The sequence below is a fragment of the Hypanus sabinus genome, chromosome 27 (genome assembly GCF_030144855.1).
Source record: "Hypanus sabinus isolate sHypSab1 chromosome 27, sHypSab1.hap1, whole genome shotgun sequence".
NCBI classification, from domain to species: Eukaryota; Metazoa; Chordata; class Chondrichthyes; order Myliobatiformes; family Dasyatidae; genus Hypanus; species Hypanus sabinus.
This window is the reverse complement of record NC_082732.1, coordinates 45,028,956-45,101,044: the sequence shown is the minus strand read 5'-3', so window position 1 is coordinate 45,101,044 and position 72,089 is coordinate 45,028,956. Positions and strand designations below refer to the sequence as shown.

Here is a 72,089-nt window from a genome sequence, read left to right as displayed (position 1 = left end):
ACTTCGAGATTCATTTTCTTGTGGGCATTCACAGTAAATCCAAGAAACACAATAGAACCAATGCAAGACTACACCCAACATGTCATATAATATGCAAAGATAAAACAAAACAACTGTGAAAGTACAAAAAGAGAGTGAAAAAGAAATCATATTAATAAATAAATAAGAAATAAATATTGAGAATATGAGATGAAGAGTGTCTGTTGTATTCTTGTGGTTTGGAGGAAGCAAATTGCATTGCCAACTTGATGATCACAAGATGTTCTGCAGATGCTGGAAATCCAGAGTAACACACACAAAATGCTGGAGGAACTCAGCAAGTCAGGCAGCATGTCTGAGGAGGAATAGAGTTGACATTTGTATTTGGCAGGGATAGAACAAGCTATGGAATATGGTCAGCTCCACAACTACACTTTGATGTGTAAATTCCGTCCCTCACCATCACCAGAATATTATCTCAGGTGGTGCCATAGATCAACTGCCTCAATTTGATTTAAAATACAGAGTTTTTTAGTCAAGCCAGGACGACCCATTAGTTCACTATGTCCATAACGATCATTGTAGGTATTTACTGTAAATATTATATAAATAGTTATGAACAAGTTTAGAGGCTTTGTCAGCAATATATGTTTACTTTTAAATCATAATGGTAGAAGAGTCACTCTCAGACTGTCCACTATTCATAATTCATTTAAAGACCAAACACATGGATCCTGATTTTCCCAGTCCCACCTCACTCCACCCTTCAGATTTTCTGTCGGGAATGACTGAAAGACACAGATCGATGTTTAAGGATTACTTCCATAATCTCAACTAAAGGGCATCTTCAATAATGTTTCAAATAGTTCAAATGGTTCCATTTAATATCAGTGAATATATACAGTATGCAACTTGAAATTCTTACTCTTCACAGACATCCATGAAACAAGAATGATTGATAGTAACACCAGAACCCCAAAGCCCTCTCCCATTCCGACGTACAAGCATCAGCAGGATCACTGAACCCCCTTGCCACCATGCAAACAATAGCTAAAGCACCTCTTGATCTAGAGTCTATCAGAAGCTCCGGTCCATAACCCAGCACTACAGTCCTTCAGACAGGTCCTCTCTCACTGCAAGGGGGAGAGTCTTCACTCCTGTAACAATGAAAGTAAAGATCAGGAGCCATGTGTACTGTTTAAATGACCTTTGAATAGATTCCGAGAGTGACTTTCCTGCCATTATGATTTCAAAATAAACATAGATTGTTGAACAAAGTCTCTAAACTTGTTCATGTTGAAGTTTTCACAAGAAATACAGTCAGACTGTGGAACCGGTGTCACTGACAACACTTGAGTGTGTAGCAGAGCACGGAAACTGACCAAGCATAGAAAGCCTTGGGCCAAGTGCTGGAAGTTGGAATGAATACCGACAGGTCAGCACAGGTATGAATTCTATATCACTCCATCCATGACATTAAATAATCTTGAGTTTTGAAAGTCATGATGATTTTGGCAATGTGTGACATTCCAGGTCTGATTCTGGCTCACTTGTCATCCAGAAAGCTGCAGCTTCTAACAAAATTCAGTACTTTGCAGAGTTGAGGACCACAAACCCTGGCATGAAGAGGAATCTCAGTGTTGTATACTGCATACATACTTTGATAAAAAGTTTACTTTGAATCTTTGGTTTCCTGGAATGACTAACTGGACATTGAACTCATGAACACTACCTCATACTTTTTAAAACTTTTTATATTATTTCTGTTTTCTCCCTATTTTTAATTTAACTATTTAATACACATATATATACCTATTGTAATGATTTACTGATTTACTTATTTATTTCTAACTTTTAATTTTTTTTGCTCTAGATTAGCATGTATTGCATTGTACTGCTGCTGCTAAGTTCACAAATTTCACGACATATTAAACCTGATTGTGGTTCTGAATGAGTGCTGCCCTTGGTGGTAGCTAACAAATTGCCTGCAGGGAATTGACTGGAGTGATTTGGAAATCTGCATTTATTGTCAGAGCCCTAGGGGAACTTATCTGTAAAAGTTCTCATTGCCAGATAGTATTATCAGAGGCGGCCAAAGATAAATGTACAGTATACTTGCATGTTGATACAATCTCACAGTACCCAAATACCTGACCACCAAATGCAGTCAGGAAGTTCTATTGATTAACCAATATAGTACAGAATAACCTAGTATCCAGTTTTAATTAAATTTTCAACAACATTATCTGTAAGAACTTACTTTCCATTCTTAATCTTTAGCTTTTTATATAATCATCGTATTGTAGTTTTCCACACAACATTTATCATGTTTATTTTGGTTTTAAAGTAAATTTACAACCGTTATATGTCGTGAGCTGGGGCACAGATTGGATTGTAAAGCTGGTGCTATTCCACCAACAATACTAAAAGTATTAAAAACTTTTAATTATAGTGCCTTCAAACCTGCAAACATCTTCTCAAGATTCAGTTTCAAAAAATGAATTTACTATCACACAACCCCAAAAGGTATTCCATTCATCTGAACGACAGTAGAATTTAATCTTTTATACTAGACTTTTAAGGATTTAGAAAAAAAGTAGACATTACCTTTCATTAAAAAGATTCTTAAATCAGCCAGCAATGGTGTGTTAAAATTTTTTTTTGCAAGAACTGAACAAAAAGTGGGAAGAAAGAAATAAAGGAACCAAAGAGCAGTTTTCAGCAAACATCCAAATGTTAATTGCCTGTTATCTGAGCCTCAGTTATGCAAGAGGGCTCTGGTGGATATCGTTGCCTGGTACAATTCTTCTGATATATCTTCCCTTCATATTAGAAAAATTATGGAAACACTTTAAGAAAATGTGCTGTGATTGTGGGCTATTCCACTTTATAAACTGATTTTCTGAATGTATGGTGAAAATATGTTGGATATTTTGAAAGTAATTCCCACTTCAATGTTTAATTTTGAATTTAAATGATATACGTATATTAGTGAATATTCTGTCACATTGTTCATAATGAATTTGAGAACATTCTGTTTTACAATGTAGGCTCAATGTCACAAATTCCTCTCAATCCTATCGAGCGCCTCACAGTAAAAGGTCTCTTGTTCTTTCTCAGCTTTAACACTGACAATTGCCCTTCCCTCCCCAAGAGGTTCTTTTCCCACCCAAAACAAAAATCTGCATTTTATCCAGGATCTTTTGTAAGTGGGTCTCCAAACCCCACCCACCTTTGGTCGTGGAAGACATCAGATTTCATCCAATACTTCCGAGAATCATAAAGCACCGAGTCCGGCCCTCTGGCCCGAGGTATAAATGTGAAGTGAGCATCCAGATTAATACCATTTACCTCCAACTCTCTGCCTCGGTTCATTTAGGTCCTTCTTAAATATTACGTCTTCCTGATTTCCCTATCCATGCCTATAATCCTATAATTTTGAGCACTTCATTTAGCAACACTTCCCCCCACTCCCTGCCTCCTCCACTACAATTAAAGCAAATCCAAACTCTCTGTCTCTCCCCATAATTTAAAATTTCCTTTCCAGACAACATCCTGGTGATTCTCCTCTGCAGCCTCTCCAATGCAATCACATTTTTGTCCAGTGTGACAATCAAAGTTCTACATGGTACTCCACCTGTGATGTCAGCAGTGTTTCAGAACATTTCACTGTGGCATCTCTGGTCATGCTAGGTCATGACAAGTAATCCAGATGCTTCCTTCACCACCTGATCTACTTCATCTCCATCTTTAGGGATCCTTGTACACCAAGATCCCTCTGTTCCTCAAGGCTTCTAGGCTTACTGTGAATATACCACCTTTATTAATCCCCTCAAGGTGCATCAAAGAACATATGAAAATCAAAAATAGAAGAGAATAAGAGCAGGTGTAGACCATTAGATGCCTCAAATGGGCCCCATCATAATCATGGCAGACCTACTCTGGCCATTTCTCCATACCTCCCTGTTTCTCAGTCTATTAACAATATATCTGCCTCCACTGTAAATGCTTCTAATGACCCACCTTCCCTCCCAGGGCAGAGAATTCCAGAGATTCACTACCCTCTGCAAGAAGAAATTCAGATTTAAATTGTGGGCTCCTTTTCACTTAACACTTATCAAAATTAAGTTCCATCTACCATTGTCTTGCCAGTCTTACCACTGCATCCCATCAGGCCCTTAGTACTTATCCAACTTAAGCTTACTAAAACACCTAATACCTTCTCTTTTTTAATTATATGCTCTCGAATTTCATCATCTCCCTCTCTGCAGATCCCAGTCAGTTCGGATTGGGAACAACACTCCTCTATGGTCTCCAACAGCACAGGTGCACCACAAGGCTATGTGCTTAGTCCCCTGCTCTACTCACTTTACACTTATATGACTGTGAGGCTAAGTACAGCTCCAATGGCATATTTAAGTTTGCTGATGACACCACTGTTGCTGGCCAAATCAAAGGTGGTGATGAATCAGTGTACAGGAGGGAGAGTGAAAATCTGGCTGAGTGGTGCCAACCTCCCATTCTACGTCAGCAGAACCAAGGAGCTCATTACTGACATCAGGAGAAGGAAACTGGAGGTCAATGATCCAGTCTTCATCGGAGGATCAAAGGTGGAGAGGGTCTGCAACTTTAAGTTCCTTGGTGTTATCATTTCAGAGGATCTGTCCTGGACCCAAAACTTAAGTGCAATTACAAAGAAAGTGTGGCAGTGTGTTTACTTTCTTAGAAGTTTGTGGAGATTCAGTATGACATCAACAACTTTGATTATAGATGTGCGGTGGAGAGTATATTGACTGGCTGTATCATGGTTTAGTATGGAAAAACTAATGCCCTTAGATAGAAAGTCATACAGAAAATAGTGAATAATGCCCAGTCCATCACAGGAAAAGCTCCCCCCCCCCCCCCCACCACCATTGAGCACATCTACATGGAGCATTGTCACAGCAGCATCCATCATCAGGGACCCCCACCACCCACCACACTCACTTCTCACTGCTGCCATCTGGAAGAACGTACAGGAGCCTCAGGACCCACACCACCAGGTTCAGGAACAGTTATTACCCCTCAACCATCAGTCTTGAACTAGAAGGGATAACTTCACCCAACTTCAGTCAAACACTAAACTGTTGCAAAACTTTGGACTCACTTTCAAGGATTCTTCATCTTGTTCTCAATATTTATTTATTATTTATTTATTTGTTTATTTATTTATTGTAAATTTTTTTGTATTTGCACAGTTGGTTGTCTTCTGCACATTAGTTGTTTGCTGGGTGCAGTCTATTGTTGATTCTATCGTGCTTCTTACATTTACTGTGATTACCCACAAGGAAATGAATCACAGGATTGTAAATGGTGACATATATGTACTTTGATAATAAATTTACTTGGAAATTTGAACTTGAAATCCTCGATTTCCTTGGCATTCAGAACTTCTTTGACTCACTGGTCTTTTCATCCTACAGAAACACCTGCAAATAGCTTCCCTCAATCTCATTTGATATTGAAATGATATTTTCTTCAACTCATACTCTTAATTTCTGGTTATCTTTATCCCTTTGCCTAATTACCTTGAAATATACAGAATTAGGCCATTCAGCCCATTGAGCCTGCTCCACCATTCCATCATGGCTGATCCCAGATCCCACTCAACCACACACACCTGTCTTCTTGCCATATCCTTTGAAGCCCTGACCAATCAGGGAACAATCAACTTCCAGCTTAAATATACCCTTGGACTTGACCTCCACTGCAGTCTGTGGCAGAACATTCCACAGACTCCCCACTCTTAGACTAAAAAATTTCCTACTTACCTCTGTTCTAAAGGATCGCCCCTCAATTTTGAGGCTGTGCCCTCTAGTTCTGGAAATTCCCACCAGAGGAAACATCCTCTCCACATCCACCCTATCTGTTCCTTTCAACACTCCCCCGCATTCTTCTAAATTCCAGTGAGCACAGGCCCAAAACTGTGAAATGTTCCTCATATGTTAACCCTTTCATTCCCAGAATCATCTTTGCGAGCCTGCTCCAATAACAACACATCCTTTCTGAGATATCAGGCCCAAAATTATTGACAATACTCCACATGCAGCCTGACTAGTGTCTTATAAAGCCTCAGCATCATCTCCTTGCTTTTATATTCTATTCCCCTTGAAATAAATGCTAGCATTGCATTTGCCTTCTTTACCACAGACTCAACCTGTAAATTAACCTTCTGGAGTCTTGCACAAGGTCTCTTAAGTCCCTCTGTACCTCTGATGTTTGATCTTGCTCCCCATTTAGATAATAGTCCGCACTTCTTTTGATAATAGTTCCTTTTACCAAAATGTATTGTCATACATTTCCCAACACTATATTCAATCTACCACTATTGTGTCCATTCTTCCAATTTGTCTAAGTCCTGCTGCATTCACATTGCTTCCTCAGCACTACCTATCTCTCCACCTATCTTCATATCATCCACAAACTTTGCTACAAAGCCACCAATACCATTATCTAAACCATTGACAATATGGAAGGTAGCAGTCCCAATACTGACCCCTGAGGAACATCACTAAAATTCCCACTCGCTGCCTCCTGGCTATCAGCTATTTTTCTATCAATGCCAGTATCTTTACTGTAATGCCATAGGATTTTATCTTGTTAAGCAGCCTCATGTGTGGCACCTTATCAAATACCTTCTGAAAATCCAAGTAAATGACATCCACTGCCCCTCTTTTGTCCACCCTGTTTGTTACTTCCTCGAAGAACTCTAACTGATTTGTCAGGCAAGATTTCCCCTCACAGAAACAATGCCTGCTCTGACTGATTTTATCATTAGTCTCCAAGTACCCTGAAACCTCATCCTTAATTTCCCCACCACTGAGGTCAGGCTAACTGGCTGATTATTTCCTTTCTTTTGCCTTCCTCCCTTCTTAAAGAGTGGAGTGACATTTGCAATCTTCCAGTCTCGCGTCACCATGCCAGAATCAAGTGATTCTTTAAAGATCACGACCAATGCATCCATTATATCTTCAGCAACCACTCTCAGGACTCTGGGATGTAGTCCATCTGGTCCAGGTGACTTTTCCACATTAAGACCTTTGAATTTGCCTAGCCCTTTTTCCTTTGTAATAGCAATGGCACTCACTCCTGCTCCCTAACACTCACAGACCCCTGGTGCACTGCTACAGTGAAGACAGCTGCAAAGCACCTGTTAAGTTCATCCGCCATTTCTTTGTCTTCCATTACTACCTCACCAGCATCATTTTCCAGTAGTCCAATATCAACTCTCACCTCCTTTTTACTCTTTATGTAACTGAAAAAACTTCTGGTATCCTGCTTTATATTATTGTTAGTTTGCCCTCATATTTAATCTTTTCCCTTCTTATAGCTTTTTTAGTTGCCTTTTGTTGGATTTTAAAAGCTTCCCAATCCTCTAACTTCCCACTCACTTTTGCTACATTACATGCCCTTTCCTTGGTTTTTATGCAGTCCTTAACTTCCCTTGTCAGCCACAGTTGCCTAGCCCCACCATTTGAGAACACCTTCCCCTGTGGGACACAACTCTCCTGCAGCTCGTGAATTATTCCCAGAAACTTCAGCCATCTCTCCTTTGCCGTCATCCCTGTCAGCATCCTCCTCCAATCCAGCTGGGCAAGCTCCTCAATCCCAGATAACCTTTGGGAAGTTGCAGCAGGCCTTAGCGAGTGTTGTAGAATAAGAGATACCTCGGAATACAAGTACATGCTGAAGAAAACTTTTAGAACATAGAACATTGAACAATACCATACAGTACAGGCCCTTCAGCCCATCTTTTAACCTACTCTAAGATCAATCCACTCTTCCTTCCTCCATGTGTCAGTCTGAGCCTCTTAAATGCCTGTAGTATATCAGCCTCTACCACCACCCACAGCAGAGCATTCCACACACCTACTACTCTCTGTGTACAAAAAAATACCTCTGACATTCTCCCCTATACTTTCCTCCACTCAGTTTAAAAGTTTGGCCTCTGATATTAAGCATTGCTGCCCTGGGAAAAAAGTGCAGGCGGTCCTCTGTACCTACTGTATGTCTCTGTTCATCTTGATCAACTCTATCAGGTCACTTCTCACTCATCTTTGAAAAGAGAAAACCCAGGCTTTCTCAGTCTTTCCTCATGAGACATGCTCTCTAATCCAGACAGCATCCTGGTAAATCTCCTCCGTACTCTTTCTAAAGCTTCCACATCCTTCCTGTAATGATGTGACCAAAAGGAACACAATACTCCAAGTCTGCTCTTGCCAGAGTTTTGTTGAGCTGTAACGTTACCTTTTGAACTCAATCCCCTGACTAATGAAGACCAACACACCACACGCCTTCTTAACCACCCTATCAACTTGCATGACAACTTTGAGAGAGCCATGGACATGAACCCCAAAATCCCTCTGTTCCTCCACACTGCTCAGAATCCAGTCATTAACTCTGCCCTCAAGTTCAAACTTCCAAAGTGAATCACTTCACACTTATCTGGATTGAACTCCATCTGCCACTTCTCAGCTCAGCCCTGTAACCTATCCATGTCCCGTTGTAACCTATGACAACCTTCTATACTATCTAAATATCACCTGAAAGCTACCAACCATCCTTCCTCCTCCATTTACCAGTCATTTATAGAAATCACAGAGCAAAGGTCCCTCCAGAACTCCACTAATCCAGGCAGAGTACGCTCAATCTAACACTCTCTGCCTTCTCTGATCAAGCCAGCTCCAAATCCACACAAAGTTCCATGGATCCCATGCCTCCTGACTTTCTGAATGGATCTACCATGGGGAACCTTGTCAAATGCTGTACTAAAATCAATATAGACCACAACCATTCGTCCACCTTCTTGACCAAAGGAATGGCATTTGCTATCCTCCAACCCTCTGAAGGATGGCAGGTGTCCAACACCTCACTGTGGCCCACGCTACTGACACAGCACTTTACCCAGAACAGCTGCAACGTGCCCTGCAATCCCTTTTCTTCTTATACTCTGATGTAATTATGATCGTTCTGGATGGTTTGCAAAACGAAAGCTTTTCACTGTATCTTGGTAAATGTGACAATAATAAACCAAATTATATTTAAGAGAGTTAGATACATTTCAAAATGCAATGTGTGTCAAAGTCTCTGAGGGCAGAGAGAAATAGACAGAGGTAGGTGATCTGCCTTAACCCTACTGAACATAATGCACAGCAGATCAAAGAGGAAAAGCTCTGCTCCTGTTCTGTGACATCTGTTTGGTTAAAATAATTTTAAGTATTTCTTAATCTGGAGATTCTCATTTATTCTTTAATTCAGGAACCACAGACTTAAGTTCAAAATTCAAAGTACATTTATGATTAAAGTACTTATACATTCTACAGCCTTATAGGCTGCCACGAAGCAAAGAAATCCAAAAGAACCCATTAAAAAAAGACCAGCAAACACCCAAGGTGCACAGAGAAAAATACAAATCGTGTGAACAATAAAAGTAAAGAGATAGCATTCAGAATGAAAGTGAGTCCACAGACGCGAAGCCCCCAGCCTCTGCCTCGGTTCAGCGCAGAGCTGAGTAACCGTAGTGGTGCAGCAAGTAGAACCAGCCCAGCCCTCGTCTCTGGCCCCAACGCCAGGCCTTTCCAATCTGGCCCGGAGTTTAAATCAACCAAACTCTCGGACCTGGGCTCTGTCACTCCAATATACTCTGCCTGCACCTAACCTTTCCAAATCAGCCTGTCACTTAGATCGACCCAGTCTTGAGTCTTTCCTCGCTTTCAGTTGTGGTGGATGAGCCATAACTCTGCCTTGATTTCAGTCACTCCGCCTAAACCTCGTGCCTGTTCACATTGACCCTCGACTCGCTGCCTCACCTCACTCCCCTCTCCATTGTTTGTGGTGATCAATTACCTGAAACTCCAACAGAAAACGTGTTCTTAATAAAGTATCTAGTTGATTCTTTGTTTTGTTTGCTGCCGATAAGTAGTCACTGGGCTTCACCAGTGCCACCTTAAACCGGATTATGTAATTCCCATGAAATATCTCCGTGCTGGCAACACAGTGATACATTCACTTCTGCACTCTGTGAAGAACGATTGTGCTCCTTGGAATACTGTTCAGTATCAGCTGATTCCCAAGTGTTGCTACTGAAGTGGTCGAACATAAGGTCCTTTTGAGTGGGAAGTTGCAATTGCCATTTGGGTTTGGCAGACAGAGGATGCACGTTGGATCAGATATTTAATGAGTGGGGAAAACAAACATGGGAGAACTGGGAAATCAGTGGAGTCAGAAAGTAGTTTGAGGTGAAAGGCTCATTAGCTTAGAGAAGGGTTTAGTTGAATTCCATATGTGCAGGAGGGTGAGGGAGAGGAGGGGACAGTTTAGCAAGTCACAATACTAATCTTGACTGAGGCTGCACAATGAAACACTGACTACATGCTATATAATCATTCCTATGATTCATTAGGTACTAATTTCTCTTGATATTTTTCGAAGTGAACACTGCAAGATATTTCACAATTTAGTTCTCAATTGATGTATAAAATGATTGGCTGACACATGCAAGCTTTGTGATGTAAAGTGCTTGGAATTAGCACTAAGGAGAGGCAGGATTAATTGGATTATTTTTGCTTGGGTGTTGGAGATTGAGGGGAGGACTGAATGGGAGCTTTTATAATGTGAGGGGGTAGTTAAATTGATAGAATCTGTTTTTTTCAGGGCTGGGAATGTCAAATACCAGGGGGGATAGCTTTGAGGTGGGGGGGAGGGGGAAGTTTAAAAGAGATGAGCAAAGCAAGTTTTGTTTCAGACAACAAGGTGGGTGTCAGGGGAGGTAGTGGAAGCTGATACAATAATCTTTAGGAGGCATTTAGACAGACACATGAACATGCAGGGAATAGAGGGATATGGACCATGCACAGGCAGATAATTGGCTTGCAGTGGCATCGTGGCTGGCACTGAGACTGTGAGCCAAAAGGCCTCTTCCTGTACTCTACTGTTCTGTGTAGATTCCTGGCACTATCCAACTCAAAGCATATTTCACTCCCAGAAAATAATTCAATAAATCAGCAACCTAAGTAACAGAATGATAATGGAATTCAAAGTTCCAAGTAAATGTATTATCAAAGAACATATACTGTGTGTCACTATATACTACTCTGAGATTCATTTTCTTGTGGGCAATCATAGTAGATCCAAGATAGCCAATAGAATCAATAAAAGACCTCATTAACAGGACAAATAACCGGTGAGCAAACAACAAATACAAAAAGAAAGAAAGAACTAACAGTAATAAAAAATAAATAAGCAGTAAATATCGAGAACATGAGATGAAGAGTCCTTGAAAGTGAGTCCAGTTCAATGAGAACAGTTCAGTGATGTGGTGAGAAGAGCTGAGTGAAATTATCCCCTTTGGTTCAAGAGCCTAATGGTTGAGAGGTAACATGGTGGTGTGAGCCCTGATATAGAAGAGAGTGTGGCCTGGGTGGTGGAGATGCTTGATCATGGATGCTTCTTTCCTATGACAGTGCCTCATGTAGATGTGCTCAGTGGTGGGGACGGCTTTACCTGGGGTGGACTGGCCCGTATCCATAATTTTCTGTAGAATTTTTGCAGCCATATGTGGCCAAGTGTCCAGGCACCTGTGACTTACTGTCCATGAAATTAAAGTACTAATGCATAAAACATGATTCAAATTGACGGCACCTCTTCCTCCAAATCAGAAACGACAGAACAGGCTGAGTAGGTAGAACAATGATTGATCAGTATGTCTGAATTGTATCTCACAGTCAGCTGCAGGATCTCAGCAGGCCAAGCCGCATCCATGGGAAGGAAGATATCATTGATATTTCTTGTAAAATCACTGCATCAAGTCAATAAGCCCATTGTAAGCTGCTCAATAAGAAATGTATCTTCGGCATATTTCAAAACAGTAACACGAAGATGCTCAGACTGTTTGCTTGCACGGGCTTTGCTGTATATTTTCCATTTGTTCAAATAAAGGTTGTCATCTCTTGAGCCTCGGTCTGGAGAAGAGACCAACAGCTTGGATATGTAAGTCTTCAAATGTTAGAACAAACAAGTATGCCAGAGACCATAAAGCATTATAACTTGCCTTGTGGAAAGGAAAACACAAACAAAGCACATCTGTGACTGCAGTGTGTTGATGATGAGCTGTACCACACTGGTAGAGTCCTGTGGCACACACGTTCAATATACAAACACAAAACAAGTTACATAACTTCAGCACAGACAAATAAATCTAACACATGAGCAAGGCATGTTTACAAGAGCAGATTATATTGAGTCAAACCAGTGATGTTGGGAATTCCTCTGTTTTGAAAATATTTGACCATCAGGACTATGAAAATAAAAGATACAACTTAGTATTACATGAGGATAGAACCAGTCAGCCTGGAACAGCCACTTCAGCCTAACGTACTGACAAAGGTGTCTCCCTGACATAGAACATAGGACAGTACAGACAGAAACAGCCACTTCAGCCTAACGTACTGACAAAGGTGTCTCCCTGACATAGAACATAGGACAGTACAGATAGAAACAGCCCTTCAGCCCAGAGGTAGGAGGTCTAATGCAGATTGACAAAGCAAGTTTTCTGTTTACACACATTCTGATAGTTGCCTGGAGGGTACTGCTGAGGTGATGGTGGAGGACTTCTTCAAAAGGCGATGCCTTAAGAAGGCAGCATCCATCATTAAGGACCCCCCTCTCTCAAGGGGGAGGTACAGGAGCCTGAAGACACACTCAACATTTTAGGAATAGCTTCTTCCCCTCCACCATTAAATTTTTTGAGTGAATAATAAACCCATGCACACTACCTCACTAGTTTTTTCTCTTGAGCTTGCTCTCTCTCTCTCTCTCCCCCCACACACTTTCTCCCCCTCTCTCTCCCCTCCTCATAAGGGGTGAGAAAAATATATATTCTTATTGTTCTATTAGTTTTTTATTTTTATGTATTGCTCTGTACTGCTAGGTTGGCAAGCTGGAGATATATCTCTACGAAGGAGGTGTAAGGCACTCCTTCCCTCCGCTAGCCCGCGGGTCACCCTTGGACAAGGTGTAGCACCCGCTTAGCCCACTCCTCCCGATCAAGAACATGTGAAGCCACGAGAGCAGGTGGTGGACAGTCGTATGAGGAGTTGGTGCGTATCACAAGTCCTGGTTATGTGACCACTGACACCAGGCAGACAATCTCCGAAGAGTATTGATAATGGCTGGGGTCACCCATTTGTAAAGGTACTTGCCAAGAAGAAGGCAATGGCAAACCACTTCTGAAGAAAAACTTGCCGAGAACAATCATGGTCAATAGGTCATGACTTCCCACACCATATGATGTGGCACATAGTGATGATGATGACTGTACTGCTGCTCAAGAAGAAGTTCACGACGGATGACAGTGATATGAAACCTGATTCTGATTCTGAGTCAACAGAAACATTTAAGGTGCATGTACCTGAACAAGCAGGAAATAGAAGGGATCTGTTCATGTAAACGCAGAATGGGATTAACTTAACCTGGCATCGCGACTGGCACAGAAATCATGATTCTTGTGCTCTGTAGCTCTGTGGTGTCCAGACTCTACACACTCCATGTTGAGCTGCAGGACCTCAATCCACAAAAAAGTCAGAATGTAAAGACAAGGATCAAGTTCAAGTTCAGTTTATTGTCATTCAATAATGCATCAGGGAGAATATGTGAAGAGGAGTGTCCTCTTTTGTAAATTTTTCAGGTATTTCCTTTTCCAAGTACAAACGGGACAACCCATCAGCATTTCCATGACTAGTCATTCTCTTGAATTTGATCTCATAATTGTATCCTCAAGAAACGGAGCCCATGCTGCTGTTAGTGGAACACCTTTCTGAGCGTTGAAATGGACACTAGTGGTTGATGATCAGTAATGAGGGCGAACTCACTCTCATACAAATAATTATACAATTTTAGATAATCTTGAGTGGGATAACCTACTGGGGCGGAACCACAGTGACCAGGTCTGGTGCTGTGGTTCAGAAGAGCAGAGAGGCGAAGAGGACTGCAGTGTTGAGAGGAGAGTCCTTAGTTGGAGGAATAGAGGTGACATCCTGTGGATACAATAGAGACACCAGGATGGTATGTTGCCTCCCTGGCACCAGGATCGGGTATGTGTGGGATTGGGTCCATGGCATTCTGAAGGGCAAGGGTGAGCAGTCGAAAGTCTCGGTGGATATTAGCACCAATGGCATAGGTGGGCAAGGTGACGAGGTCCTGAAGAGAGATTTTAGGAAGCTAGGTAGAGCACTGAGAAACAGGACTTCCAGGGTAGTAATCTCTGGGTTGGTTCCTGTGCCACGCGCCTGTGAGGGTAAGAACAGGATGATTTGGCAGGTGACTGAATGGCTGAGGAACTGGTGCAGGGAGCAGGGGTTCAGATTTATGAATCACTGGAATCTCTTCAGGCCAAGGTACAACCTGCACAAAAAGGATGGGCCACACCTGAACCTGAGGGGGCCCAATATCCTCACGGGCGGGTTGGCTACAGTTGTTGGGGTGGATTTAAACTAATTTGGCAGAGGGATGGGAACTGGAGTGACAGTGTTGAGGTGGTTGGTTTACGAACAGAGGCAGTGTGGAGAGAGACTCCAAGCAAGGAGAGGGTGATGATAGGGCAAAATTGCAGTCAACAGGATGAGGTGCAATGTAAAAGGTGGACAAAATTCAAATGGGTGAAAACAGGACTGAAGGAGTACTGTATATGGAATAAGGTAGATGAATTTGTAGCACAGTTACAGACTGGCAGGTATGATGTTGTAGACATCACTGAAAGGAGGTTATAGCTGGGAGCTTTATGTCCAAGGATTGTATCGAAAGGATAGGCAGGAAGATAGAGGGGGTGGTGTTGCTCTGTTGGTAAAAAATGAAATCAAATCATTAGAAAGTGGTGTCATAGGGTCAGAAGGTGTTGGATCATTGGGTAGAGGTAAGGATCTGCAAGGGTAAGAAGACCCTGATGGGAGTTGTATACAAGCACTAAGGATGTGATCTACAAATTACAATGCGAGATAGACAAAGCACACCAAAAGGGCAATATTATAATAGTCATGGGGGATTTCAATATGTAGGTAAATTGGGAAAATCAGGTTGGTGCTGGATTTCAGGAGGGGGTATTTTCAGAATGCCTACGAGATGGCTTTTTAGAGCAACTCATGGTTGAGCCCACAAGGGATCAGCTATTCTGGATTGGGTGTTGTGCAATGACCCAGAATTGATTAGAGAGCTTAAGGTAAAAGCACCCATAGAGACAAATGATCATAGCATGATCAAATTCACACTGAAATTTGAGAAGGAGAAGCTAAAGTCAGATATATCAGTATGACATTAAGTAAAGGGAATTACAGAGGCTTGAAAGGCGAGTTGGCCAGAACTGATTGGAAAAGAACACTGGCAGGGATGACGGCAGAGCAGCAATGGCTGAAATTTCTAGAAGCAATTCGAAAGGCAAAGGATATATACATCCCAAAGAGAAATAAGTATTCCAAAGGAAAGGTGACACAACCAGGGCTAACAAGAGAAGTCAAAATCAATGTAAAAGCCAAGGAGAACGCAGATAATAGAGCAAAAATTAGTGAGAAAGTTAGAGGACTGGGAAGCTATTAAAAACCAACAGAAGGCAACTAAAAAGTCATTAAGAAGATAAAGATGGAATACGAAAGTAAACAAGCCATAATGTGTAAAAGAGAGGCAAGAGGGGATATCGGACTGCTGGAAAATAATGCAAGAGAGGTAGTAATGGGGAACAAGGAAATGGAAGATGAACTGAATAAGTACTTTTCACCAGTTTTCACTGTGGAAGACACTAGCAGTTTGGTGGAAGCTCCAGGTGTCAGGGATCATGAAGTGTGAACTTACCATTAGTAGGGAGAAGGTTCTTAGCAGTGTCTGGAAGCGTATGGTCATGCACTTTGATAGTAGAAATGAAAGTGTTGACTATTTGCTAAATGGAAAGAAAATACAAAAACATGAAGTGCAGATGGATTTGGAAATCGTTGTGCAGGATTCCCTGAAGGTTAATTTGCAGGTTGAGTCTGTGGTGAAGAAAGCAAATGCAATGTTAGCATTCATTTCAAGAGGACTAGAATATAAAAGCAAGGATGTAATGTTGAGATGTTATAAAGCTAGTGAGGAGGTTTGGGTCGCTTATCTTAGAAAGGATGAGCTGAAACTAAAGGAGGGTTGGAGAATCAAGAACCAGAAGGCACAGGTTGAAGGTGAGAGAGGAGAGATTTAATAGAAACCCGAATGACATCTTTTTCACTTTGAGTGTGATCCTTATATGGAATGAGCTGCCAGAAAAAGTGGTTGAGGGAGACACAATGGCAATATTTAAAAGGTACTTGGACAGGTACCTGGATAGGGAAGTCTGCAGAAATATGGACAGGTACATCAATAGGGAAGTCTACAGGAATATGGACAGGTACATCGATAGGGAAGGCTACAGGAATGTGGACAGGTACATCGACAGGGAAGTCTACAGGAAAATGGACAGGTACATTGACAGGGAAGTCTACAGGAATGTGGACAGGTACATCAATAGGGAAGTCTGCAGGAAAATGGACAGGTACATCGACAGGGAAGTCTACAGGAATGTGGACAGGTACATCAATAGGGAAGTCTACAGGAATATGGACAGGTACATCGATAGGGAAGTCTACAGGAATATGGACAAGTACATTGATAGGGGAGTCTACAGGAAAATGGACAGGTACATCGACAGGGAAGTCTACAGGAATATGGACAGGTACATCGATAGGGAAGTCTACAGGAATATGGACAAGTACATCGATAGGGAAGTCTACAGGAAAATGGACAGGTACATCGACAGGGAAGTCTACAGGAATATGGACAGGTACATCGATAGGGAAGTCTACAGGAATATGGACAGGTACATCGATAGGGGAGTCTATGGGAATATAAACAGGTACATCGATAGGGAAGTCTACAGGAATGTGGACAGGTACATCGACAGGGAAGTCTACAGGAATATGGACAGGTACATCGACAGGGAAGTCTACGGGAATATGGACAGGTACATCGATAGGGAAGTCTACAGGAATGTGGACAGGTACATCGACAGGGAAGTCTACAGGAAAATGGACAGGTACATTGATAGGGAAGCCTACAGGAAAATGGACAGGTACATTGACAGGGAAGTCTACAGGAAAATGGACAGGTACATCGATAGGGAAGTCTACAGGAATATGGACAGGTACATCGACAGGGAAGTCTACAGGAAAATGGACAGGTACATCGATAGGGAAGTCTACGGGAATATGGACAGGTACATCGAAGGGGAAGGCTACAGGAAAATGGACAGGTACATCGATAGGGAAGCCTACAGGAATTATAGACAGGTACATCAATAGAGAAGGCTACAGGAAAATGGGCTGGTCATAGGTAAAGGCACAAGCTTAGACAGAAAGAAAGGACATATAATATAGCAAAAGGAGATATAGCAGAAATAGAGAAATATAGCAGAGGAGGCCAAGTCATTGGATATATTTAAAGCGGAGACTGGTAGGTTCTTGTTTAGTCAGGGCATCAAAGGTTATGGAGAGAAGGCAGGAAAATGAATTTGAAAGGGAAAATTAAGCGGCCATGATGGAATGTCAGAGGAGATTCAATGAGCTAAATGGCCTAATTCTGCTCATAAGTCTTAAAGTCTTAAAAGTTATATGAGCTTCCAAGAAGACAGGGATTGATTAGCAGTAGTCAGCATGGGGAATCATGTCTTATGAACTTGATTGAAGCGTTGAAGATGTTCGGTGAGGTCAGGACAGTAGGTGTGGTTTACATGGACTTCAGTACGGCCTTTCATAAGCTTACGCATGGTAGGCTGCTCTGGAAGTATTGATTACAAGGAATCCTGGAATAGCTGACTAACCTGTTACACAATTGACTGGATGGTAGAAAGCAGATGGTGAATGTGTGAAGTTATTTCTCTGATTGGGGACCCGTAACCAGCACTGTGCCATGGAGACTGATGCAGAATGCACTGTTGTTAGTCATCTATATCAATGATTCAGATGAGGATGTACAAGGTTAGTTTGCAGATGACACTGAAATGGGTGGTATAGTGGGCAGTGAAAAAGGTTACCAAAATTACTGGGGGTTCTTGATCAATTGAGTAGATGGGTCAAGGAATAGCGACTGGAATTTAATTCGGAGAAGTGAGGGATGTTGCACTGCTGGGGCCACCTATGGAGTATCATGTTAATTTTGATTTGTCCTGGTATAGGAAGGCTGCTATTAAATAGGAGAGAGTGCAGACAAGATTTATAAGGATGTTGCCAGGACTTGAGGGGCTCAGTTATAGGAAGAGATTAGATAGGCTGGGACTTTATTCCTTTGAATGAGGGAGACTGAAAGGTGATCTTATAGAGAGGCATTGATAGGGTAAATGTGCGGAGTATTGTTTGTAGAGTTGGGGAACCAAACATGAGAAAGGAAAGGTGTAAGGCGAGAGAATGATTAAATATGAACTTGAGAGGTATGTGGAATGAGCTACAAAAGAAATGGTTGAGGCAGGTACAATAACGATTGTACCTTTTAAAACTTTTGAAACATAGATTGGAACAGTTTATTTTTTATGGGCACATGCTGGCAAATGGCATCTTGGTTGGTGCACATCAGTTGGTCCAAAGGATCTGTTTTCATCTTGTCTGAAATATGACTCTGTATGACCAGGTCAAATTATCAGTTACCAGTGTGGCCAATAATAAGGAATTGATGGCTTTGTAGTGAAGTTTGCAGAAGATACAAAAAGAGGTAGAGGGCCAGGTGGTGTTGAGGAAGCAGGGAGGTTGCAGAGGGACTTAGACACGTTAGTAGAATGGGCAAAGAAGTGGCAGATCAGTTGGCCCAACCAACCCACACTGAGAAGCATTGGGTGGGGGGGGGGGGGTCAGTGTGTAAACAAGCATCCTCACTACCTCAGCTCTCTTGGGCCCAAGCAATGGACTGAGACACTCCTGGTGCTTCCACTTGGGATCATGGGTAGTGGCCCACTCCACTTGCTCAGTGCTGAGTGACCAGGGCAGATCAGTGCTTGGGCAGGATCTTGGGGGTGACTAGTTACAGAAGCTGCTCCCTCATTCCTAATCCAGAATGATGAGCCAGTGTGGCACAAAGGACATTGAGGTCCGGACACAGCCCCAGAGGGGCTGGTGGAGGGATCAAGGATAGGAGTCAAAGCTGCTAGTGAGCTGTGTCCCTGCTCCTTGAGTACCAGTGAGGGATCTCCTGAAGGTTCTGCTGTTGCAGCACATGACCTGAAGGAGACCCAAGGTGGAAGGACAAGCGAAGTGGTGACCTGGACAAGAGACCTTGCTCCTTCATTGTAATATAATGTGCTCAACTGTTTCATAATGATGACAAAACCTACACACCACAGAGCGATGTTTTCCAACAAGACATATGGAATAATTAAGCATAGTATGCCCAACTCTAAGTTGAGTCAATGTAATTCCTTCCCTTCGTGTTTTACCCCCTTTACCCATCAATCCAATAGTTTTATGTAAAGGTGCCTCCCCATTATCCCACAAGCCTTGTCTCTGGTCTCTAAGTGACCAGAGTTTAAATACTGTAATGACGTTGTATCTCATCGTGATGTGTTCCACTGGTATCACAATGGTCTTGTGATATCAGCATTTGACCTCTCTCTGAGTGGTCACACCTCATCATCTCCATCTTTAGTAAAAGCTTTGGTCATTGGCTGGGTTACAAAGATGTGATAAGAGTGAAAGGAGTAACTGGTTTCCATGGTGACCCTGGGTCTGTGACCTCAGGAATGGTAAAATGGTGCTTGGAAACAAGGAAATAGCTAAGACATTGCATATTTTCAATTATTCTTCCTATTTTCAGGAATATTGAAAGAAACATATGAATTATGAAAATGACATTTGCAAGGTCTTCATGTGAACACTGTTTCAGTCCTTGTAGTCCCCACACAACCTTCTGTGAACATTGCCCCAATTCCTACTGGCTCCTTGAATACACTCTCACACTTGAGACCCCTTGTGAGCACAGCTGTTAACACCTGTCCCACAGCTGGGATTGTGCTTCAAATACTCCCACTGTCCCACTAGCCTCCTTACAAATGCCATACAACTCCCGGTGAACATTTGTAAACTTTGACCCTTCCGAGTGCACTGCCTGTAAATTGGGTGTCCTTCATCGGTGTTGCGTTCCTGGGGATTCCAGGATACGCTGTCACTCTCGGACAATGGAACATATGAACCTGCCTTCACTATTCCAACAGCCATAAACCTTCAGACTTTAAATAACTGAAATATAAAAAATATTTCCTTTGGTAAATAAACTAAGAGTTTATTTACCAAACATTTTCATTTGACAAGGACACACAGAAGACTGGAGGAATCCAGCAGGTCGGATAGCATCTAAGGAGATGAATAAACTGATGATGTTTTGGCCTGTTAGAAAATAGTGTACACCTTTACTCCTTTGCCAAAGTGCATGACTATACACTTCCTGACATCATATTCCATCTGCCTCTTCTTTGCCCATTCCCTTAATTTGTTTGCAGGTTCTCTTTGTCCTCTACGCTACCTGCCCCTCCACCTATCTTTGTATTGACTGCAAACTTGGCCACAAAGTCATTCCATCAATTCCATCATTCAAATAATTGACATATAATCTAAAAAGAAGCGGTCCCAATACTGACTCCTGCAGATCATCACTAGTGACCAGCAGCCAATCAGAAAAGGCCCTTTTATTCCCACTCTTTGCCTCCTGCCAGTCAGCCAATCTTCTATCCACGCTAGTGCCTTTTCTGTAATTATCTTGTTTAGTAGCCTCATGTGTGGAACCTTGTCAAAGGCCTTCTGAAATCCCAAGTAAACACCATCCATTGATTCTCCTTTGACTATCCTGTTTGTTATTTCCTCGAAGAATTCCAACAGATTTCTCTGGCAAGATTTCCCCTTGATGAAACCATGCTGACTTTGGCCTATTTTACCGTGGGCGGTCAACGTTGTCAAGGTGTGCTGATTGAGCCTATGGGCCTGTATCTGTGCTCTATTACTCTCTTACTCTATGGACTAAACAAGCTCGGCTCTGCAGGAAGGAAAATAAATCTAAAAAAGTAAATTAAAACAAATTCCAAACTGACACTTCCTGAGGTCAAGATTAACCTGTTTCACTGAACTGTGCGGTGTAGTGTTTTGAAGAAGGCCAAAGAAACATGACAGTAATCTGGATAGGAGAAAATAAAAATACATAAATATATAAAGTGCTTTTCCATCCAAATTTCATTAGATCTAATGAAGTACTTTCCTGAAGTGTTTCCATTAATGTAGTGGGAATAAACAGCAGCTGGCTTGTTTACAGAAGGAGCACTGGGATCGAAAGCAGGTCAACAGTTCTCCTGGTGGTGACTGAGGATAAGTATTGGCCATGACACAGGAGTGAATTCCTTTTCACTTCCTCAGAATAATGCCATACAATTACCTGCGTCCATTTGAGAGAACAGGAAGGCTGGTTTAGTGTCTTATCTACATATGGACACTCTAATTGTGATCTTATCTTAAACAGTAAATAATGTAAGAAATCATAAATCCAAAACACCAGCAAATCATTAAAGGTTCAAAGGTCCAATTTAATGTCAGAGAAATGTATACAATATACATCCTGAATTGCTTTTTCTTCACAAGCATCCACGAAAACAGAGAAGTGCCCCAAAGAATGAACAGCAGCCAAACGTGAGAACCCCAAAGTCACACCAGCATTCAACATGTCACAGGTTCTATCTCTCCCTAAAAAGGGGGAGGGAGGTGTCTCCATTTTCCCAGTGAGTGGAGAGACTTAACAAACAACTTGCTGGTTTACGATGTTAATCTGTGACTTGGCAACTCTATGATCACTTTGATGGTTTTGCCCTCAGTGTTTTTGTATTATTTGGATTCTCTCTTGCAAAATGTATGTACAATTATGGATACATCATAATGTATATACAGTATGTATACAATCAATTCTGGTGTGTTTCATATACTGGAAATAAAGGATGCTTTTCCATAGATCCTGCCTGGCCTGCCGAGTTCCTCCAGCATTTTCTCTGTGTGTTGCCTGGAAATATTTCTCTTGGGATCCATAAAGTCTATCTGTCTGTCTGTCTAAAGTGATTTTTCTAACTTCTTTACATTCTTCTATTGAGTCTTGAAAAGATTTGATAATTTATGTCCAATTAATGTTTTTCTTGTGACTGTTCTATGCATCTGCAATGCTGCTGCAAGTACATTTTTTAATGCTCCTGTGCATACATGTACTTGCACAGATGACACTTACTTTGAGTTTGGGACACAGGAGAAGCTGTTCTTTACAGTGGCAAACATGATTCAAGAGTCAAGTACATTTTTTAATCAAAGAATGTATAAATTATACAACCTTGAGATTTACTTGTAACGGGTAGCCACAAAGCAAGAAACCCGAAAGAACCCAATAAAGAAAGAAAAAAAGAATAAAAACAAAAATAAAAGACCAACACTCGATGAGCAAGAGGAAGAAAAAAACCACAAATCATGCAAACAATTGAGGCGAGCAACAACATTCCAAACCAAAATTGAGTCCTTAGATCTGAACCCTGGAGCAGCCTGGTGTAGGCCCGAAGCCTCACTTATCAGTTCATCATATTAACAGGCAGACTGCACAGCAGCCGGGGCAGTCTTCATAGCCTCAGCAACATGGAGACAGGAGTGGCCATCATGGAAAACAACCAAAATTGGCTGTCGCTCCAGATCACAACACCCTGTTTTTTTTCAGTCTATTTGGGCAGGTGTTTAAACTGATAAAACAATGGAATAGCAAAGGCTCCACTTCCCTGGAGAGAAGAATAAAGATCGCAGCAGAGAGCAAGTGAATCAGTTCTCGCCTCTGATCTGGGGTGGTGTTTAAATTGTCTAAACAGTGAATCATACCTCGCAATAGGACCAATGTTCCATCTAATTTGTAATGACCAGCACATGCAAAAATCTTGTGATGTGCAATTTTTTGCCCAGTGAAAACAACATGTGTGCACTGAATAATTTCTTCATTAAAAATAAGCCAGTTCTAAAATCTGTAGACAAATCATTACGAACTCACGTTGTCAACACCGTCCGCATCAGAAACCAGAAATCGAAATATGATTGTGTACGATCATGAAATATACTTAACGTGCCAATGAGATAGAGGGTGACAACCTTCTGTGCACTAGTAGCAAAAGATGTGTGCACACGCATCGTAGAGTGAACGTTGACTAGGACCCAAGCACCACTGCAGCAAAAGGCTCTGGGCCTAGACCACACCACCCAGAATTCACCCAGCCCAAAGCTGCTCCCAAGCTCTTCAAATCAGCTCAGAACAATCCAGCTTCACACGCGGGCTAGTCGTACGGGCATTGAATCTCCTCTGCCGGGCCCTGACTTCTCCTTATGGTGCCCAGAGTGATCCAACCTCACTTCTGGGCCAGTTATACTGACATTGGAACGCCATCTACAACGATTCTGTAACACACATCTGGGCTCATCTCCCGAACTCACCTCGCCCCTTCACTGTTTGTGGCAATAATTTAACACAAATTACCTCTGATAAAATATTTTTTAGTGATGTTTTTAGATGGATTTCTTATTTTTTTAACTACCAGAGATCTGTTGTGTGCGTTCTGTAGCACAATCTTAACTGGAAGTTAACATGAGCCACTTGAATTACAAGTTGCCACTCAGTTTCTCAAACCTGCTTAATACACTCATGACTGATCTAATTGCAACCTTAACTATGCATTCTGGTCTCCAATGTAATCTTTCATCTTCTTGCCAATCAATAATCTCTTCAACCCTGAAACTATTCAAATATGTCCTTCGTCTGCCCTTTGAAGAAGCAAGATACCGATCTTCCCTCAACTATGGAGCTGGAAATCAAGAGGATGCACCGCGTGCTGGTTCCAAAACCTACCCAGGCCATTTTTGTTATTATCTGCATTTCTTGGTTCGTATTTGTTCAGGGAGTAGATCGATTAAGTTTTATTCTAATTTCAATGGTACATTGACAGATAAATACAGATGGCTAAGGATAAGGTAAAATTAATTTCAATGGGCTATTAAATCCAATCAAACATAAGAGAATTTTATCCAATTTGGAACAATTTGATTCATACTGGGAAAAATGGTTTAACTAAATAATGCCTCATAGGCCTGATTTTATTCTCACAAATCAATGAATCTGTTGTAAAAACAAAAGATCACTCCCTACTTGTACATAGTTCTTCCCTTTTGCTTGTTTTTTCTCTCCACTCTTTTCTATAAGCGTGTACCTCAGATAAATACTTTGTGGAGATTTGTGATATATATATGTATAGGTACAATGTCTGAAACACATCTTATGGAAATGTTTGTTTGATGATGAACTTCAATAAAAAAATAAATTACAAATAAAAGAAGCAAGGTACCCCAGCCCCACTTCCATTCCTGGATCAGAATCAGGTTTATCAGTTCTGAACTGTATGATGAGAAATTTGCTGTTTTGCAGCAGCAGACCATATGTGCAAAGACATAAAATTACTATACATTTCACACATAAGTAAATAGCACAAAAAATGAATAATGATGTAGTGCTCATGGGTGCGTGGACTGTAATGCTTTAAGGAAGTACAAGATCAGACCCGAGGACCTGGAGGATGTTGCTGCTGACCGTATCACTTGGTGACAGCTGTGTAGGGATGGAGGTTCGTGTTCTGGAGATGGAAAGAACAACCAGAAGACAGCAGAAGAGAGCCAGGAGAAATGCAGCCATGGTTGCCATCACTATCACATATACATGTCCCACCTGCAATAGAGCTTGTGGGTCCACAATAGGACTGTATAGTCATCAAAGATCTCATCGTTAAAGGAGTGGACACTGTCATCGAATTTCGGTGGACAACCGCAGAGAGAGAAGAGAGGACTGTTCTGAAATCTCCCACGATCTTGCTAGATTCTCCCACAAAAGAGCAAGCCTCGTTTCCTCATTCACCATGTCACGATCACCCAAGATTTCAACTGTGAGGGCTGGATAAGGGCTGGATATAATAGGTCTCACTCACTTTTGACATCAGTCTGTGGCATCAACACAATCAAGAACCAATGTTGGAACTAATAGTGAAGGAGATACAATCATCTCTTCATTCTCTAGTACGAGCTGAAGATCACCCAGCTCCAGCTGCAGTTCCCTATTACAGTCTGTAACAACCTGAAGATGTACACTCACAATTTAGGAACAGATTCTTCCCCAGTCATCAGAGTTCTGAACGACCCATGAACACTATCTTTTTCCTCCTTTTTTCAGTTATGTTGATAATTTATGGGTTTTTCTGTCCCTGCAATGTACTGCTGCTGATAAACAACATATTTCACATCATATGTCAATGTTAATAAATCTGCTTTGAATTTTAAACACCAGAGATTCAGCAGGTGCTGGAAATCTCAAACACACACGAAGTGCTGGAAGAACTCAGCAAGTTAGGAGTCTATGGAAAAGAATAAACAATCAACATTTCAGGCTGAAATTCTCCCTCAGCTGCAGCTCCTTACAAGTCCTTAAGAGATCTGGATGGCCTATGAGAGAATGATAAGGTGACAGATAGGAGCTACAGGGAGGTAGTCATCCCTGAGCTGCAGGGGGCAGGTAGCTGGCTGACTGTCAGAGCAAAGAAAAAGGCAGACAGTGCATAGTACCCCTCTGGCTATTCCCCTCAACAATAGGTACACTACATTGGATACTTTTTTGGGGGGGGAGCAAGTGGGGGAATGACATACTGGGGGAGTCACAGTGACTGGGTCTCTGGCATTGTGTCTGGTTCTGCTGCTCATAAGGGAAGGGAGGGGGGAGAAAGGGAGGGCAGTAATGATAAGGGATTCCATAGTTAGAAGAGCAAAAAACAGATTCTGTGGACGTGAAAGACATCTGGATGGAATGTTGCTTCCCAGCTCATATTGGGTCCATGGCATTCTAAAGAGGGAGGGTGAGCATCTGGAAATTGTGGTACATATTGGTACCAGTGGTCTAGGTAGGAAAAGGGAGGCGATCCTGAAGAGAGAATTTGAGAGTATGGTAGAAGGCTGAAAAGAGCACCTCCAGGGTAATAATCTCTGGATTGTTTTCTGTGCCATGTGCCAGTGGGGGTAAGAATAGGATGATATGATAGATGAATGTGTGGCTGAGGAATTGGTACAGGGACAGCATTTCAAAATGTGGATCATAGGGATCTCTTCTAGGAAAGTCTTGATCTGTACAAAAAAGATGGGCTGCACATGAATCCAAAGGGGAACCAATATCTTTGTCGGCAGATTTGCTAGAGCTGTTGGGAAGGGTTTAATCTAATTTGGCAGACGGGTGGGAACCAGAGTGATAGGTCTGAAGATGGGGCATTTGGTGTACAAATCAATGCAATGTGTAATGAGACTGTGAGGAAGGATTCAAAACTACATCCTTAATTCTAGAATCTTCCATGAGGGAAGTTATCCTGTAGGCCCAGAGGTAGTCTGTCCTGTGATTGAAGGCCTATCTGTGTGTGTGAGTGTACAGGTGAATGGGAGAGCGGGAAAGAGGCTTGCTTTTCTGTTCATAAACTCAAGAGATTCTGCAGATGCTGGAAATCCAGAGAAGCACACACAAAATGACAGAGGAAGTCAGCAGGTCAGGCAGCATCTATGGAAACGAATAAACAGTGGCAGTTTCGGGCCAGACCCTTCATCAGTATTGGAGAGGTAGGAGGAAAACACGTAAGAATGTGAGGGGAAGTGAAGGAGGACAAGCTAGAAGGTGATAAATGAAGCCAGATAGGTGGGGAAGAGTGGGGGGGGGGGATGAAGTAAGAAGCTGGGAGGTGATAGGTGGGGGAGGTAAAGGGCTGGAGTGGAAAGAACCTGGTAGGAGAGGAGAGTGGATCATGGGAGAAAGGGAAGGTGGAGTGGAACCGGGGGAGGTTCAAAGTTCAAAGTAAATTTTAATATCAATATACATATATGTCACCATATACGATGCTGAGATTCATTTTCTTGGGACGGTGATAGGCTGGTAAGAGGGTGGAAAGAGTGGAGAATTGAAGAGGGAAGGGGAGCGGGGGAAATTACCTTAAGCTGTGCATGCCATCAAACTGGAGGCTACCCGGGCAGAATATGTCGTGTTGCCACTCCGACCTGAGAGCGGCCTCACCATGGCAGAAGAGGAGTCTGTGAGCCAATGATGTCAGAACAGGAAAGGGGGCTGCAATTAGCATGCTTGGCCACCGCGAAATCTGCGGATGGAGTGGAGATGCTCGGAGGAGTTTTGCTGTTGTGGTTGCCTGTGTTGTTCTGCTGAGCATTGTGGGAATGCTGTTATTTCAATACATAATAATAAAATAGATAAATTAGAATAAGCAGTATATATTAAATAAATTAAATAGGTCCTGCAAAAAGAGAGGGAAAGTAGTGAGGTTAGTGTACATGAGTTCATTGTCCATTCAGCAATCTGATGGTGGTGGGGGGGGGGGGAGATGTTGTTCCATCTTCCTCTAAGACATTCCTGACTGTCCTTAAGGGAGCAGCTACACAGAAACAAGTTTCAGTTCCACATGCTAATAATCTGCATCAAAATACATAACAGTGAGAAGTCAGTCTGCTTCAAAACGTGGAATATTTAATAAATAAACAGTACATTCATAAAACATACAAACTGGGGCACTGCACTGTGCCCCTGACAGAAATGATCTACCAGCAGAGTCAGTGATACTGAAGCGTGGGTCAACACTTATGTCCATTTTCCTGTTAAGACAGAGTCTGATGACTGAGACAGATACTTGCAGTAATCAACCTATTAGAAAAAAATATTTTTTATCTGTTTGTTTAGAGTTACAGTGTGAACAGGCCCTTCCGACCCACTCAGCAAGCCACCTACTTAACATCAGCCTAATAACAGAACAATTAGCAATGACCAATTAACCTACCAACTGGTATGTCTTTAGACTGTGGGAGGAAACCGGAGCACCGGGAGGAAACAGTACCTGTGGAGAACGTACAAACTCCTCACAGGAGAGGGTAGGTTACACCGGGGAGAACTTGAAGGACTAGCACAGAACAGAGGACTCTGGTGAGCAGCTGTCAGCACCCAGTAGGGCTGAAGTAAGTCTGTAAGTAAGAAAGGTGAAGGGGTGGAAATGATGGGGGGGTGGGGTAATACCAGGCTTAGGGACATATGAGGCCAGAATTGGAAGAGCACAGAAATTCTGCAGCATTTTGCGGGGGGGGGGGGGTGGGGAGAGAGAGAGGGAGAGGGAGGGAGAGGGAGAGAGAGGGAGAGAGAGGGAGAGAGAGAGAGAGAGAGAGTTCAGTGCATGTGGGAGATCACAGAGACCCAGAGGGTTCAGTCCATGACAAAAGGGTTAAGAGTGGCCCACAATGATGTAAGTGGTCTGAATCACATTTGGCCAGGACCAAGTAAGGTCAGATCTCCTTCCCTGTAGCATGTTAGTGCATCAGTGTTTTATGACAACAATCCATGAGATTTGTGAGTCGTGTTAAGAACGACTATTAAAAAGAATCAAAATTACTAGGTATATGGATAGAAATGGTTTGAAAAATATCAAAGTTGAAAGTAATTTATTATCAAAGATCATCTATGCCACCATATACTACCTTGAAATTCATTTTCATGTGGGCATTCACAGTAGAACAATGAAATACAACAGGATGAATGAAAAACTACACAAGTACACAAACTGTTAAACGCAGGCAAATGGGACTAGCTTGAATGTGCGCCTTGGTCAGTATGGATGAGTTGGGCCAAATGGCCTGTTTCTATACTAAGTGGCTCTTATTGACAGGCTGTCAACTCCACAGGTGCTATCCAGTCTCTGGATAGTTAGTCCATTTTCTAGAGTACTAGCCCAGTATCTTAGTCACTGTACCACACCTCTTCCTTCAACATCAGCTCCTGGACCCTGGAGATGTCCAGGTTCTCACTGCTTTCTGTACACACCTCGTTTGTGTTGAAGGCTTTGGTATTGGGGACAGAGTAAAGCAACATTAAAACTTGGTCCTCACCGGAAATCCACAAGATCTTTCCTGCTGGCTATGCCCTGCGCAGTAAGTTGCACTTTCCCTGGAGACTGGAGCATTGCAGGTACGGGAACGTTTCATTATTGCCATTCCACAGCTGAGCGGACAAGGGCTCCACGCTGTCCACGTCGACCAAGACCCAGTGACTGAAACAAAACAGCAACAATCCAACCAGTAATAATTCCCTTCCACCACTGTTATTTTCATTTTATTTATTTAGAGATACAGCACAGTATCAGACCCCTCCAGCCCAATGAACCTGTCCTGCCCAATGACACCCATGGGACCAATTAACCTTCTAACCCGTACATCTTTGGAATATTGCAGGAAATTGAAGCATTTGGAGGAAACCCACATAGTCACGGAGAAAAGACGCAAATTCCTTACAAAATTGGTGGGAATTAAACCCAGTTTGCTCGTGTTGTAAAGCATTACGCTGACCGTTGTTCCTCTCCCCCCACCCCACCACCCATCCATCCTCTCATTGCTGCAGGAGACCTGGGTTGGTTAGTGGGGTGGGGGAGATACAGAGGATGTAATGGCATCACCAGGATGTCATCACTCAGCTCATACCAGGATATTGACAGACAAGAGGAAATCTGCAGGTGCTGGAAATCCAAGCAACACACACAAAATGCTGGAAGAACTCAGCAGGTCAGATATCATCTATAAGATTAAAAAACAGTCACTGTTTCAGGCTGAGACCTTTTATCAGGACTGGTATGGAAGGGGGGAGATGCCAGAATGAAAAGTGGAGAGGAGGGACGGATAGCTACAAGGTGGTAGGTGAAGCCAGATGGGTGGAAAAGGTAAAGAGCTGGAGAAGGATACTGATAGGAGGGGAGAGTGGACCATAGGAGAAAGGGAAGGAGGAGGGGCACCAGTGGGGAGGTAATAGGCAGGTGAGGAAAAGAGATTAGAGACCTGAGTGTGGGACAGAAGAAGGAAAGGGGAGGGGAAAAAACTACTGGAAGGAGAAATCAATGTTCATTCCATCTTGTTGAAGACTACCCAGGTGGAATATAAGGTGTTGCTCCTCTACCCTGAGAGTGGCTTCATCATGGCAAAAGAGGAGGCCATGGACTGACATATCAGAGTAGGAACAGGGTTTGGAATTTAAATGTTTGGCCACCGGGAAATTAAGGCAAATGGAACAGAGGTGTTCAACAAAGTGGCCCCCAACTTATGTTCGGTCTCACAAGTGTAGAAGAAGCCACATTGAGAGTAGTGGATCACTCCAACTGAATCACAGATGAAGTGTTGGGTCACCCAAAAGGGCTATTTGGGGCCCTGAATGGAGGTGGGGTGGGAAGAAGGAGGACATCTCTGATGTCCTGGAACGGAAAGCCACGTCCTGGGAACAGATACGGCAGAAACGAAGGAACTGAGAAAATGGCATTTTTACAGGATGCAGGGTGAGAAGATGTACAGTCAAAATAACTCTGGATATCAGTAGATTTATAAAAGGTGTTGGTAAACAGTTTATCTCCAGAGATGGAGACAGAGTGATCAAGTAAGGGGATGGAGCTGTCAGAAATAGACCAAGTGCATTTAAGGACCGGGTGGAAACTGGAGACAAAGTTGATGAAATTGCCTAGCTCAGCATGGCTGCATGAAGCAGCACCAATGCAGTCATCAATGCAACACAGGAAAAGTTGGGAAGTACGAGCAGGGAAGACTTGGAGTGTGGACTGTTTTGCGTAGCCAACAAAGAGGCATGCATAGTGTTTGTGGATAACCCTTGAGTCTGGAGAAAGTGGAAGGAGTTGAAGTTGAAATTATTGAGGGGGAGGACCAGTTCTATCGGACTGATGACGGTGGTGGTGGAAGGCAAATGGTTGGGTCTTTTGTTGAGGAAGAAGCAGAGAGCTTCACGGTCTTCTTGATGAGGGATAGAAGTGTATAGGAACTGGACATCCATGGTGAAAGTGAGGCAGAGAGGGCCAGGCAATTGAAAGTTGCTGAGGAGATGGAGAGCATGTGAAGTATCACGGATGTAGGTGGGAATGGACTGAACCAGAGGGATAAAATGAGTTATGTGGATTCAACTTCATCTAGGTAGGACCAGGCAGAAAAATGAGGTTGAGAGGGAAAATAGAACAGCCACGATAGAATGGCAGAGTGGACTCACTCTAAGATTGTATAATATCATTTACAGTACATAACTGTAAAAGAAAACAAAATAATTGTTACTCTGGATTTGACACAACATATAAAAACCACAATATGATAAAGATTAAAATAATTTTAAACACTTATTGTGATACTTGGCACAGAAGTGTCTGTACATAAGGTGACTGACAGGAAATGATATAGTGGTGGTTGGGAGTGTGGAGGGGTGGGTTAGTGGGTGGAGGTGTTGATCAGCCTTACTGCTTGGGGAAAGTAACTGTTTTTGAGTCTGGTTGTCCTGGCGTGGATGTTATGTAGCTTCATCTCTGATATGAGTGGGACAAACAGTCAATTGGCAAATTGGGTGGGTACTTTCATGATCTTACTGGCCCTGTTCCAGTGGCTTTTTGTGTTAAGTAGGCTGGTGCTGATGACATGTTGGACAGCTTTGACTATCCGTTGTAGATCCTTCCTGTCACCACAGTCCAGTTTCTATACCGAGCAGTGATACAGCTTGTTAGGATGCTCTCTACTGTGCATCTGTAGAGTAATGCAGCACGAAAATACCGAAGGGCTTATGGAATCTCTGCTATCTTTTGAAGTCCTTTCAAGAGCAGATCAGAGTCACTGGTATTTTTTTTTGGATGCGGTCACTGCGGGAATGCAAGTAAGGGAACAGTAGATTTGCACACAACAAGATCACACAGAGAATGGTAAAGAGAAGTTTTAGTGAAGTTTGCCCCAGAATATCTCCTTCCATTGAACAGAAGTACCATCCAGAGCATTCTAACTGGTTGCATCACTATCTGGTATGGTGGTGGGGGGAACACTGCACACGATCAGAAAAAAGCTGAAGAAAGTTGTAAACTCAGTCATATCCATTATTGAGGACCTCCTCAAAATGGCAGCATCCATCATTAAGGACTCCCATCACCAGGACATGCTCACTTCTCATTGATACCATCAAGGAGTGATGAGGAGTGGAGATTTGAGGCTTTGACTTGAGAGATTTTGGCAGTTGGACTGTGCAATCAAGTCAATCAAGATTTGAATAACTCAGACTCAGCAGAAAGCAGCTGATTGGGCAATCGAGGTCAGGTGACCAAGCAGTTTGAAAAGCTCAAACAAATAAATAGAGGGTTACCTCAAGCGGAGCGGCCTGTGGAAAGTGGCCAGTGAGTGAGGGGGTGGGCCAGTGAAGGAGTGGAGATTTGAGACTTTGACTCGAGAGGCTTCGACAAGAAGAGGCGGAGGACGAGCTTCACTCCGTGATGTAAGGCCGGGTATGTTCCTTTCAAAGGAGAAAGTTTCAAAAGTTGAGGCAAGTATTGGGTAGGTCATGGCAGCTGAGATCGGCCCCATGGTTTGTTCATCCTGCAGCATGTGGGAAATGAGGGATACTTCCAGTGTCCCTGACGACTATGTGTGCAGGAAGTGTGTCCAGCTGCAGCTTCTGGCAGACTGTATTGAGCATCTGGAGCTGCGATTGGCTGAGAAAGTCGTGAGTAGCACGTTCAGTGAGTTGGCTACACCGCAGGTAAAGGCTACACAGGCAGAAAGGGAAGGGGTGGCCACTAGACAGCATAGCAGTAGGCCGGTAGTGCAGGAGTTCCTTGAGGTCATCTCCCTCCTAAACAGATGTACTGTTTTGGATACTGTTGGGGGAGATGCCACATCAGGGGAAGGCAGCAGCCGAGTTCCTGGCACCATGGGTGGCTCTGCGGCACAGGAGGGAAAGAAAAGGAGTGGGAGAGTCATAGTGATAGGGGATTCGATTGTAAGGGGAATAGACAGGCGTTTCTGCGGCCGCAAGAGAGACTCCAGGATGGTATGTTGCTTCCCTGGTGCAAGGGTTAAGGATGTCTCTGAGCGGCTGCAGGACATTCTGCAGTGGGAGGGTGAACAGCCAGTGGTTGTGGTGCACATAGGTACCAACGATATATGTAAAAAATGGGATGAGGTCCTACAAGGTGAATTTAGGGAGCTAGGAGATAAACTAAAAAAGTAGGACCACAAAGGTAATAATCTCTGGATTACTACCAGTGCCATAGGAGAATATTTCAGATGAATACGTGGCTTGAAAAATGGTGCAAGGGGGAGGGATTCACATTTCTGGGGCATTGGAACCAGTTCTGGGGGAGGTGGGACAGGTATAAACAGGACGGTCTGCACCTAGGCTGGACTGGAACCAATGTCCTAGGTGGAGTGTTTGCTACTGCTGTTCAGGAAGATTTAAACTAATGTGGCACGGGGATGAGGACGAGTGCAGAGAGACAGAGGGGTGTAAAATGAGGGTAGAAGCAAAAAGTAGGAAGGTGAAAAGTAAAAGTGGCAGGCAGGCAAATCCAGGGCAAAAAGCAAAAAGAGTCGCTTTTCAACATAATTGTATAAGGGCTAAGAGTGTTGTAAAAACAAGCCTGAAGGCTTTGTGTGTCAATGCGAGGAGCATTCGTAACAAGGTGGATGAATTGAATGTGCAGATAGTTATTAATGAATATGATATAGTTGGGATCACAGAGACATGGCTCCAGGGTGACCAAGGATGGGTGCTCAACATCCAGGGATATTCAATATTCAGGAGGGATAGACAGGAAAGAAAAGGAGGTGGGGTAGCATTGCTGGTTAGAGAGGAGATTAACGCAATAGAAAGGAAGGACATTAGCCTGGAGGATGTGGGATTGATATTGGTAGAGCTGCATAACACTAAGGGGCAGAAAACGCTGGTGGGAGTTGTGTACAGGCCACCTAACAGCAGTAGTGAGGTTGGAGATGGCATTAAACAGGAAATTAGAAATGAGTGCAATAAAGGAACAGTAGTTATAATGGGTGACTTCAATCTACATATAGATTGGGTGAACCAAATTGGTAAGGGTGCTGAGGAAGAGGATTTCTTGGAAAGTATGTGGGATGGTTTTCTGAACCAACATGTCGAGGAACCAACTAGAGAACAAGCCATTCTAGATTGGGTATTGAGCAATGAGGAAGGGTTAGTTAGCAATCTTTTCGTGCGAGGCCCCTTGGGTAAGAGTGACCACAATATGGTGGAATTCTTCATTAAGATGGAGAGTGACATAGTTAATTCAGAAACAAAGGTTCTGAACTTAAAGAAGGGTAACTTTGAAGGTATGAGACGTGAATTATCTAAGATAGACTGGCAAATGATACTTAAAGGGTTGACGGTGGATATGCAATGGCAAGCATTTAAAGATCGCATGGATGAACTACAACAATTGTTCATCCCAGTTTGGCAAAAGAATAAACCAGGGAAGGTAGTGCATCCGTGGCTGACAAGGGAAATTAGGGATAGTATCAAGTCCAAAGAAGAAACATATAAATTAGCAAAAAGAAGTGGCACACCTGAGGACTGGGAGAAATTCAGAGTCCAGCAGAGGAGGACAAAGGGCTTAATTAGGAAAGGGAAAAAAGATTATGAGAAAAAGCTGGCAGGGAACACAAAAACTGATAGATACGTGAAAAGAAAAAGATTGGTCAAGATAAATGTAGGTCCTTTACAGTCAGAAACAGGTGAATTGATCATAGGGAACAAAGACATGGCAGACCAATTGAATAACTACTTTGGTTTTGTCTTCACTAAGGAGGACATAAATAATCTTCCAGAAATAGTAAGGGGCCGAGGGTCTAGTGAGATGGAGGAACTGAGGGAAATACATGTTAGTAGGGAAGTGGTGTTAGGTAAATTGAAGGGATTAAAGGCAGATAAATCCCCAGGGCCAAGATGGTCTGCATCCCAGAGTGCTTAAGGAAGTAGCCCAAGAAATAGTGGATGCATTAGTGATAATTTTTCAAAACTCCTTAGATTCTGGATTTGTTCCTGAGGATTGGAGGGTGGCTAATGTAACCCCACTTTTTAAATAAGTGGGGAAGAGAGAAACCGGGGAATTATAGACCGGTTAGTCTGACATCGGTGGTGGGGAAAATGCTAGAGTCGGTTATCAAAGATGTGATAACAGCACATTTGGAAAGAGGTGAAATCATCAGACAAAGTCAGCATGGATTTGTGAAGGGAAAATTATGTCTGACGAATCTTATAGAATTTTTTGAAGATATAACTAGTAGAGTGGATAGGGGAGAGCCAGTGGATGTGGTATATTTAGATTTTCAAAAGGCTTTTGACAAGGTTCCACACAGGAGATTAGTGTGCAAACTTAAAGCACACAGTATTTTGGGGGTATGGTATTGATGTGGCTAGAGAATTGGTTGGCAGACAGGAAGCAAAGAGTGGGATTAAACGGGACCTTTTCAGAATGGCAGGCGGTGACTAGTGGGGTACCGCAAGGCTCAGTGTTGGGACCCCAGTTGTTTACAATATATATTAATGATTTAGACAAGGGAATTAAATGCAGCATCTCCAAGTTTGCGGATGACATGAAACTGGGCGGCGGTGTTAGCTGTGAGGAGGATGCTAAGAGGATGCAGGGTGACTTGGATAGGTTAGGTGAGTGGGCAAATTCATGGCAGATGCAATTTAATGCGGATAAATGTGAGGTTATCCACTTTGGTTGCAAGAACAGGAAGACAGATTATTATCTGAACGGTGGCCGATTAGGAAAAGGGGAGATGCAACGAGACCTGGGTGTCATTGTACACCAGTCATTGAAGGTGGGCATGCAGGTACAGCAGGCGGTGAAAAAGGCAAATGGTATGTTGGCATTCATAGCAAAAGGATTTGAGTACAGGAGCAGGGAGGTTCTACTGCAGTTGTACAAGGCCTTGGTGAGACCGCACTGAGAATATTGTGTGTGCAGTTTTGGTCCCCTAATCTGAAGGAAGACATTCTTGCCATAGAGGGAGTACAGAGAAGGTTCACCAGATTGATTCCTGGGATGGCAGGACTTTCATATGAAGAAAGACTGGATCGACTAGGCTTATACTCACTGGAATTTAGAAGATTGAGGGGGGATCTTATTGAAACGTATAAAATTCTAAAGGGATTGGACAGGCTAGTTGCAGGAAGATTGTTTCCAATGTTGGGGAAGTCCAGAACGAGGGGTCACAGTTTAAGGATAAAGGGGAAGCTTTTTAGGACCGAGATGAGGGAAAACTACTTCACACGGAGAGTGGTGAATCTGTGGAATTGCCACAGGAAACCATTGAGGCTGGTTCATTTGCTATATTTAAGAGGATGTTAGATATGGCTCTTGTGGCTAAAGGGATCAGGGGGTATGGAAAGAAAGCAGGTACAGGGTTCTGAGTTGGATGATCAGCCATGATCATTCTGAATGGCGGTGCAGGCTCAAAGGGCCAAATGGCCTACTCCTGCACCTATTTTCTATGTTTCTAAGGAGGAGTTACAGGAGTCTGAAGACACACACTCAATGTTTCAGGAACAGCTTCTTTTCCTCCGCCATCTATTTTCTGAGCATTGAACCCTGGGACACTTTCTCACTATTTTTTCTCATTTTTGCTCTTTGTGCAGTAATTATTATTATTTTTACATATATTTCTATTGTACTTTATAGTTTTTATTATTATGTATTATAATGTACTGCTGCTGCAAAACAACAAATTTCATGACATATGCCAGTGATATTAAACATGAGCTTGATTCTGATCTTCCCCAGAAACATTCCCCATCCAGTGGGAAGAGCCACTGGGGCGACTGTGGAGAGTCCAGAGATCGTAGCTCCTGGATCAGCTTGTCCAGAGGTCAGAGGCCCAATGTCTGCAAGTCTAGGCCAGTGTGCAGTGGGGGTCACTCACCTTGGCAGTCGGTGTTTCCACACGGCATGACCTGTTCGGATGGACCACTGCACGGGACAGCCCCACTGGCCAGAGAGGGATTGTCACAGATACGAACTCGTTTCTTGATGCCAGCGCAGGAAGCAGTGCATGGGGACCATGGCGACCACTCAGACCACTGCCCATTCACTGTGGGACACAGAAACCTGTCATTGAATGTGCACACAGAGTGTTCTGAACATAAAATGGGACAGGAATAGCTCCTTCAGCCCATTGTGCTAAACAGAATGCCAAATTAGAACTGTCCTATCTTCCTGCACTGTTTGCATGTAACAGCGGCCACATGCTGGTACAGCACTTCAACAAGCAGACTAAACCACGTGAGGGTAACCAGAGGGTTAGGAACATCCGTGTCCCAGCATGAGAACTCAGCTCCAGCAGACCGGGCAGGTGAGATCCGATGGCCAGGAAGGTAACACTATGCGGAGAGTGAAAGGCATGACAAGGCACGGAGGAAGTCATGGTCATCCTCTGCAACCAAGGAAGCCCAATTATGACACTGCTTATACCTCAGTTCCCAGACGTCCGAGGTCGGAATTTTCCACTTTAAAAACTCTCCCCCTGTGGTGAACTACATATACCTGTCTGGACACGCCCCCTGCTGACTGCTCCTGTGGCTCCTCCCACTGACCCTGGTATAAAGGCGATTGAGGCCTGAGCCCGGCCCTCATTCTCCAGGATGTAGTATGGTGGTCAACTACTGCTGGTTCTTTCTTCCAGTCAATAAAAGCCGATATCTCGCCTTCACGTCTCAGAGTGAGTTATTGATGGTGCATCACCCCCACAGGTTTTATGTCATCGTTGGACACAATGGACAACCACAATGTTCCTGCAAATGATCCTTCATTCTGTACCTATCTAACAGCCTCTTAAACTTAGATATTGTGCATGCTTCCAGCACCTGTCCTGGCAATGAGTTACACTCTATGCATTTTTTTTAGAGATATAACAAGCCCTTCTAGCCCAACAAGCCACATTGCCCGTCAACCTCCAATTTCAACCCTAGTCTAATCACAGGACAGTTTACAATGACCAACTAACCTACTAACCAGTAAGTTTTTGGACTGTGAGAGGAAACCAGACCACCTGGAGGAACCCCATGCACTCACAGGGAGGAGATACAAACTGCTTACACAGCCGTGGAAATTGAACCTGGATCACTGGTTCTGCAATAGCATGAGTCTAACTGCCTCACTACTGTGCCACCAGTATTTGACATTCTAACTGCCATATCTACTCCTCCTTGATCCTGCAGTTCCCTAGCTCTTGTGCTCCTACCAAGCCTTCAGATCCTGGAGATCCCTGCTCTCCCAGCCCTTTCCCTTTCCCACCTTTTACTTAGTGCACAAAGCCGCCAAGATTCCACACTCTTCTTTCCCTTCCCAGCACGCTGATCATGCTCCTGGGAAGGACTTAACTCAAAAACAGTCCCTTCAGCCCATCTAGACCATGCCAAAATGTAATTCTGCCTAGTCCTATCGAACAGCTCCTGAATCGTAGCCCTCAATACCCTTCCTATCCATGTACTTATACAAATTTCTCTTAAATGTTGAAATTAAACCCACATCCACACTTCTGCTGGCAGCTTATTCCACACTCTTGCCACCTTCTGAGTGAAAAGGTTTCTCCCCATGTTTGCCTTAAACATTTCACCTTTCACTCTTAACCCATGACCTCTAGTATTCATCACACCCAACCTAGTGAAAAAGCCTGCTTGCCACCCTAACTATACCCCTCATAATTTTGTATACCTCGATCAAATCTCCCCTCATTCTCCAACACTTCAGGGAATAAAGTCCTAACCTATTCAACCTTTCCTTGTAATTTGGTCCTCAAATCCTGATAACATCCTTGTAAATTTTCTCTGTACCCTTTCAATCTTATTGATATCTTTCCTGTAGATAGGTGACCAGAACTCCAATTAGACTTCACTAATGTCTTATACAACTTCATGGAGTCATAGAGTCCCTTCAATATTGTGCAGGAAGTTACCTGGACAAGGTCTAAGCATTTCACAACCCATCAGTTCGGCCGACGGTCCCTCACAACGCATTCCGCTCTCTGGGTGCGTGCATTCACGGATACGCATTTTGTTCTGCACCCCACATGTCGCAGTGCAGGTTGACCATGGTGACCAGGGGGTCCATGTACTGGAGGCTGGGCACAAAGACAGGAAGATCTCAGAGCACAGAAAGAAGCCACTTAGCCCACCTGGCTCCTGCCATCTCCCATCCATGCCAATCCCATTGGCCAGCTCCTAGTCTACCCTTCCATGCCTTAATGCTGAACTGATTGCATAAATTGTGGACTCTACAACTCATTAACTCAGTATCATTTGTTTCAAACATAGAACATAGACCAGTACAGCACAGGAACAGGCCCTTTGTGCAAAACCAATTAAATTTGCAATCAAATGGCCACTTGGAATCTCTTCTGCCCACAGTAAGTCCATATCCTTCCATTTACTTCACGTTTGCGTGCCTATCTAAACATCTCTTAAAAGTCCCCAATGTTTCTGGCTCTACCATCACCCCAGACACTGCATTCCAGGCAACCACTACTCTCTGTGTAATAAACATCTCCTTTCAACTTATCCCCTCTCACCTTAAATGCATGCCTTCAGGTTTTAGGCATTTTGATCTTATTTATTTATTATTTTTGTATTTGCACAGTTTGTCTCCTTCTGCACATTGATTGTCCCTCTGTTTATGTGTGGTTTTTCATTTTCTATTTTATTGTTTACTGTGAATGCCTGCAAAACAATAAATCTCAAGGTAGTATATAGTGACATATATGTATTTTAATAATAAATTTACTTGGAACTTTGTATCTTTAGCACTGGACACAATAGCCCAGAGAGCAACTTCCAATAGGTACCACCATTGGTTGTTAGGCCTGCATAGGCTGGCACCTCCTAGCTTCCATGCATCTAACAGGAGTCACTTGCCCTGGTTTCCGGCTCATCACCTGCAGCCTATTTAAACCCAGCTCTCATCCACAGTCCTGTGTTCCAATCGAACCAGTCGGCCTCAACCAGCTGCTCCAAGCCTAGACTTCAGTTACCTGGTCATCTTGTCCTGTCAATTATCTGTTCTCTCATTTTGTGGCCCCATGTGGCTTGTTATTCTGCTGTCTATTATTAAAATGATTTTTCACTGCTGAGTCACCTCCACTGATTTGTATTTGGGTTAAGTCTCCTCTACATGTCCTGACAAATTGAGTCACCCTCAACTGAATAAAAATACCTTTTACTGCAATGATATACTGTGAACTGTCTGGGTTACTGAAGCCATAGACAGACAGATAGCAGAGGTGGAACTGCTGTTGAAATTGTGCCAATTGCTCTTGGAAAGGTGACCCTTCAAATACCTCGCTCAAGTGATTGGGTGTTGAAACCAGGTCCTATGAGCAGGGCAGAATTCTGACTTTATCCCCCAGTGTTGTTAGCAAGGGGTCACTTTAGAAGACCGCCCCCTGAACATCACCCATCGCACCATGGATGATGACTTCATCTCTCTCTGGGCTCTTTGCGTCTGTCTGTTCAAAGTTCGAAGTAAATTTACTATTACAGTACATCTATGTCACCATATACTACCCTGATATTAATTTCCTTTCAGGCATTCACAATAGAACAGAGAAATAAAATGTAATCAATGAAAAACTACACACAGAGACTGACAAGAAACCAATGAGCAAAAGACAAATTGTTCAAACAAACAAATAAATAAATATTGTATTACAGAGAACATGAGTTGTAGAGTTGAGGTTAACATTCATTTAAATCTAGTTCTGTAATGCAGATTCATAGAACGTCATAACGCAAGTCAGGCCCTTTGGCCCACAACGTTGTGCTGATCTTTTAACCTACGCTAAACTCAATCTAACCTTTCCTTCTCACACAGCCTCCATTTTTATTTTATCAATGTGCCTATCTAAGAATTTATTAAATATATGAAGAAAGGTTGAGCAAACTTTGGAGAGGAGGAGGATGAGAGGTGACTTGATAGTGGTGTACAAGATGATAAGAAGCATAGATTGAGTGGACAGCCAGAGATTTTTGCTCAGGGCAGAAATGGCTAATGGGAGGGGGCATAATTTTAAGATGGTTGGAGGAAAGTATAGGGGGTTTTCGGAGGTAGGTTTTTGACACAGAGTGGTGGAACACACTGCCAGGGATGGTGGTAGAGGCAGATACATAGAACAATATAGGGAGGATGTTGGAGGCTTTTCTGCACACAGAGTGGTGGGCTTGTGGAATATCCACCACACCAACAGTGAATTTCACACACCCACCACTCTGTGTGGAGAAAAAATCTCTGACATCCTCCCTATATTGTATATAAGTAATTATATAAAATACAAGGAGACAATTAATTGTTTAACTACATAGAAAATGACAGTTGAACAATTGTACCCAGCTGGTCCTAAACTCCCCCACTATAGGAAATATCCTTTTCACATCCATTCTATCTGGGTCCTTCAATATTTGATAGGTTACAATGAGAGCCCCCCCCCCCCCCCACTTCTTCTAAACTCCAATGTCTATAGGCCTAGGCCATCAAACACTCCTCATATGTTAACCCATTCATTCCCAGAATCCTTCTTGTGAACCTACTCTGGGCTCTCTCCAACAGCTGCACATCCTTTCTTAGATAAGGGGCCTAAAACTGCTCGCAGTACTCCTAGTGTGGTCTGACCAATGCCTCAGTGATCTTGCAGTTCATTACTGGAAGGTCTTTCCAATCCAGTGGTCACCTTCAACCATCAGTCTGGGTGGGACCTAAAACTAGATTTTAAAGAAACAGTGGACCTACATTCTGAACCAGTGCCTCACCTACCCCTTCCTCCCTTCAACAGAAGATCATTCCCTCGATTAGTGATCAGAGCACTAGTTAATGAACCATTCACTGGCAAACCATTCCTTACCAATGCAGTGAATGCCGTCACCAAAATGTCCGGCCTGGCAAAGACATGTGAAGGATCCCAGGGTATTGACACAGAAGGCACTGGGGCTGCAGGAATGGCGTTGCAGGAGACACTCATCAATGTCTGTGGAAAGGATACATTCAATGGGACATAGTGAAGGACATAAAATTGCAGAGTTTTTTAATTTATTGAGATTCTGTGCAGAATAGGACCTTCCAGCTCTCCAAACCATGCCACGCAGCAGTCCCTGATTTAACCCGAGCCTAATCGAGGGGCAATTTACAATGGCTAATTAACCCACCAACTGGTACGTCTTTGGACTGTGGGAGGAAACTGGAGCACCCAGAGGAAACCCATGTGGTCACGGGGAGAATGTACAAACTGTGCAGACAGCAGTGGAAAATATACCCAGGTTTCCTGTACTGTAAAGCGTTGTGCTAACCATTACACTACCGTGCTCTTGCTCTAGAAATCTGGGGCACAAGGTGAGCAGGAACTCACCCCCCCACTGGCTGGGTCAGGTACTAATCTTCACTTAAGGATACATCCCTGGAGAATGGCGCAGGGAAAGAGCAGAGTGAGAGGTACAATATCTAAAGGGAACATGAGGGGCAATGTCTTCACTCAGAGAGTGGAGTGAGTGTGGAATGAGCTGCTGGGGGATGTGGGCTCGAATGCAACATTTAAGTGAAACTTGGATAGCTACGTGGATGGGAGGGAGTGTGAAGGGCTGTGGTCCAGGTGCAGGCCGATGGGACTGGACAGAAAAACAGTTTGGCGCAGACTGGGTGGGACAAAGGGTCTGCTTCTGAGCTGGAGCATTCTATGATTGCGTGACACTCGGCCAGACAGTGTCTGTCAGTCATGGGTCCAGGAATTCTGAAATCACTCGGAGTTTGGACCATTAGATGTGAGACCTCAGGGTCTGTTGGAGAACTGGGTGAGGAGGGGTAGTGACTGGTGCAATCTAGATAAATTGGCTTATTATTGTCACATGCACAGAGACACAGTGAGAAGCTTCTCTTGCATACTGTTCATACAGATCAGACCATTACACAATGTACTGAGCTAGCAGGGGTCCATGGCATAAAAAACATTGGGAACCCCTGAGCTAGGGTAAGGTAAAGCATTAACAACGCAGAGTAAAGTGTAACAGCAACAGAGAGAGTGCAGTGCAGGCAAATAATAAGGTGCAAGGTCATAACGAGGTAGATCGTTAGGTCAATTGTGCATCTTTTTGTACAAGGGTAGCATGTTATTTAGGTTAACGGGCATCATGTTCAGTATAGATATGGTGGGCTGAAGGGCCTGCTCCTGTGCTGTACTGTTCTGCACAGTGACCAAATTCAGAGCTTAACTCTTCCATGAATGGTCCCAAGCAATAAGTATTCCTGTTTGAGTACTGTTGGGGAGGACAGGCCTGGCCGTGCCTCTGGCACAGAGTCCGGCCCTGTGGCTCAGAAGGGTAGGGAAAGGAAGATAAAGGCAGCAGTGATAGGGGACTCTATAGTTAGGGGGTCAGACAGGCAATTCCGTGGATGCAGGAAAGAAACATGGATGGTAGTTTGCTTCCCAGATGCCAGGGTCTGGGATGTTTCTGATCATGTCCACGATATCCTGCAGTGGGAAGGTGAACAGCCCGAGGTTGTAGTACATATTGGTACCAACAACACGGGTAGGAAAAGGGAGGAGGTCCTGAAAACAGACTACAGGGAGTTCGGAAGGAAGTTGAGAAACAGGACCTCAAAGGTAGTAATCTCAGGATTACTGCCTGTGCCACATGAAAGGATATACTTTCTGAAGGATATCCTTTAGAAAAGATATACTGACATTGGACAGGGTTCAGAGAAGATTTCAGAGAGGGTTTCAGAGTCTAGGAGTGGCAGTACACACAGATGAATACACGATTACTGTGACAAGAAGTGACCAAGGGTGGGAATCACTTTTTATTTATTGAGATACATCATGGAACAAGCCCTTTGAGCCACACTGCCCTGCAAGCCACCAACTTAACCCTAGCTTAATCATGGGACAATTTACAATGATCAATTAACCTATTAACCAGTACATCTTTGGAATGTGGGGGGAATCCACATGGTCAGTGGAAGAACGTACAGACTCTTTACTGAGGAGGCTGGGATTGAACTTTGAACTCTGACACTCTGAGCTGTAATAGCGTCTCGCTAACCGCTACGCTACAGTGACACTCAGTGTCTGTGTTCCAACACTAGTCGGGACCCCTGGGTGACCCCACCATACATCAAGGTGGAGTTAAGGGATTTAGCTCATTCATCACCAGGTTGTGATGTAGGGTGAAAAGGTGGGTCCCTGGACATGACACTTGGTCAATAGTTCAGCTCCACAGCACAACTAATCAAGTGAACATTGCGTTTGGACCATGAGGACCCTTACCTATGCAGGAATATATGCCGTCTCCCTCATACCCATTCTCACACTGACACTTGTATGAGCCGGGGGTGTTGACACACGTTGCTCCTGGTAGGCAATTATAGGGTGTTCCTTCTGTACATTCATCAACATCTCAAAGACAGAGGCAGAAAATGAAGAATTACATTCAAAGTTCAAAGTAAATTTATTATCAAAGTACATATATGTCACCATCCAGAACCCCAAGATTAATTTTCTTGTGGGCATACTGAATAAATCTATAGAGTAATAACCATAACTGAATCAATGAAAGACTACTCAATTAGGGCATTCAGCCACAGTGCAGAAGACATCCAACTGAGCAAATACAAAAAGACAGAATAATAATAATAATAATAAGTAAGCAATAAATATTGAGAACATGAGATGAAGAGTCCTTGAAAGCAAGCCCATTGGTTGTGGTAACAGTTCAATAATGGGGCAAGTGAAGTTGAGTGAATTTGTCCCTTTTGATTCAAGAGCCTGATGATTGAAGGGTAATAACCGTTCCTGTACCTGGTGGTGTGGGTCCTGAGGCTCTTTTACCTTCAGCCTGCTGGCAGCAGCGAGAAGAGAGCATGTTCTGGGTAGTGGGGGTCCCTGATGATGGATGCTGCTTTACTGCAACAGCATTTCATGTAGATGTGCTCAGTGGTGGTGAGGGTTTTACCTGTGATGTACTGGGCCATATCCATGACATTTTGTTGGATTTTTCATTCCACAAGCTCCTAAGGAGGTAGAGACACTCCTATGCTTTCTTTGTAATTGCACTTGTGTGCTAAGCCCAGGACAGGTCCTCCAAAATAATAAGACCAAGGAATTTAAAATTGCTAACTCTCTCCACCACTGATCCTCCTGATGAGGACTGGTTCATGGACCTCTGGTTTCCTTCTCTTTAAGTCTATAATCAGTTCCATGGTCTTGCTGACATTGAGTAAGAGATTGTTGTTATGACACCACTCAGCCAGACTTTTAATCTCCCTCCTGTATGCTGATCTGTCACCACTTTTGATTTGGTCTATGACAGAGGTATTGTCAGCAAACTTGAATATGGTATTGGAGTTGTGCTTAGCCACAGTCATAAGTGTACAGCAAATAGAGCAGGGGACTAAGCACACAGCCTTGTGCAGCACCCTTGCTGATGGAGGCTGGCTCCCGTTTTGGACCTGCCCACCTCGGGTGCCTTTCACACAATGACTGTGGTGTACGTGGAGAAGGAGGGACTGAAGGGTGTGGAGCTGGGGCTGCGTACAGCCGGTGTAAAGACAAACTGGGCAGTAAGGCACCATGTTAGTGTAGTGGTCAGCATGACACTATTACGGCTCAGAGTGTTCTGGAGTTGAGAGTCTAATTCTGATGCTGTTTGTAAGGAGTTTGTATGTTCTCTCCATGCATCGTTAGGTTTCCTCCAGGTGCTCTGGTTTCCTCCCACAGTCCACAGACAGACCGGTTAGTAAGTTGATTGGTCATTGTAAATTGTCCCGTAATTAGACTAGTGTTTAGTAGTTGGGTTGCTTGACAGTGCCGTTCAGTGGGCCAGAAGGGCCTGTTCAGTGCTGTACCTGTGAAATAATTAAATAAATCACAGCAGAAGTGACCACTTTGCCTGGGTCTGATAAGCCTGGTGCAACAGACAGTAGGTGCAGGAGTAGGCCATTCGGCCCTTCTAGCCAGCACCACCATTCACTGTGATCATGGCTGATCATACACAATCAATACCCCGTTCCTGCCCTCTCCCCATATCCCTTGACCCTGCTATCTACAAGAGCTCTATCTAACTCTCTCTTGAATGCATCCAGAGACTTGGCCTCCACTGCCTTCTGGGGCAGAGCATTCCACATATCCACCACTCTCTGGGTGAAAAAGTTTTTCCGCATCTCTGTTCTAAATGGCCTATCCCTTATTCTTAAACTGTGGCCTCTAGTTCTGGACTCACCCATCAGCGGGAACATGCTTCCTGCCTCCAGTGTGTCCAATCCCTTAATAATCTTATATGTCTCAATCAGATCCCCTCTCATCTTTCTAAATTCCAGTGTATACGAGCCCAGTTGCTCCAATCTTTCAACATATGACAGTCCCACCATTCCGGGAATTAACCTTGTGAACCTACCCTGCACTCCCTCAATAGCAAAAATTTCCTTCCTCAAATTTGGAGACCAAAACTGCACACAATACTCCAGGTGGGGTCTCAGCAGGGCCCTGTACAGCTGCAGAAGGACCTCTTTACTCCTATACTCAATTCCTCTTGTTATAAAGGCCAACATGCCATTAGCTTTCTTCACTGTCTGCTGTACCTGCATGCTTGCTTTCATTGACTGATGTACAAGAACACCTAGATCTCGTTGTACTTCCCCTTTTCCTAACTTGACTCCATTTAGATAGTAATCTGCCTTTCTGTTCTTGCCACCAAAGTGGATAACCTCACATTTATCCACATTAAACTGCATCTGCCATACATTTGCACACTCACCCAACCTGTCCAAATCACCCTAAATTCTCATAACATCCTCCTGACATTTCACACTGCCACCCAGCTTTATGTCATCAGCAAATTTGCTAATGTTACTTTTAATCCCTTCATCTAAATCATTAATGTATATTGTAAACAGCTGTGGTCCCAGCAGTGAACCTTGCGGTACCCCACTGGTCACAGCCTGCCATTCCGAAAGGGACCCGTTAACCGCTACTCTTTGTTTCCTGTCAGCCAGCCAATTTTCAATCCATGTCAGTACTCTGCCCCCAATACCACGTGTCCTAATTTTGCCCACTAATCTCCTATGTGGGACTTTATCAAAAGCTTTCTGGAAGTCCAGTCTGGCAGTTGGATAGTGCAATCAAGAATGGATTAGCAGTTGATTGGCAATCAAGATTTGAATAGCTCAGATTCAGCAGAAAACAGCTGATTGGGCAATCGAGGTCAGGTGACCTTGCGGCACGCAAAGCTCAAGCAAATAAAAAGAGGGAGTGCTCTAGCACTGGTTGAGGTAAGTGGCTGGTGTGAAAAGTGTTAGTCTTTGGCTTGAGAGTATTTGATGAGGAGGCTATGCCAGGCACAACTGGAGAGGGTGAAGGCATAACTGCTAAGCTGATTCAGTGTGCTATGTGCATGATGTGGGAGGTCAGGGACACTGATGGTGCCCCTGGCTGCTACAGCTGTGGAAAGTGTGTCCAGATTCAGCTTCTGAAGGAGCATGTTGCAGCACTGAAGAAAGAACTGGATGACCTCAGGTTTATCTATGAAAATGAGAGTTTTCTGGACAGGACCTACAGTGAGGTTGTTACACCGAGGATACTGGAAGAGAGAAAGGGGGCGACGATGAGGAAGGAAAGGATGCTTGAAGTACAGGAGACCCCAGGGGATGTACCTCTTGTAAACAGGTTCACCCTCTTGGAAGCTGTCAGGACAGAAGATACTGCCAGTCTGAGAGGTGGACAAGTCTGTGAGCCAAAAATTGGTGCAGAAGCAGAGCTGAGGAGTCAGATGTCAGAAAGAGCCGTGGTAGTAGGGGACTCCATAGTAAGAGGTATGGAAAGGGGTTTCTGCGGCAACAGGCGAGATTTAAGGATGGTGTGTTGCCTCCCTGGTGCTAGGATCCAGGACATCACGGACCGATTGCAGGGAATCCTCAAGGGTGAAGGTGAACAGCTGGAAGTGGTAGTGCATGTTGGCACAAATGACATTGGGAAGAAGAGGAAGGACATTCTGCAGCGGGACTCCAGAGAACTTGGAAGAAGGCTGAAAAGCAGGAATTCCAGGTTATCTCTGGTTTCCTTCCAGTTCCTTGTGCTGGAAAGAGCAGGAACAGGGAGATAATAGATCTGTATGTGTGGCTGAGGAACTGGTGCAGGAAGCAAGGATTTACATTCTTGGACCACTAGGATCTGTTTTGGAGTAGGGATGAATTGTACAAAAGGGACGGGTTGCACCTTAATAGGCGGGGGACCAGCATTCTGGCAGACAGGTTTGCCACTGCAACATGGATGTGTTTAAACTAAGTAGTGGGGGGGGAGGGGATGAACTGGAAATATAAGGATGGAGTTAAAGGGAAAGTGAAAATAAGAAAAGTTAAAGGACAACAGAATCAATGGAGCAGAAAGCTCAAGAAGAAATCATACAGTATGGTCAAGTGAAATAGGAATTGATATGAATGGAGAGGGGAGTAATGAATTAAAGGTGTTGTATATGAATGCATGAAGTATAAGGAATAAAGTAGATGAGCTTGAGGCTCAATTGGAAATTGGCAAGTATGATGTTGTGGGAATAACAGAGACATAGCTTCAAGCAGACAGGGCCTGAGAAATGAATATTCAAGGATATACATCTTATTGAAAGGACAGACTAACTGGCAGAGGGGGTGGGGTGGCTCTGTTGGTGAGGAATGACATTCAGTCCCTTGCGAGCGGGGACATAAAAACAGGGGATGTAGGGTCAGTATGGATAGAACTGAGAAATTCTAAGGATAGAAACTCTCTAATGGGAGTTATCTACAGGCCCCCAAACAACAGGTGTAAGTTGAATGAAGAGTTAAAATTGGCATGTCACAAAGGTAATGATACAGTTGTCATGGGGGATTTCAACATGCAGGTAGACTGGGAGAATCAGAATGGTACTGGACCCCAAGAAAGGGAGTTTGTGGAGTGCCTCTGAGATGGATTCTTAGAACAGCTTGTACTGGAGCCTACCAGGGAGAAGGCAATTCTAGATTTAGTGTTGTGCAATGAATCGGATTTGGTCACGGACCTCGAGGTAAAGGAACCATTAGGAGGTAGTGACCATAATATGATATGTTTTGAGAAGGAGAAGGGAAAATCGATGTGTCAGTATTACAGTTGAACAAAGGGAACTATGGAGCTATGAGGGAGGAGCTGGCCAAAGTTCAATGGAACAATACCCTAGCAGGGAAGACAGTGGAACAACAATGGCAGGTATTTCTGGGAATAATGCAGAAGGTGCAGGATCAGTTCATTCCAAAGAGGAAGAAAGATCCTAAGGGGAGTAAGGGGCAGCCGTGGCTGACAAGGGAAGTAAAGGGCAGTATAAAAATAAAAGAAGTATAACATAGCAAAGATGAGCAGGAAACCGGAGGACTGGGAAGCTTTTAAAGAGCAACAGAAGATGACAAACAAGGCAATACACCAAGAAAAAATGAGGTATGAAGGTATACTAGCCAAGAATATAAAGGAGGATGGTAAAAGCTGCTTTAGGTATGTGAATAGCAAAAAATAGTTAAGACCAAAATTGGGCCATTGAAGACAGAATTGGGTGAATTTATTATGGGGAACAAGGAAATGGCAGATGAGTTGAACAGGTACTTTGGATCTGTCTTCACTAGGGAAGACACAATCTCCCAGATGTGATAGTGGCCAAAGGAACTAGGGTAAAGGATGAACTGAAGGAAATTTATATTAGGCAAGAAACGGTGTTGGATAGACTGAGTCTGAAGGCTGATAAGTCCCCGGGACCTGATGGTCTGCATCCCAGGGTACTTAAAGAGGTGGCTCTAGAAATCGTGGACATATTGGTAATCATTTTCCAATGTTCTATAGATTCAGGAACAGTTCCTGCTGATTGGAGGGTGGCTAATGTTGTCCCACTTTTCAAGAAAGGGGGGGGGGGGAGAGAGAAAACAGGGAATTATAGACTGGTTAACCTGATGTCAGTGGTGGGAAAGATGCTGGAGTCAATTATAAGAGGAAATTATGACAATTGAATAGCAGTAGAAAGATCAGTCTGAGTCAGCATGGATTTATGAAGGGAAAATCATGCTTGACTAATCTGGAGTTTTGAGGATGTAACTATGAGAATGGACAAGGGAGAGCCAGTGGATGTAGTGTACCTGGACTGCCTAGTTACAAATGTACCATGGAGGGCATCTTTACCACCTGAGAGGCTCCAGTGCACAGGGTCACAAGTTCCATCACACCCCCCACCCCCACTGAGGGGCACTTTCGAGAAGCAATGCCTCTAGAAGGTGGTATCTATATCTAAGGACCTCCACCACCTAGAACATGCCTTCTCATTACTACCATCAGGGAAGAGGTTGAATACAGACACTCAATGTTTTAGGAACTGCTTCTTTCCCTCTGCCATCCCATTTCTGAATAGTCCATGAATGCTACCTCATTGTTTCTCTTCTGCTCTGCTTATTTCTATTACTGCCGTTTTTTTTAGATACGGCACATTACTGCTACCATAAAACAACACAGTCCGGAACATATAATAAACCTGATTCTGATCTTGGCTCTGAACTACAGACAAAATTAACACAAAGAGATCTGCTAATACTGAAATCCAGAGCAACACATATAAAGAGGAGGAAATCAGCAGGTTAGGCAGCAGCTGTGGAGAGCAATAAACAGTCAAAATTTCAGGCAAGACCCTTCATCAGGAAGGGGGAAAGATGCCAAAATAAGGTGGTGGGGAGAGGGGAAGGAGGACAAGCTAGAAGGTGATAGGTGAAGCCAGGTGGGTGGGGAAAGTCAAGGGCTGGAGAGGAAGGAATCTGATAGGAAAGAATAGTGGACTGTAGGAGAAAGGGAAGGAGGAGGGGACCCAGGGGTAAGTGATTAGCAGGTGAGGAGAAAAGTTAAGAGGCTGAGTGGGGAACAGAAAAAGAGGGGAGGGGAAGAAAAAAATTACCAGAAGAAGAAACCAATGTTCTGATAGATTCTGGTGCTTAAATCCAAGGTTCTGTTGGAAGTCAGGAAAGAGGCACAAAACTTGTTGCTTCACCGTCATTTTGTTATGAGTTGATAGAACAGGAAAAAAAATGAACAGACAGGGACAGAGAAAGCTTAAGACTCAAGAATATGGTGCCTAGCCAAAAAAAACTATTTTATGCCAAGTGATAAGAAACATTCCATTCAAATCTATAGATAATAATAAATCAATTAGACAATACTTATTCAATACTGCAGTAAAAGTTAACCATTGATAATTCACTTAATATAGAACAAAGAAGCTCCCAGAATTATACTTTGTATAACTACTAGAGGCATATTAAACCTCTATTATTGTAATTGCAACTATATTATAGTATATTATTGCAACTAGGAATCATAGTAAGCAGGTACTTGTATATAAGTAATTAAATAAAATACAAGCAGATAATTAATTGCTTAACTGCAAAGAAAGTAACAATTAAACAGTCAAATCCAACAGTTCATGGCATCAGGTTGGAGGCTACTCAGACAGAATATGAGGTTTTGCTCCTCCACCCTCATCGTTGCAAAACAGGAGGCCAAGGATCGACATGTCAGAGCAGAAATGGGGAAAGGAAATAAAATGAGTGAACACTGGGAAATCCCATTTTTTGGCAAATGGAATGGAGGTGCTTGACAAAGTGGTCCACCAACTTACATTGAGTCTCACCAAAATAGAAGAGACTCTATTGGGAGCACCAGATACAATCGACAAACTCAATAGATTTGCAGGTGACATGTTGGCTCACCTGGAAGCACTGTTTGGGGCCCTGAATGGAGGCAATGGTGGAGGTCATTGGGCAGGTGTATCATTCCTGTCGCTTGCAGGCATATGTGCCAGGAGGGAGAGTAGTGGGGAGGGATAAATGGACAACAGAATCATGGACGGAGTGATATCAGCGGAAAGTGGAGGGTGGGAGGAAGGTAAAGATGTGTTTGGTAGTAAGCTCCAGTTGAAGGTAACAAAAAGTTCTGGAGAACGATGTGTTGGATGCAGAGGCTCATGGGGTGGTAGGTGAGGACAAGAGGAACTTGTTAAGGCAATGAAAAGATGGGGTGAACGAAGATGTTCGGGAAATAGAGAGCAGGAGAGGGCAGCATCAACAGCGAGGGAAGGAAAATCCCATTTTTTGAAGGGAGACATCTCTGATGTCCTGGAAAGGAAAGTGCAAAGTTAGCTCATTTTCCCCATCTAGTGGCCATGTTTTGCTCTGCAGTTTTATTGTCCATAAAACTTTAATAAGACATAGAAACAAATTAAGCCATTTGGCCCATTGTCTGCTCTTCGTTCCATCATGACTGATTTATTATCCCTCTCAACCCCACTCTCCTGTCTTCTTCTCATAACCTTTAACACCCTGACTAATCAAGAACCTATCAACCTCCCCTTTAAATGTACTTCATGAATTGGTCTCCACAGATTCACCACCTTTTTGGCTAAAGAAATTCCTCCTTATCTTTGTTCAAAATGGACATTCTTCTAGTCTGAGGTTGTGCCTTCTGGTCCTAGACTCCCCCACTATGGGAAACATCCTCTCCACATCTACACTATCTAAGCCTTGCAATATTCAATAGTGAGTACACGCCCAGAGCCATCAAAGGCTCCTCTCATGAGTTAACCTTTTCATTCCTGGGATCATTCCCGTGAACAGTCTTGACCTTTTCCAACGTCAGCATATCCATTTTAAGATAAGAGGCTCAAACCTGCTTACAATGTTCCAAATGCGATCTGACAAATGTCGTATAAAGCCTCAGCATTACATCCTTGCTTTTATATTCTACTTATATTCCAGTCCTCTTGAAATGCAAGTTACCATTGGTGGTAAGGTGGCCTTCCTTACCACCGATTCAAGCTACAAATTAACTTCTAGGGAATCTTGCACAAGGACACCAAAATCCTTTTGCACCTCCAATTTCTGAATTTGATCCCAGTTTAGAAAATAGTCTACACCATTATTCCTTATACCAAAGTGCATGGTCATACACTTCCCTACACTGTATTCTATCTGCCACTTCTTTGCCCATTCTGCTAATCCGTTTAAGTTCTTTTGCAGACTTCCTGCTTCCTCTTCACCTGTCTTTGTATCATCCGCAAACTTGGCCACAAAGCCATCAATTCCATCATCCAAGTCATTGACAGATCACGTAAAAAGAAGCGATCTTAACACCGACCCCTGTGGAATATCACTAGTCACAGGCAGCTAACCAGAAAAGGTTCTCTTTATTCCCACTCTTTGCCTCCTGTCCTGATACAAGCTTTCTGTGAGAGAGAAGAATGCAGAATCAGCAGGAACTTTCCAAGAGGAATGGTTGAAGAATTGAAGGGAATAAAAATCTACTAAGTGAAGGGGAGAGAACAAGGAGAAGAATTAAAGTGGTAGGTGGCAGCATGACAGGCAGACTACCTCCTTCCATGCCATGTCATGTCCTTCCCCGAAATCACTCCAGGCAATTACTCACCCAAGCAGTGAACACCATTTCCTTCGAAGCCATCGTTGCATTGGCAGGTGTGAGTGCTCCTAATGTTCCCTGAGCAGGTCTTTGTTATGTCTGTAAAGCATTAAGAACATCTGTAACGTCGGGTTTACAGAACATAACAATAAAAACTAGCAAGGCGGAAATCAATTTAAATTAACATTAACGAAAAACATGTTTATTTTTCTTAACTGGTTTAAGATCCAGCCTGCAAGACTGATTGCCTCACTGTCTGGTATGGAGGGCCCACTGCACAGCATTGGAAAAAGCTGCAGAAAGTTGTAAACTCAGCCAGCTCCGTCATGGGCACTAGTCTCCCCAGCACTGAGGACATCTTTGAAGGGTAATGCCTAGAAAAAGTGGCATCCATTATTAAGAACCCCATCACCAAGGAGATGCCCCTTTCTCACTGCTACCATCAGGGAAGAGGTACAGGAGTCTGAAGACACACATTCAACGTTTCAGGAACAGCTTCTTCCCCTCCGCCATCATATTTCTGAATGGACAGTGAATCCATGAACACTACCTCACTTTTTTTTTGTTTATTTTGCTCTCTTTTTGCTTACTTACATAAGTTAATTTATATACACATATATATACTTGCCATGTACAAGGCAATGCTATTACTTTTATCTCGGGGCATATCAACGCTGGCCACTGCAATCAGAGAGCAGATCATGGCTAAAATGATGACTGTCAATCAATGAACTCTGCTCCCCAGACTTAGCAATAAGTTTGCTAGAAGCAGCCAATAGAGCATGACCCATAATTGCAACCTCCAACATAACTGAGAACAATAACCTGATACACACATCAGCAGCACTGAGCTACAAAATGAAATACAGTGGAGAGTACTGTCAAACCACCCCACCTCCCCACCCCCAGAAACGATGATTGGAAGCCAAGATGAAAACCACAAGGGCAGAAGTCAACAGACTAATTGAGCTGCAGAAAGGTGTGAAGAGCAAAGACTCATTTCAGCTACTAAGGAAGCACAGAGGAATCTGCATAGCCGAAGCCCTGAAAACTGCCAAGCAACAGGATTTACTAGGATGTTACCTGGGTTTCAGCACTTAAGTTACAGAGAAAGGTTGAACAAGTTAGGTCTCTATTCATTGGAGCATAGAAGGTTGAGGGGGGATTTGATCGGGGTATTTAAAATTTTGAGAGGGATAGATAGAGTTGACGTGAATAGGCTGTTTCCATTGAGAGTAGGGGAGATTCAAACGAGAGGACATGATTTGAGAGTTAGGGGGCAGAAGTTTAAGGGAAACACGAGGGGGTATTTCTTTACTCAGAGAGTGATAGCTGTGTGGAATGAACTTCCTGTAGAAGTAGTAGAGGCCAGTTCAGTTGTGTCATTTAAGGTAAAATTGGATAGGTATATGGACAGGAAAGGAGTGGAGGGTTATGGGCTGAGTGCGGGTAGGTGGGACTAGGTGAGATTAAGTGTTCGGCACGGACTAGGAGGGCCGAGATGGCCTGTTTCCATGCTGTGGTTGTTATATGGTTGTATGGTTAACAGTTAACAGCTCTGACTATCAGGCTACAGTGATACTCTAAGGACACAGAGGCCAAGCGAATAAATGCACTCTTCTCCAAAGAATCAGGAAAAGTATTTGCACAATTCCAGAGTAATAACATGTCAGTACCTGAACCAACCAAAACAGCAACAGAGGAGTTCTGGAAGAGTATACGGGAGGAAGAAGCATCACATAACACCAGTGCCCAATGGCTGAAAGACCTACAAACAAGCCTCTGAATCTCCCAAAGGAGAAACCAGTCACCATCACAGCAGTGGATCTCCAGTAATGGGTAGCAAGTATGAAGAACTGGACATCACCAGGACCTGACGTGACCCATTGCCTGAAAAACTAACAGCATTATATACGTGACTGGCAGTCAAATGAACCAGCTACTTGAAGCAGGTTCCCAGCCTGAATAACTAACTCAAAGAAGGACAGTACTCGTAATGAAAGGTCCTCACAAAGGAGCAAGACTGTCAAACTATTCACCTATAACCTGCCTGTCGACAACATGGATCAGTCATCACAGCCACCAAGCTGAAGGAACGTATGTGCAAATTCCTAATCCCTGCTCAGAGAAGGATTGGTAATGGAACCAGAGGCTCTAAGCGCCAACTACTGGTAGACAAGTCAGTGTTGCAAGGCACCATGACCAGGCAACCAGCCTAAGCATGGCCTGGCTCAAATATCAAAAAAGATACAACTCAATGCCCCACAGATGGATCCTGGGATGCCTGTCTCTGCACAAGGTTAACAAGATACTAAGGACCTTCATCAAGAACTTAGCGGGCTGTTGGAGGACAATGTTACAAGTTAACTCAAAGCGAATAGCCCAAGCGACCATCAGATGTGGAATATACCAGAGTTAACAACACTATTCCCATTGCAGTTCTGCATAGGTTTGAGCCCTCTCAGCCAGATCATCTCAAAGAGAGGATATGGGTACGGGTTCGAGTGGAGTGACCATCAACCACCTCCTGTACATGGATGACATCAAGCTGTATGCCAGAAATGAAAGAGACATTGACTCACTGATCCACCTGACAAGGGTGTACAGCAGAGACATCAGGATGTCAATTGGACTGGAAAAGTGCAGTCGGATGGCAGTGAAAAGAGGCAAATTTATCAAGACTGATGGAGTCGAATTACCTGAAGGTCACATACCAGATCTACAGGACAGCTACAAATACCTGGGGAGCCTGCAGGCACATGGAAGCCTCAATGAGGACACAAGGAAGGCTGCAACATCCAAGTACCTCCAAAGAGTGATACAGGTTCTAAAGAGCCAGCTGAATGGGAAGAACAAAACTAGAACCATCAACACATTCACCCTACCAGTCATCAGATTCTCAGCTGCAATAGTGTGCTGGCCAAGGAACAAACTGGAAGCCATTGACCTCAAGACCTGGAAACTACTAACAATACATGAAGGATTTCATCCTAAGTTCAACATCAAGCAACTGTACTCCCACTGGAATAAAGTAGGACGGGGAAGTCGAAGTGTCAAGGCCACAGTCCTGGAAGAAATACAAAACATCCATGATATGTCCGGAAGATGGTCGCTAAGGACGACCTGCTGAGAGAATACCTCAGACAACAGGCAGGGGATATGGAGATGGAAGTGGGTAAAGCAGAGCCAGAGGACCAGAGACCATGACAGGACAAGCCTCTGCATGGGATGTACCATCATCCGATCAGAGGTGGCTGAGATAAGAAAGTCTTACCAATGGCTGGAAACGGCAGGGCTGAGGGACAGCACAGAGGCGTTGCTGATGGCTGCACCAGAACAGGTGCTGAGCACAAGAGCAATAGAAGCACCGGTCTGTCACACCAGACAAGACCCAAGATGTAGACTGTGCAAAGAATCTGCTGAAACCATCCAGCACGTAGTAGCAGGGTGCAAGATGTAGACAGCATACTCTGAATGGCATAGCCAAGTTGTAGAAATTGTGTACAGGAACATCTGTGCCAAGTATGGATTGGACACTCCAAAGTGCAAATGGGAAACACCGGAAAAGGCAGTGGAGAGACAGAGCTAAGACCCTGCGGGACTTCCAAATATTTCCAAATACAGACTGAAAAGCAGGTACTGGCCAACCAACCAGACTTAGTAATACTGGACAAGGAACAGAAGAAAGCAACGGTAAATTGCCACATCTATTACTATAGCTTTTTTCTGTTCCATGCCCTTCAGCTCTCCACATTCATGCTCACCTTTTTCCCATTTATACTCACCCCATTTGCCCACACTATGGGCAACTGTGGGAAACTTGGATAAGTACATGGATAGGAGAGGTATGGAGGGCTATGGCCTGGGTGCAGGATGGGACTGGGCAGTTTAACAGTTTGGCATGGATTAGATGGGCTGAATGGCTGTTTCTGTACTGTAGCACCCTATGATTCTATAATGCTAATTGTATTGATAGAATAGCTTTAACTTAGTAAAACATTCCCAACAATCACGTTGGCAATGACTACTGAACAAGAATTGACTGAAGCAACCCAAGTTGGAAAGGCAGGTTTTAATAAGCTCTGGAGATTCAGGGAGAGAGTCCAAAGCTGGGGACCTGGACAGCTGAAGACACAGCCGTCAGAGGGGGAGTGATTGAACACTGGGATGATCAGGAGGGGAGTGTTGATACATTAGAAGAGGAAGAGAGGGAGGGAGGGAGGGAGGGAGGGAGGGAGAGGGAGAGAGGGAGGGAGGGAGGGAGGGGGAGAGGGAGAGGGAGAGGGAGAGGGAGAGGGAGAGGGAGAGGGAGAGGGAGAGGGAGAGGGAGAGAGAGAGAGAGAGAGAGAGAGAGAGAGAGAGAGAGAGAGAGAGAGAGAGAGAGAGAGACACTTTAAATGTCTCATGCACTTTGAAACATACAGTGAAATGCACACAGTCCACGGAGCATAACTTTAAGATAATTTGAAAAAAGTATAGAGAAGATGTGAGAAGCAGGTATTTTTTAAACACAGAATTGTGGATTTGTGGAATGAACATCCAAGGGTGACGGTAGAGGCAGATACATTAGGACATTTAAGAAATTTAGATAGTCAAATGGATTATAGAAAAATGAAGGACTATGTGGGAGAGAAGAGTTAGATTGATCTTAGAGTAGGTTAAAAGGTCGGCACAACATTGTGGGCGAAGGGCTTGTACTGTGCTGCAATGTTCTATGATGTACTGGGCAGCCCACAGGCGTCACCATTATTACGATGCCAACACAGCAATACCCACAACTCACTAATCTTAACAAGTAAGTCTTTGCAATGCAGGATGAAACCGGAGCACCCGGAGGAAACTCATCCAGTCAAAGGGAGAACATACAAACCCACGGACAGTGGTGACAACTGAACCCATGTCTCTGGTTCCATAAAGCGTTGTGCTAACCATTCTGCTACCATGGCACCCCCAGTGAGTTGTAGGACTGGAGGATATCAGTGAGTAGTGAGTCTGTGAACAGAGTTAAGACAGAATGTAGATTAGTATTCATGGTGGAATGTTCAGGGGCGTGAACAGGACTCAGTGTTTTATGAAAATTGTGAGGGGGCTGACCAGAGTAGGTCCAGTAGACATGCAGATGGAAGGACAGTGAATAAATCAACGAAGCTTCCAGTTGAAGGAAAGTCAGCCAGCCTCTGGAGGGCAAAGGAAACATTTCAAATTCAGCCTGGAGGAATTCAACATGACATCTGAAAACTGGGAAGACAACTGTTCAGAATCAGAATCAGGTTTATTATCACCAGCATCTGATGTGAAATTTGATAACTTAGCAGCAGCAGTTCAATGCAATACATAATCTAACAGAGAGAAGAGCAAGGATAGCAGGATAGAAGAGCATGGAGGTCATGCGGGAGCTGCGCTAAATGAGAGCGACCTCCAGTGTGCCACAGAGAACAAGCAGCAGCAGCAAAAGGAGAGGCTGAACAACCAAATGACCCAACCACCAGCTACTCTTGCCCACACTACACCAGTATATGTGGATCACAGATCGGCCTCTACAGTGACCTGAGGACCCACCAATTAACAACTACTACAGAGAACATCACATTCACCTCAAGTGATCACACCACTACTACTGAAATATGCAGTATATTATAGTCAAAATAATGAAGTGTAAAGTGTAAAATTAGCTCTTCCACTCTCCTTGTCCTGTGAATCACACAGCATACACAGCCCCGTTAGGAAGAAATGCGGAACTGATTGGGAATGGAAATGGTTTTCCATACCTTTCCGAATATCAAACAGCCTTTGTCCTACAGCCACCTTCCCCGGTATTTCCTTTGTAAAATCATAAACAACAGCTCGGATGTGGCCAAATTCTTCGTCCCTGAAAATTATAAATAATATTAAGAGCAAAAAGTAAGCAACATGTTGAGGGCTGTGATATTGGTGAGATACATAGGTCATCTCTGAAGATTGCAGCAAATATTGGGTGGATAAAGTGATTAAGACACTTGTCCCACAGGCTGAAACACAGGATAGAAGAGCAAGGTCATGATTAAACTCTTCCCATCAGCAAACAGGCTTCTTCAAAGCTCCACAGGAAACCTCACACTTCCCAGGTCCCACACCACCAGGTTCAGGAACAGTTTAACCCTTCAACCACCAGGTCCCACACCACCAGGTTCAGGAACAGTTTAACCCTTCAACCATCAGGTCCCATATCACCAGGTTCAGGAACAGTTATTACCCCTCAACCATCAGATCCCACACCACCATGTTCAGGAACAGTTATTACCCCTCAACCATCAGATCCCACACCACCATGTTCAGGAACAGTTATTACCCCTCAACCATCAGATCCCACACCACCAAGTTCAGGAACAGTTATTACCCCTCAACCATCAGGTTCCACACCACCAGGTTCAGGAACAGTTATTACCCCTCAACCATCAATTCCTTAAACAGCGTGGATAACTTCACTCACAACTCTGAACTTATTCCACAACCTACAGACCCACTTTCAAGGACCCTACAACTCATATTTTCATTATTATTATTTGTCTTCTTTTGCACATTAGTTGCCTGTCAGTCTTAGTTTATGTTTAGATTTTCATAAGTTTGATTCTAATTTGTTCTTTTCCTGTAAATACCCGTAAGAAAATGAATCTCAGGGTAGCATGTTGGGTGGCATGGTAGCACAGTAGTTAGCACAACACTATTACAGTGCCAGCGGCCCAGGTTCAATTCCCACCACAGTCTGTAAGGAGTTTGTGGGTTTCCTCCGAGGGCTCTGGATTCTTCCCACACTTCAAAGACGCACAGATGGGTTGGTTATTTGCTCACATGGGTGTAACTGGGCAGTGTGAGTGTGTTGGGCCAGAAGGGCCTGTTACTGTGCTGTATCTCTAAGTAAATAAAATAAAATGTATGGTGACATATACATATTTTGTTAATAACTTTAGACTGACTTTGTTAAATTCCATGAAACATTTATTCAGATTAAATCACAATCTCCCATTAGCCACTTGTCAGCATGAAAGAGGTTTCTCCAGGAGTCTGGAGATGCAGTTATACACTGAGCAGAGGCTTTGTACTTTCTCGTGACATTTACTTTCTGATCGACTAAGGTCCTAATAAGATTGCAATAGAACATGCTCCCCCATCAGTTCTGGAACATAGATCAGTACCGCACAGGAACAGACCCTTTGGCCCACAATGTTGTGATGAAGCAATTAAATTAGTCATGAAATAGTGAACTAAATTAATCTCCTTTGTCTCTTCTGGACAATGTCCATATCTCTCCTCATATTCATGTGCCTATCTAAACGTCTCTTAAAAGTCTCTAATGTTTCTGCCTCTACCATCACCCCAGGCAGCGCATTCCAGGCACTCACCACTCTGTGTAAAAAACTTGCCCCTCACATCTCCTTTGAAATGACCCCTTCTCACCTCAAAAGCACATCCTCTGGTATTAGACATTTCAACCCTGGGAAAAAGATACAGTTTAAAGATCTAGCTATGCCTCTCATAATCTTATAAACCTCTATCAGTTCTGTCCATAGACTGTGTCACATCTTAAATCAGGCCACTTCAGTGATACAACTCCAACTGCCCTAACACCCCTTACTCTTCTCCTCATCTGTCTATCACCTCCTTCTCTTTCTCCCAGGGTCCACTTTCCTCTCCTATCAGATTCCTCCTTCTCCAGCCCTTTACATTTTCAACCAACCACCTCCCAGCTTCTTACTTCATCCTCCTCCCCCATCCAGTTATTCTCTTCTTTTCCAGTCCTGACAAAGGGTCTCAGCTCGAAATGTCTATAGTTTATGCCCCTGCATTTGATCATTGATGCTGCGTAATTTCCTGCGCTCCTCCAGCGTTTTGTCTTTGTTACTCTGGCATACAACTGACACGTTTCTTCTCAACTCTGAAAATTTAAAGTGTAAGAGTAAATGTCATGGACCAGGCCTCATTCAAGCCTCAAGGCTGCCTGTTGCAGCCACTGAGGAAGGAAGTGCCAGAGCTGGCTGTACGCCACTGGATTTTGTGCTGAGTGGGGCACAGTCCCTCCCATCGGTGCTGTCCTTGGTGCAAGACAAGCTGGGTTTCATTCGTTTGCAGCTGTGCTGCATGATATAAGGAACTGCTATGGGCTTGTTCTTGTAGAAACATGGCTCCAGAACATCTATGCACCATCAATCTACAAGAGATGACATTCAAGGACTCAGGCAATATTATTATTGTTTTGTTTACTTGTACCATCGGACCTGGATTTCTGAGGTCGAGAGAGTGAAACTGCCCCAGCTCAATAGCTTTTCCACTTTAAAAACTCTCCCGCACAGGTTTCACTGACGAACAACCAACCACACCTTCAGTAAGCCTTACCTGATCCCATTAATTAAAATGCCCTCTGCTCCCTCGGTTAATATGGTGATATTTTCCCCAGACTCTGAGAGTTCTGAGGGCTCCAGAAACCATCGAACAAACGCAGTCTCGGAAATTGCCATGTAGGGTGTTATGTGCATTTGGATTTTATCTCCTACTAAATATTCTCCAATATCTAAAGGACAAGAAGTAAGCCTTCGTAAGACATGTATACCACCAGATATTTCACACCACCCATCCCTCCAGCAAGACAGATGTAAATAAGCTCAATCAGATCACTTTAAATCCCTTAAACCAAGATTTACTAGGACACTGAACAACACACATAAAATCCTGGAGGAACTCAGCAGGCCAGCAGCACCTATGGAAAAGAGTATACAGTCAACATTTCAGGCCAAGACCCAAAATGTCAACTGTTTACTCTTTTTCAAAGATGCTGCCTACCTCACTGAAATTCTGCAGCATTCTGTGTGTGTTGCTCTGGATTTCCAGCATCTGCAGATTTTCTCATGTTTGGTTTACCAGGATTGTGTCCGGATTAGAGAGATGTAGAGGTAATTGCATTGCAACACAAAATTTCTCTGCTGCCTGGATTAGAGAACAGGTCTTGAGAGGATAGATTGATTGAGTTGGGGTTTTTCCTCTTTGGAGTGAAGGAGGGTGAGAGGTGACTTGATAGAGGTGTACAAGATGATAAGAGGCATTAATTGAGTGGACAATCAAAGACTTTTTTCCCATTGGTAGAAAAGATTAATACGAGGAGGCTTAACTTTAACGTGGTTGGAGAAAAGTATTAGGGGATGTCAGAGGTAAATTGTTTACAGAGAGTAGCGGATGTGTGGAATGCCCTGCCAGGGGTGGTGGTAGAGACAGATATATTAGGGACATTTAAGAAACTCTGAGGTAAGCATGTGGATGATAGAAAAATAGAGGGCTGTGTAGAAGGGAAGAGTTAAATTTATCTTGGTGTAGTTAAAGTGTTGGTACAACAACATGGGTCAAAAGGCCTGCAATGTGCTGTAATGTTCTATATTTTAAAGGTAGAGTGTTCAGTCAGAGACTTTTTTCAGAGGGCACAAATAGCTAATAGAAGAAGGCATAATTTTAAGAGTACAGGAGGGAGTGTCAGAGGTAGGTTTTTCACACGTATTGGTGGGTACATAGAATGTTCTGTCAGGGGTGGTGGTAGAGACAGATACATTAGGAACATTTTTTAAAACTCTTAGATAGGCTCATGGATGTTTCCTGACTCATCCACTATCTCTGGTAGCTCATACCATGAATCACCACCCTCTGCATGAAAAGTGTGCTTCTCCTTCTCCAACTCATTCCCCACCCTCATTTCCCTCAGCCCTAACTACTGTTTCATACAGGTTGGAGAGAGGGGGTGGAAGAGGCAAGGCCAAAGATGGATTAAAAAGTCAAGGGTAAAAATTTTTAAATTGGGGTATTGTTCAACCAGGAGGCTGTGTGGGTCAGTGAGGACTATCTGATGGGAGAAAGGGAAAAGGGGGACAGGGGGAGGTGATAGGCAATGAGAAGAGGTAAGAGCCCAGAGTGGGGAATAGAAGTAAAGGGAAGGGGGAGGGTGGAAAATTACAGAAAGCTGGAGAAATCGATGTTCATGCCTTCAGACTGGAGGCTACCTAGACAGAATATGAGGTGCTGCTCCTCCAACCTGAGAGTGACCTCATCATGGCAGAAGAGGAGATCATGTTGGAATGGCAATGGGGATAGGAATTAAAATGTCTGGCCATCATCAAATCCCATTTTCTGCAGATGGAGCAGTGGTGCTCGACAAAGCGGTCTCCCAATTTGTGTTGGGTCTCAGCATCACAAGCATCAGATTCAATAGATGACCCCAACAGAGTCAGTGATTCTGAGTCAGACGTTGAGAGACAGGGAAATGAACAGAGCAGCTTTTCACAGACTCTGGGAGTAAGTTTGCTGGAAAGTTCAGAAATGACAGACATAGTGAGCTGATAAACTGGTGCATTTCTTTTAAATACCGTAAAAATAATTTGAAAAGTATTTAAAATTCTGCTAAAATTACAACAGGGTTTTGTTTCCTCCTCTGTATTCAATGTTTCTCAGGTCTCCTCAGTTATGCACAGCTCTACTTTGGTTGCTAAGTCTGATCCCATGCGGCTTCAATCTTCAGACCGTATCACTCAGAGACTTGGGCTAATATGATATTGTGACTGTATGTGTTATTGTAACCATATGTGCTGGGTGTGACTGTATGCACTGTGTTTTTCACCATGGCCCCAGTGGAATGTTGTTTCATTTAGCTGTTATATGTCTATGGTTGAATATCAATTAAACATGAACTTGAAATGCAGTCTGACTAAAGAATTGATTGTGGACTTCAGGAAGAGTAACTTGAAGGAACACACACCAGTTCTCATCGAGGGTTCAGCAGTGGAAAGGGAGAGCAGTTTCAAGTTCCTGGGTGTCAATATCTGGGCATGATAGCGGCTATATTTCATTAGGAATTTGAGGAGATTGGGTGTGTCACCAAAGACATTCACAAATTTCTGCAGATGTACTGTGGGGAGCATTCTAACTGGCTGCATTACAATACCATCTGGTAGGAGAAGACGCTACACAGGACTGGAAAAAGCTGCAGAGAGTTGCAAATTCAGCCAGCTCCATCATGGACACTAGCCTCCCAAGCACTGAGGTCATCTTCAAAAGGCGATTCCCAAAAAAGGCAGCATCCACCATTAAGGACCCTTATCACCCAGGACATGCCCTCTTCTCAATACAACCAACAAGGAAAGAGGTACAGGAGCCTGAAAATCCACACTCAGTGTTTCAGGAACAGCTTCTTCCCCACTGCTCTCAGATTTCTGAATGGACAATGAACCCATGAACACCACCTCACCACTACTATTTAATTTCATTTTATATATACTTCTGAATGCAATTTATAGTTTTTTTAAAATTATTATTATATACTGCAAAGCACCGCTGCTACAAAACAACAAATGCCAGTGATATTAAACCTGATTCTCATTCTGTCAATTAAACGAATTTGATCTTGTTGCATGTGGGTTGGGACAGAAATGTTCTTACCAATTGGAGGGCTATCAAGAATGAAGTAATACCGTATCCGTGTGGGATTCAGTAAATCAAATGGGGCATCATCATACGGTTCTGTAGCACTGTCCATCTGTTTGAAAATCTCGGATTCAAACTCGACCCAGAACCTGTTGGGGTAGAAATCGTCCTCACTGATGTTGTCCAGCTGCATGGCCACGTTCTGGTTCTTCAGCGCGATCCCTGGAAGCGGTTCAGCGGGAGGAGTCAGTCTTCTCCTGTAACTGTGGGAAAAATTGGTCAGCGTCAAAAATACATCCCAGCAACAAGCCACTTGGTCTACCCAAGTTGTGTGGGTCTGGTCTCTCACCCACCCACTAAAATCTTTCCTTCCATTACTGAACTGGTTAAATCTTGAAAAGGTTTTCACTTCAGCCACTAATTCCACCAGTGAGCGAACATAGATATTGCTTTATCTGAATCTTTCACCTTGTCCCATCTTCCCCAGAACATCCTGGTACAATTCTACACTGTCATCCTAGAGAGCATCCTCACATCAGCCATTACTGTCTGGTTTGGTGCAGCATCCTCCCATAGTAAACAAAAACTACAGCAAGTTGTCAGATCAGTAGAAAAGGTCTTTGTCTGCAGTCTACCATCACTGCATATATTCAGGACAAAGAAGTGGGCAGGAAAAATTATTGCAAACACTACCAACCTGCAAACTCCCTTTTCTAAAAGCTCCCTTCTAGAAAATGCTCTAGGGCTATTAAAACAAACACTTCACACCAGCTTAAAAGTTTACATGTACAAAGAAGCTGGATGAACTCAGCAGATCGGGCAGCATCCGTTGAAATGAGCAGTCAATGTTTCAGGCCGGGACCCTTCGTCAGGACTGAAGGAGGAGGGGCAGGGGCCCTTTAAAGAAGGTGGGGGGAGGGTGGAAGGTGCCAGTGAAAAACCAGAGGAAAGATCAAGGGGTGGGGGAGAGGAAGCGGGGAGGGGAAGCAGGGAGGGGATAGGCGGGAGAGGTGAAGAAGGAATGTAAGGGGAAGGCACAATGGGCCATAGAAGAAGGCAGAATCATGAGAGAGGTGATAGGTAGCTGGAAGAGGAGGCAGAGTGAAAGTCCCAGCTGGTACTTATCCCTGCAAGCATAAGTGCTACACCTGTCCCTACACCTCCTCTCTTACCACCATTCAGGACCCCAAACAGTCCTTCCAGGTGAGGCAACACTTCACTTGTGAGTCCGTTGGGGTCAACTATTGCTTCCAGTTCTCCCGGTGCGGCCTCCTCCACATCGGCGAGATCCGATGCAGATTGGGGAACCGCTTCGTGATCATCTCTGCTCCGTCCACCACAACAGACAGGATCTCCCAATTGCCACCCACTTCAACTCTGCTTCACATTCCCATTTGGATATGTCCATACATGGCCTCCTCTACTGCCATGATGAGGCCAAACTCAGGTTGGAGGAGCAACACCTCATATACCGTCTGGGTAGTCTGCAGCCCCTTGGTATGAACATCGAATTCTCCAACTTCCGGTAATTCCCTCCCTCTCCCTTCCTCCGTCCCACTTTCATTCTGCCTCCTCTTCCAGCTGCCTATCACCTCTCATGATTCTGCCTTCTTCTACTACCCATAGTGCTTTCCCCTTACATTCCTTCTTCACCTCTCCTGCCTGTCCCCTCCCTGCTTCCCCTCCCCCACCCCTTGATCTTTCCTCTGATTGGTATTTCACTGACACCTTCCACCCTCCCCCCACCTTCTTTATAGGGCCCCTGCCCCTCCTTCTTCAGACCTGATGAAGGGTTCCGGCCTGAAACGTTGACCGCTCATTTCAACGGATGCTGCCCAATCTGCTGAGTTCATCCAGCTTGTTTGTACATGATTTGACCACAGCATCTGCAGTGTACTTTGTGTGAGCTTAAAAGTTTCTTTCCCCAGGAAGTTCTGGTTAACCCCCCCCCCCCCCCCCCAATCTAATACCCCTATCACTGTAAACACTTTAAACCACTTGTTATAGTGCTCTTTACATTGTAAATACATGCTGGTATTTATTTCTGTGCATTTCATTCCATATCTGTATTTTAACCTCTAATGTTATTTTTATATACTATACTTCTTTACCTTCATCATTGTTAAATGTTATCTGTCATTCACCTGGCCTCTATACTTAGAAAACAAGGACATGTCAGAATGCTGTTTCTGGATTTCAGTTCGGCACTCAATACTATTGTCCCACAGACCTTAGTGAACAAACTCCTACTCCTCAGTCTGAATACACCACTGTGCAACTGAGTGCTGGACTTAACAGACCTCAGAAGTCAAGATGCACAACCACTCCTCCCTCTCATTGTTCTCAACACAGACTCCCTCAAGAGCAGTGTACTGAGCCCCATTTCTGTACATTCTGTTCCCTCATGACTGCAAAACCAAACACTCAAGCAATTACATCACCAACAATGATGACAACAGTGGTGGGACTCATCACCAACAATGATGAGACAGCCTACAGAGAGGAGGTGGAACAGCTTGAAAGATTAGTGCCAGGCAAATAACCTCCTCTTCAATATCAACAAAACAAAGGAAATGGTTATTCACTTCAGGAAAACATGCAACACTCACACTCCACCTCTTCACAGCAGCGGAAACTACAACTAGTTTCAAACTCCTGGGATTGCACATCACACACAACCCCTCTTGGACCCAGAACACATCCTATGCAGTCAAGAAAGCTCACCGATGCCTCTACTTTCTTAAAAGGCTAAAGAGAGCTGGACTATGCACATCTATACTATTGTCATTCTACAGATGTGCAGTGGAGAGCATCCTAACATGCTGCATCGCTGCGTGGTATGGGAACTGCACTGTGGAGGACAGGAATACTCGACAATGGGTGCTCAAACCTGCCCAACGCATCACCGGTACCAGCAAGGACATATATACAGAAAGGTGCCAGGAAAAGACCAGTAACATCATGAAGAATCCCACCCACCCTGCTCATGGACTGTTTGTCCCACTCCCATCAGGGAGGAGGCTCCATAGCATCCACACCAGGACCACCAGACTCAAAAAACAGTTACTTCCCCCAAGCAGTAAGACTGATTAACACTTCCACCCACTAACTCCATCATATCTTTACTAATTCCTGTCAGTCAACTTCTACAGACACTCCTGTGCTTAGCATCACTTTATAGACATCAAATCGTATAAGCTATCTTATGTATTTATATTTATGCTATGTTTTTGTTGCATGTCATGCCCTGACTAACACACCACAGTAAATTCCTAATACATGTCAATGTACATGGTGAATAAAGTTAGCCTTGATCCTTGGCCCTTTAGTGATCCTCTCTCTCCCCACTCTACCCCTGCCTCATCACCATTATCTCACAACATCAGAATTGGGTTTACTATCACTGGCATGTACTATCTTCTGAAATATGTTGTTTTGCAGCAGCAGTGCATTGCAATATATATTTTTAAACTATAAATTACAATAAATATATTTTTAAAAAATTAAATAAGCAGTGCAAAAATAATGGGGTAGTGTTCATTGTCCATTCAGAAATCTGATGGTGGAGAGGAAGAAGCTTTTGCTGAAATGCTAAGTGTGGGTCTTCAGGTTCTTGTCCATCCTCTCTGATGGTAGCAACGAGAAGAAACCATGTCCTGGGTGATGGAGGTCCTTAATGACAGATGTCATCTTTTTGAGGCATCGCCTTTAGAACGTATCCGTGGTGCTGTGGAAGCTGGAGCCTGTGATGGAACTGGCTGAGTTTACAACTTTCTACAGCTTATTTTGATATTGCGTGCCATACCAGATGGTGATGCAGCCAGTTAGAATGCTCTCCATGGTACTCTGCTGCAAAGGCTGATCACTGGACCATTTACTTCCTTTCTGTCAATTTATTTTCATCTCTCCAGATTAGCCCTGATGAGTAGCATCTAAACCAAACAGAATGGTTCTGATTTTTGCCTTGGTCACAGTGCCTGTTGCTGGCACCAGACAAGGCTCCAGTCCCACACATCCTGCTTTTGGATGTAGTGACAGGGGTTCATGTCCCAAGCTCCGGTCTGCATGCCGACAGGACACAGCTCAGCCTCACTCTGCTTCGTAGCTTCACAGAGTCTTGTGGATGCGCTGGGTAACACCCAGATGGTGTAGCTAACCAAGTTAATAGGAGCTTGGTCTCTTAATTCCTCTAATTTTCTGCCACTTTTGCATCAGGCTACAAACAAGTTTGTCTCAAGTCTTCCAAAAATTTTTCATTTTAATAAGATTGAAAAAGTACAAGGAAAAAGGGTTGTAAAGAGAGCTTTCGGCACATTGGCCTTCATTAATCAAAATATTGAGTAAATAAGTTGTGATGTTATGTTGAAGCTGTATATTTTGAAGGGCATATAATAAAGCAAAAATTAGTGAGAAGTTAGAAGATTGGGAAATTTTTTACACTCAACAGAAGGCAACTTAAAAACATAAGGAGGGCAAATGAAATATGAAGAGAAGCTAGCCAATATCAAAAATGCTACCAAAAGTTATTTTCAGATATATAAGGAGTCTAAGAGAGATGAGAGTAGATAACGCATCACTTGAAAATGCCACAAGAGCTAGTAATGAGGGACAATGAAATGGCCGTCGAACTGAATAAGTATTTTGCATCAGTCTCCACTGTGGAAGATACTAGTAGTATGCCGTAGATTCAAGAGTGTCAAGGAGAAGAAGTGTGTGAAATTGCCACTACTAAGGTGATGGTGCTTGGTAAACTGAAAGGTCTGAAGATAGATAAATCACCTGGACTCGATGAAATATACCCCAGGGATCTAAAAGAATTAACTGAAGAGATTGTGGAGGTTTAGGAATGATCTTTCAAGAATCAATGGATTCTGGCATGCTTCTGGAGGACTGGAAAATTGAAAATGTCACTCCACTCTTCAAGATAGGAGGGAGGCAGAAGAAAGGAAATTACACACCAATTAGCCTGACCTCAGTGGTTGGGATGATGTTGGAGTCAAGGTTCAAAGTAAAATTTATTATCAGAGTACATATACATCACCACATACAATCTTGAGATTTTTTTTCTGCAGGCATACTTAGCAAATCTATAGAACAGTAACTGTAAACTATAAACATCAGGAACTGTTAACTGTGAACAAACTGTGTAAATGCAGTTATAAATAAATAGTAATAAATAATGAGCTTGAAATAACAGTAAAACAGAGACCTTAAATGAGTGTAGCTATCCCCTTTTGTTCAACAGTCTGATGGCTGAGGTAAATGCTTTTGAACCTGGTGGTCTGAGTCCTGAGGCACCTGTACCTTCTACCTGATGGCAACAGTGAGAAAACAGCATAGACTGGGTGGTGAGAGTCTTTGATAATGGATGCTGCTTTTCTTTGGCAATGTTTCAAGTAGATGTGTTCAAAGGTTGGGAGGGTTTTTACCCGTGATGTTCTGGGCTGAATCCACTACTTTTTGTAGGATTTTCCACTCAAAGGCATCGGTGTTCCCATACCAGGCCGTAATGCAGCCAGTCAGCAAACTTTCCACCACATGTCTAGAGAAGTTTGCCAAGGTTTTTGATGACATGCCGAATCTCCACAGATGCCTGAGGAAGTAGATGCACTGTTTTGCTTTTTTCACAATATTTATATAATGGATCCAGGACAGGTCATCTTAAATAGTGGCAGGAATTGAAAGTTACTGACCATTTTCACCTCATATCCTCTGATGATTACTGGCTCATGGACCTCTGGTTTCTCTCTCCTGATGTCTACAATCAGTTCCTTGGTCTTCTTGACATTGAGTGAGAAGTTGTTGTTATTACGCCATTCAGCCAAGTTTTCGATCACTCTCCTGTATGCTGATTCATCACCATCTTTGATACAGTCCACAAAAGTTGTGCTGTCATCAAATTTGTATATGGTGTTGGAACTGTACTTAGCTACAATCATAGATGTAAACCGAATAGAGCAGGGGGCTAAGTACACATCCCTGCAGCACTCCTGTGCCGATGGAGATTGTGGAGGAGATCTTTTTGCCAATCCAAACTGACTGGGGTCTACAGATGAGGAAATCCAGGATCCGATTGCACAAGGGGGTATTGATAGTTGATGGTGTTAAATGCCAAGCTGCAATCAATAAAGAGCATCCTAAAATATATACCTTTGCTGTCCAGATGTTCAGGGTTGCGAGAAAAGCCAACAGGATAGCATCTGCTATAGACCTATTGCTTCAGTAGGCAAACTGGAGTGAATCCAAGTCACCATTCAGACAGGAGCTCTCAAAACACTTTATAACCATATAACAATTACAGCACGGAAACAGGCCATCCCGGCCCTTCTAGTCCGTGCCGAATGCTTACTCTCACCTAGTCCCACCTACCTGCACTTAGCCCATAACCCTCCATTCCTTTCCTGTCCATATACCAATCCAGATTTTTTTTATTTTTAAATCCCTGTGGATGTACGTGTCACTGGGTAATAGTCATTTAGACAGGTTGCCATGCTTTTCTTGGGAACCAGTACGATTGAAGCCTGCTTGAAGTAGGTGGGTAACACACGCTGCTGGAACAAGAGGTTGAAGATATCTGTGAATACACCAGCCAGCTGGTCTTCAGTACTAGGCCAGGTACTCCATCTGGACCGGATGCTTTCCTTGAATTCACTCTCTTGAAGGCAGCCCGCATGTCATCTTCAAATACTGAGACCAAAGGATCATCGAGTGACATGGGGGTACGCGATGGTTCCTCCCTTTTCTGATGGTCAAAGTGAGCATAGAAAGCATTGGGCTCATCTGGAAGCAAAGCTCTGCTGTCCGTTATGTCACAAGATTTAGCTTTGTTGATTATTAAGAATAATTTCAGAATACTAAGAGGCCAATGACAAAATAGGCCATAGTCAGCATGGTTTCCTTAAGGAGCAATCTTGTCTGAAAAATCTGTTGAAATTCTTTGAAGGAATAACAAGTAGGATAGAGAATCAGTGGATGTTGTGTACTTGGATTTTCAGAAAGCCCTTGACAAGAATGCCATGCAAGACGCTGCTAAACAAGAACCCGGGAAAGATACTAGCATAGGTAGGGCATTGGCTGATTGGCAGGAGGCAAAGAATGGGAATAAAGAGATCCTTTTTGGATTGCTGCTGGTGACCAGTGGTATTCCACAGGGGTCTGTATTAGGACTGCTTCTTTTCTTGTTGTATGTTAATGATTTGAATGACGAAG

At 43.5% G+C, this 72,089-nt stretch overlaps 1 protein-coding gene across 1 annotated transcript; it reads right to left on the bottom strand.

Annotated features, from left to right (window-relative positions):
* Nucleotides 1–27,712: 27,712 nt before the first annotated feature.
* Nucleotides 27,713–64,999, bottom strand: LOC132381953 (adhesion G protein-coupled receptor B1-like). Its single transcript, XM_059951655.1, has 10 exons — nt 64,896–64,999; nt 61,818–61,992; nt 59,216–59,316; nt 53,457–53,546; nt 44,280–44,408; nt 41,868–41,990; nt 38,934–39,098; nt 36,903–37,070; nt 29,055–29,215; nt 27,713–27,825 (listed from the first exon to the last, which is right to left on the bottom strand). The coding sequence occupies exons 1-10, from the start codon at nt 64,990–64,992 to the stop codon at nt 27,763–27,765; spliced, it is 1,272 nt and encodes a 423-aa protein (XP_059807638.1). The 5' UTR covers nt 64,993–64,999; the 3' UTR covers nt 27,713–27,762.
* Nucleotides 65,000–72,089: the final 7,090 nt, after the last annotated feature.

Coding starts and splice junctions, on each gene's coding strand:
- LOC132381953 (XM_059951655.1), bottom strand. CDS start 64,992: ATGGACAGTGCTACAGAACCGTATGATGATGCCCCATTTGATTTACTG. Junction 59,317..61,817: donor ATTTTAATTAATGGGATCAG/GTAAGGCTTACT, acceptor TATAATTTTCAG/GGACGAAGAATTTGGCCACA. Junction 53,547..59,215: donor GCTGTTTGATATTCGGAAAG/GTATGGAAAACC, acceptor AATGCTTTACAG/ACATAACAAAGACCTGCTCA.